Below are 72,089 nucleotides of genomic sequence, written 5' to 3'. Positions count from 1 at the left end.
TAACAAAAAGATAAAATTATAAGTATGTTTGGTTTTGAGAAACATACCTTCCATTGTAGAAGGTATAAGGTTGGTAAATATGAGCCAAGTACTTGAGTTGCTCAACTGTTTTTCTGCAAATAATTTGAAGCTTCTCAGAGATCTTTCCATTGGGGGTCAAGCCACGGCGTCGGGCCGCGTCCCTCCAAAGGTGGGCGGAGAAGTCGTCGATGGAGTGGAAAAGCTTCATCGAGGGGACACGGATGGGCCTACCATTGGCATCGAGGCATGGCGAAGAGTCGTAGTGTTGGTGGAGGAGGGTAACAAGATGTTGGAAGGATAATGGGTTGGCAACGGAAGATGCAACATGGTACACGTTGATGCCGGGCCGTGTAGTTCCTCCATGTCTCGTCATCGCTGCTAGCATTGCATTCACCACCATGTCCACTGGTACCTAACGTTCAAAATATTTTAAAAGTTAAACGTGAACATTTAGTTGCCAAGAAAATAAACAGAACATTAATTCTTAGATAGGTGGCAATTATAGGTCTGAATTCATTCTCCCTAAGTCCTTTTATTTAGTTCGAATTCTAAGCCTATAAAAAATGGGAAAATTGTCCCATTTTTTCTTTGGGGTAAAAAGTTCTGGTATAACTTTTTTTTCTTTCTTTCTTTAATGTCTATGATCTTTAGAACTTGTACCAAACACAACATGGTTTTAAAATAAAAAAATAAAATAAAAGGCAATATTATATTTTTATTTTCCATTTAAAAAATTTAATTAGTACATGAAGAAAAAAAAGAAAAAAAAAACTAGAAGAGGGAAAAAAGGAAAGAAAGTGAAAACTTACAACATCAAGAACTCCATTAGGATCTGCCAAAAACCCAGTGAGCTGTCCTTTTCCATAGTACAAAACTATGGGATCCATCATTCTGCCACGTCACCCCCACATAATATTTATAAGTTTTTTTAGCTCAACGACTCATAGATTTAAATTTTCAATTTATTGATCGAAAAAAAAAAGAGAGTAGTGAAATGAATTTAATTTAAAGGGAGGGAAGAGATAATTGAATAAAATTTACCTATTTCCTTCCATCCAACCAGGGAAGGGCTCTTTGAAACTACTTTCAATGACACTTGGTCTGATTATGGTCACTGGAACATCTCCTCTCATCTTGTCAATTACCATCTCACCCATTGCCTTCGTAAATACGTAAGTGTCTTGCCATCCAAACTTTTTCGCTCTGATTCGATACCATATAGTCAGTAAAGTTAAATGTCAATATCGATTCGAATATCAACGAAATGATGCTATCAATAAATTAATTGAAAAACAACGAAGTATTATTTCTTAACATACAAAGAAAGTATTGAAATAGTTTAAGAAAATATTTTTCAAAATATAGAACTATAAACTAGTCTAAATTTTACCATTCTTTATGTTTAAATATTTTTTATTTTGGATTATATAATTGATAATGAATCATGAAAAATCTTTTTTTATTAAAAAAGAAATCATAGTTCGATTGACTTTGATAGCAAATTTTTTTTTTTTTTTTGAAAAACATAGAACATAGTGGCTTAAAAGGGACAAAATTTGAATTTTTTTTTAAATATAACAAATTTATAATTTTTGCTATAAATGAGTCATTTACGACAAACATATACATTAGGTATCTAGCTCGAGTCTCTTTCATTCTATTTTATCTATAATATGTTGTAAAATTTGTTTTGTTGTGGGGAGTGTGAAATTTTCTTTATTTCTCTTTTATTATTTTTTATTAATTTTTTTCCGTAAAAAATAGTTATAAAAAAAAAACACAGATTGACACACTTAAAGTCCGTTTGGTAATGTTCTCGTTTCTTGTTTCTTGTTTTCAATTTTGTTAAGAAATCTAAGTATTTTACAATTAACTGTGTCTCGTGTTTCTTATTTTTTGGGAACATTCCTACAATAGTATAGAAATTTTGGGAACAATCAAAACAAGTTTCTATTTTCTTGTTCTCATTTCCAATTTGTTCCAAAACGTAAATAAAAATATTATTTTATCCTACTTAAATTCTTGGAGATTGAAATCATGTAACTCATTTTTGTTCCTTAAAAATAAAGAAACAGAAACGAAAACGTTACCAAATGAGCCTTTAATGAATTTAAACGATATCACTAATATTCTACCTCACAACAAAAGCTATTTTTACTGCATATTATATATAAAAGGCAATGTAATAAAATTCTCGATCGTGTTTATCTTATTTTGTGTAGAATGATTAATTATAGCAAGAAGAAAAAAGGGTTTGCAAAAAAAAAAAAAAAAAAAAGAAGAAAGGAAAAAAAAGGGCTTGGGCTTACCTTTGGAGGCCCAATTGTTTCATCTTTTGGGCCATAGAATTGTCTTGAAAAGTTTGTTTGGTATCAAAAGCCAACTTGATTTCATTCTCCACATCCAAATCCTCATTTGCAAATGAAACAATGGTATCTCCCTTACAAAATGGCCTTTCCATTATTCTCCCTTGCCTTTCCCCATTCACATATGCTGTATTTTTACACATCCCAAACTACTCACTTAGGACTAAGTTGCAAAAAAATAACATTCAAATATATAACATTAAATAAAAACCATACTCCACTCGCCAAACCGAACATAGTTTACTTGGTTAAGATACATATCTCTGACCAAAAGATTATGAATTTGAACCTCCAACTCCACATGTTGTATCAAAAATAAATAAATAAATAAGCATACTCCGACTCTAAATTTATTTTATAGAAGGGGTAAATGTTCAATTACTTTAGTCCTTGTTTTATAACATTTTGTTTTCGGTTTTCCAGAACAATAATGACGGTTCAAATTCATAATTTTTTCCTAATCCTTTTCTGGGATAAGATATACTAAATAATTAACTGATAATATTGTATAATTTTAATTGAACAAATTAATATATAAATGACTCAAATTTTAATGGATTATTTAATTAATACTAATAATAAATTATTCATTTAATATATGAAGGGAGGATTTGAACCTCTAACTTTTTTATCGATTATATATGCGTTAATAATATGTTCAGGCCGATGTTTTGAATAAAAATTCTTTATCGAGAAAGGTTAGAAACAAATAAATAATTACGGAAAACCAAATAATAATAATAATAATTTGCAAATAAAAATAGGTATCAAAATTGATGGTTAAAGTGAACTAATTACCTGTTGAAACTTGCAAGAAGAGCTTTAGTTTTGAGCATTTCTTAGCAAATCCCATGAGATTGGATGGTCCCTTTGTATTAATGTCAATGGCTACATCATATCTACAAGTTCATATGGTAACAAAAATAGTTTAATTAAATTAAATAAATAAAAAATGTCATTTAGGCAACAAAATATTCAAATTTTGCTAAAAAGGAAAAGACAAAACAAAACATTCAAAAATTTAAAATGGGATAAGGTTTTAATTTTTGCTTGGGATAAAATATTTTAATAATACTTGAAATTCTTTTTCAACTTTTCATGAAAATTAGTTACATATAAAAAGTCCTTTTCTTTTTTTTGTTGAAAATTTAAGAACTAATAAAATATTTTGAATTAACTGGTTTTTGAACATTGAATTGCTTTAAATATAAAAACTATGAACTTAATATTTTTTATTCCATGACAGTTAAATATCATTAGAAAGATTTGTAGAATACTTATAAATAAATAAAAGGCTATATGTTTATTCTACGTTGCTCTCTAGAAGAAACATGGGGTTCTGCTTCTGGTGGCAACATGCTACGGGGACCATCCCCAAAACCCACCACCTGCTGCCAAGTATTCCATTTGCTCCATTTCCATATAGCTGACGGTGTGTGCCCATCCAACTCTCCCTCTAAGCGGGCATCCAGAAGTCTACTTTTTCCATTTGGCCCGTTTTGGTGGGCTTCCCTCAAGGTGACACCGAAGGTCTACCTCCTTTAGTAGCTCGGCATCGGGGGTGTTTTTTTAAATGTAGTCTCTATTGTTTAATAAGTTTCAATTTAATTCCTTACGTGTTAACATTTTTTCAATTATTGAATGTTAAAGAGAAAAGTGTTTAATTCCTCCTTCAAATTCCTGGCAAAAATTTAAACTTTTCTTCTTATAATGGTCTAATTACTTTCAAATTTCTACCAACGTGTTAAAATCATGTTATAAAAGTTTATTATTAGTCAACTTTGACAATTACCCAACATGTGAAGGGTATAACGGAAAAATGTTAAAACACGAATAACTAAATATTAGTGATTAAAACATATATTTAACGAAGGAAAAAACAAGTAATTAAAAGAACACAATGAAATAAAAGGGGACCTCTCATCAAAGGTTGTATTGGCAGCAGAGTTGAGAATGACATCAACTTGATTTGCAATGGTATGAGCCAAGTCGACATGTAGTCCCAGATCTGAATCACACACATTCCCCACCACAGGTATCAACTTGCTCTCCATGAACGACATGTAGTATTTCCCATGGATTTGTCTTAGAGATTTAAAAAGTTCAGCATTTATAATCTGATCAAGAATCAAAATTTAAAATTCATTAATCAATTCCCACTATTAATTAATTCCCTCAATTCCCTAAATTACATTCATTTTGAAAAGTTTCATTACCAATTTCTTAATTTACTGAGAAAATTGCCATGCACATGTCTTCTAGAACTTGACCCGAATTCATGTTTTTCAATTAATGTGATCATGTACTTCATCAAAATAAAAGCTATACCATGAGTACAACGAAAAAATTTTAGTATTACTTTTCTCAAAAAAAAAAAAAAAATTATAGTTCTACTGCTCCTTTCATTCACAACTTGACATGACATATCATTAAGTAATATATTATTTTATTTCATGGATCTCACATCATTTTTTAATGACAAACAATGAACGGAAGTAGTATAAACTTTTTATACATAAATTTTCACTATTAATAACTGGTTAGCTAGTTGAATTTTTATAAGGAAGCTTGAACGAGAATTAAACTTTTACGGGTATGGAGAATAAATTGGCATTAGAGTCGAAATATTATGAAGATTAAAATTATAATACTAGTTAAAAAAAAGGATAGTTTAATTAAACATTGAATAATTAGGGAAAAAAGAAATAAACATATTAATACATACATCATTTTTCAACCTCTTTGCTGCAGCTTCTTCATCTTTGGCCTTAATCAAAACAAAAATTTTACCCACATCTGGTGCTGTCCTCAACATCTTCTCTAAAAGAACTGAAATTTCAATTTCAATTATATTAAATTAAAAGAGAAATTTATTAAATAGAAAGAAAAAATATATATATATATAGTTATGATAAGGCTTGTTTGAATTCAATTTTATTTTTAAAAAACTAAACTTATTTACTAATAATTTCAGGCTAAAATTTTCACTCATTATAGCATACTTTTTTTAGTACCAACCAAATTTTAAAAATAAATAACAGTTCTTTAATTTAAAACTATTTTTTGTTTTTTAAGTATTTAAAAACATTTTAAAGAATTGGTGGCATATGTGGTATTTACATGGGCGTGAAAATTGTGTTTGGAAGTCACGATTTTCTGTCCCGCCAAAAATACCAATATTTTTGTCATTACCCCTATTTTAAGTAATAGCTTTTAAAAGCCCAATTTTCTTTCAATTTCCACTAATCAAAATCCAGTGGTAATTTGTTGAGAATGCAAAAAGAAAGAGTACCTTTTGCAAGAAATCCAGTGGCACCAGTAATCAAGAACACTTTCCCTCTAAGGAATTTGACAATTCCAATTCCTCCATCCTCGTGAATCTCTACCAGCCCACCATAAGGAACCAAACTCTTCACTCCGATCGGATCGGTCTCGCCCTTCCTGTTCGGCGGGGACAAAACCACGCTCTCGGCCGCCTCCATCACCGCTCCGCCATGCTCCGCCCGTACCACCACCGACGCCCTTTCCATCGAGACCGAAGGTTTCAACGCGCCGTTGCACGCAACCACGCGCATCCTCCTCGTCGTCGTCCATGAAGACCGCCAACCGCGCCTACCGGTCGGCGCGACGGAGAAAGGTTTGAGAGCCAAAGTCTCCATGACCGTGGAGGAATGTAAGAAAAAGGAAAGAAAAAGGGCAACAAGGGGAAAAGTAAGTGAACAAACAAAGGGTTTTGAGATGGGAAATGGGTTTGATTTTGTTAAAAGAGAGGGAAAGAGTGTGTGAGAGATTTTAAGGGAAAAAGGAGATGAAGTTTAGGTAAGATTTTGAGAAGAATGGGAATTTTTTTTTATAGGTGATTTTCTTGATCTTTAATTCTTTGCAAAGGGGCTCTCTTTCTGCCTTCTCATTCATGCTTACCAACAGCTGAAAATGTGGTCAATTTTCTTTGGTTATTGGCCAAACAGTTGCCATTTTTATGTCATGTAGATTATACCCTAATGCAACAACCTAAAGAGTGTGAAATTGGCCCTTTTGAGTTTTGTTTAGGTCGGTTATTGTCATCGAAGCAATCTTTTTATTTCGAGGGGTTGAAATAAAGGAGTTTGCAAATTTTGGATTAGTTACTAGAAAAACTCGAGCAATCCTATTTAACTCTATGGATTATGTTGAGTCTTGTAAATTTGGTTTTAGTCGAATCATAATAAAGAGAAATGACGTATATAGTTAGATATGATATATCAAAATGAAAGTGTCATAATAGTTCAAAAATTAGAATAAGAAATCAGGTTAGAAATGCCATCAATTAAGTTAGTAATTATCTCTTAAAATTTGGAAAATTTAAATTTTATTTTCTATCCTATTTCATTTTGACTCTTATCTATTTATCTTTTGCGAATATAACACCACGAATATGAAGTGGAGGTGGAGATTCGAACTTACAACCTGAAATATAAATGGTTTAACGATTGAGTTTATAAATGGTCATGTGGCATTTATTTTGGTTCCTATTTTAGTATCTAATTCTAAAAAAATATATATTTCTTTAGTCATAACTATTGTAGTTCTAGTGCACGTGCATGTTATTGTATGTTATTACACATATTTGAAGCTACGTTATCCATCTATGTTAAGAACGCAGCGAGCCGCGCATTATTCCATATAAATTTTTTGGTTCTAACTCTCCCTTTGAAAAGATTGGTGTAACATCTCTTTTCGGTAAGTTGCTAATTTTTAGAAAGGAAGTAATAGTTGTCAAATTTTGAATATGTATTAATTCTAGTTGAATAATGTGTTAAATTTGGACTAAACTTTTCCTTTTGACCAAATCCTCTTGCTACCCAATCTAACTTTAAATTTGAGAATTTATAGTACCTATTTGTCACCCAAAAATGGTCAAATCATCTTTGGTAATTAAAAATGCAACTGCTCCTTAGTTATTAGTTTTAAAATTAAAATATCCTAACTTCTGTTATCTCTCGTAGAGACTCTCCTTAACTTCTGTTATCTCTCGTAGAGACTCTCCTTAATTCTAGTTTTTTTTTTTTCTTTCAACCACTATTATATAAAGTTAGATATATGTGGAAACAGAATTAAGAAGATAGGAGACGATCGGAGAGGGAATCTATTGGAAGGAGAAGGAGGCCTATATGTTTTGTCATAAATATACCTTATTTCTTCACACTATTTGTAGTTCTTCAGTTGATATTGTTCATCGTATTTGTTCATCTCTCCTTATTTTTATATTTTTGTATTTGTATTAATTGTTCACAAAAATACACCTCTCTTCACCGTATTTATTCCTCTCTTCACCGTATTTGTTGTTTTTTTTGTGTTCACCATATTTGTTGTACTTTTGTTTCTCTATTCACCGTATTTGCCGTATTTGTTCATCCATTTGTTGTATTTCTATTTATAATTACATTTTGCTTATTAATGTTTATTATATATTCTTTTTTCCTTAAATTTGTTAGTATAATTCTCTCTAAAATTGATTGGAAAAATATTTGAATTAAAAAATATATTTGAATTATCCTATAAAAATGATTATGTAGGATTCTTCTATAAAAAAACAAAAATAACACATTCATTTTAAAATTATTTTAGAAGAGGCTAATTTCGTACCTAAAATATTAGTAAAGATCTTGATTGACTATTATTCAAAAGCGAAAGTTGTTTGACTATCATTTGAAATTACCTATTTTAAATAGCTATACTTGTTGTTACCCTCTCAATTTAGGCTAAATAGACCAAATTATCGTCCATAAACTTTTGATTAGATAATCCTCAATTTGGTTTTTAATATTTTAAAATTATCAATTTTATTATCCTCATGGCTAAAAATTTTCTCAATTGCATCTTTTCATAGAAAATTTGTTAAAATTTTTTTTGACAAAAAATGGATGAATTGTTAAGGTCTAAATGGGTAACAGTGTGATGCATGTGAAAATTTTCATTTTATTATTATTACTTTGAAGGTAATTTTATGGTTCAAATACAAATCTTTCTCTCAATTCCTCTCATTTTTTTCTCTCTTTCTATATATCATCTCCCCATCTCTACAAAATTTTCTCTCTCTTCATCCCATTCGTCTAAATTTCTCTAAATTTCTCTCTCTTGTAAGTACTATTACTCCATCTTTACAAATTCCAAATAAACTTCAATAAATAATCATTTGAATAAGGAATTTGGATAAGTGGAGAAAAAAATAGTGTGAATGAGGAAAAAATAATGAAATGATTAAGAGGGAAATAAATGAAGTTTCTGAGAGAGAGAATTATTTGAGAAAAGTGGAATTTGTAGAGGGGGAGAGAAAATATTTGGAAAGATAATGAGAAAATGAGGAGAGAAATTCATAGGGGTGGAACAAAATTAACACCACAGTAATAGTGAAGAAAGTTAAATAGATTATAGATTATATTATTATTATAATTGAAAAAAGAGAGGAGGATATAATTTGAGAGAGAGGAAATGTGAGAATTTAGATGGGTGGGAGGAGAGGGAATTTTTTTGAAAAAATAATGTTTGTTATTTAAACTTATTTTTAAAATAATGCAACATTAAATAAAATTAAAGAAAAAATGTTCCTTTTGAAACTTATTCCAAAAATATTGCTTTCGTCCCTGACGACCATACCATTTTCAGCAGTTGGTCGTCTCTAGAGATGAGCATAATGACGTGACGCTCTATTGGCACCACATCTGATTTTTAAAAAAAATCAAGATATGGACGACCATCTGCTGGTATGTGATCGTTCCTTCAAGAGACAACTACAACGACATTGAGTTTCGAGGAAAAAATAAAATAGTATTTTATATTATATATTAGATAACTGTTTCAATAACTTAAATCTAGTTGCAGTGCAGTAGATTTTTACTCCCCTTGCATAAGTGACTTTTGGAGTTCCACCCTCGCAAGATGCGTTTCTCAATTTTTATTACTTTTTAATGTTAATCAATTTATTATTATTATTATTGAAAACTATAATAATTATATATATATATTTATATATTTTATACACAGTTTATTAAAAAAATAATAAATAAAATATAATAATGTATTGTTTTCCAGAAAATAATAATAATAATAATGTACTCAAGAAAATAATAATAACAATAAGTAAAAATGAAAAAAAGTGCATTTATTGAGGCCCGAACTGACGAAGAGAAGGAAGAATTCTTTCTTAACATTCACTGTGCTACCAACGGATATCCAGTATGACATTTTACTGTTTAATATATAATATATAATAGTATTTAATTTTTCCTTGAAAAACAGATGGTTATCTCTTGACCATGTCTTGATTTTTTTAAAAAATCATTGAAGAGACGACCAACTACTAAAAACGGCATGGTCGTATCTTAGAGACAACCAAGTGGCGGAATAATTTTTAAAGTATTATTTTTTGAATAAGTTTCGAAATAAGCATTTTTTCTTTAATTTTATTTAATGTAGCATTATTTTAAAAATAATTTTAAATAAAAACATTGTTTAAAAAAAAATCGGAAAGAGAGTCGTTGGATGGGTGGGGTGAACAAAGACTCCGGTTGAAAATTTATGAGTGTGATAGTTCACGGGTGCTTTAATTCTATCAACAAACTGGATGTGTTAAAAATTAGAGTGGTCTACATTTTCCTTCAACTAAATTCTATTAAATTTAAGCCATTTTTTTTAGTTGAAAATTAGGTACTAATGGACAAATGGGCAGGCTTATGTCATTACTATATTAAAAGAGACAATGTTATAATATATTGAAGGTGTTATAAAAATTGTCCCTCTCATCTAACTTCTTTTAAAAAAATACCTTGTAACAAAATTTTAAAAAATTATAATATATTGAAGTTTACTAATCTAGCCTTCAAGCTATAAGTAACATATTTAAAATTAAAAATTATTTTTGAAATCAAATCCCATTCCTTTTGACCGACATGAGCTCAACGGTAATTGACACTTATCTCTCTAACCAAGAGGTTATAAATTTAAATTCTCATATTTTTACTGAAAAAAAGTCATTCAAATCCTTGAAAATCACACATTAAATGATATACAATTTTTTTTTTACCATCTTCTGGTTCCAAAATAAATATTTTTGTTTTCTCTCTTCAACCTCTGTGAAGAACTATTTTCATCTTTGTATTTTAATGTTTATCATTGATCAGGAAGACAACATATATTTGGAGTTCTTCCATCTCGTTTGTTAGAAATCAAGGAGAATTTTGATGAAAATGATTGTTGTGTCGTGGAAGAATCACTACTTTGAAAGCAATTTCGGCACGACCACAGTACTAAACTGTAGGTACGTCGGTTGCTCCCCAAGGTTAACACAATACCCAACTTAGATGTGTACTCATCATAATGAATTGGAATCCATGTCACCTAAAAATTACCCATTAAACATTGCCACACTAGCAAGTTTGACTCCACGGACGTTTTAGAATTTGTTGATGCGTGGATTTCGGTCCTCCAGTTCTCCTCCTCTCACCCACCAAACTTGTTGATTCGGGACTGGTACCTGCAAAACCAAATCGAGCTAAACCGGTGTGACTCTAGTCACACGGGCTCCGATGCTTAAGTTAGCAAGAAAATAGCGTAAATGTAGTCAACTTTTAGATGCCCCTACCTCTAAGGTTGGATCGCTACTTATAGCGTGAAGTTGTTCCAGAACTTTCCATAGCTAACCCTAATTCACCGTTGCAGGGCCTGGGCGAAATCGTCGATCGAAGATGGGAGATCGTTGGCTGGGTCGTGGGCCGAGCATGGGTCGGGACCGAGCCCTCTCGGCCCGATTAGTTCTCCGCCAGTCGCTTTCCTCGTTCTTTGCCCCGGCATTAGGTCGTTCTTTGGGCCGGCCCGTTACGTCACGGGCCGGTCTCCCCCAATCAATGATCTCAGACTTCAACTCCTTGTCCCGTTTCGGGTCGTTTTTGTTCTCCATAACAATGGCCCCCACTCTCAAAACAGAAGACGAATAATTGTGTAAAGATCTTTGTTTTGAGAGTACTTGTCGCTTGTCGTTACCACAAGATCATTGTATATCAATGGGTAAAAATGAGAAGGTTGCTAACGCACAGGGCTTCTACCAAAAGCTTTTTATCTAATTTTGGATTTTAGTACTTGGTTCCTGCCACTGGTTTTGTGCCTTGAACTTGTCGATACTATTCATGAATTGGAAGTTTTTTCCAATTTTCGTTGACCATAATCAAGTCTCCTGAGCCTGGTTTTATTCTCATATGAGTTTAAACCATTTACTTTGGGCCTTGGGATCTAACTTTAACAGAACTAATGTCGATACCTTTGGGTTTCTAACCTATTTGGCTTTTGCCCATGTTTTATACCTCAGGGTTTACTCTCGGGTTTCTAACCCACTTGGTTTTTGCCAATGGCTTTTATACCCTGAGTTTAGTCGGTACCCTTAGGTTTCTAACATATTTGGCTTCTACCGATTTTTTACCCCAAGTTAAATCAACACCCTCGGGTTTTGAACCTATTTTGGCTTTTGCCATATGATTTTCTACCCGTGGGTTTCGTTGATCGGTTAGACTTGCCTGTTTTCTGTTTTAACCTTGCTGGGCCTGTACGCATGCCTTTTTCAGCACCTCGGGATTCTTTTCCCTGGTTTCACTGATTGGCTTTAAGCTTATCGGTCTGCTTCTAGGTCCGTCCCAATTTTGAGTTTCTTGATTGGTCGTAGATATGTAGATATTCAGGTCGTAGATATGTAGATATTCATATTTTTGCCGATTAAGGCTGCAAACATCCGATTCACCATTCGTTGGTAGGTTGCACCTGCATTCTTCAATCCGAACGGCATCACGGTGTAGCAATACAAGCCTCGACTCGTGACAAAAGTGGTTTTCTCCTGATCCGGTACATGCATCTTGATTTGATTATATCCAGAGTAGGCATCCATGAAACTCAATCTTTCATGTCCCGCAGTGGCATCAACCAGTTGATCTATTCGAGGCAAAGGAAAATAATCCTTTGGACAGACCTTATTTAGGTCCGTGAAGTCGATGCACATTCTCCATTTGCCGTTTGGCTTCTTTACCAGCACTACGTTGGATATCCACTGGGGATAATGTACTTCCCGAATGAAGCCTGTTTTCAGTAGCTCATTCACATGTTCAGCTACAATCTCGTTCCTTTCTTGGTTGAACGCGCGACGCTTCTGTTTCACTGGCTTACAGCTCTCGTCGACGTTGAGTCGATGTACCATAACTCCTCGATCGATTCTCGGCATGTCCTCCGGTGACCATGCGAACACATCAGCGTTGCTTCTGAGGAAGTTTATAAGGCTTTCTCTTTCCTCATTCCCCAACTTGGTTCCGATGTTGACCCGTTGTTCTTCGACTGTCAAAGGGACAGATTCTACCTCCTCAGCCGATCCTCCCCTATCAAGGGTGGTCGAATTAAGTCGATGACCAGGGCTCGGCCTTGCCTCTCCCGAGAGGTCTGTCGCTTTATTCAGGCCCGTCACTGGTTCTCCCCTATCAAGGGTGGTCGGATTAAGTCGATAACAAGGGCTCGACCTTGCCTTTCCCTAGAGGTCTGTCGCTTTATTCAAGCCCGACGCTGGTTTTTAACTCGTTGGTCATAGCCAACGGTTTTTACACCCGCTGTTGTTTTTGGCCTTTTACTCTATCTCATGTTTTAACCGTGCTAGGTCAATCGACCCGCTTCTGGTTTGGCCGTGTTGAGATTGTTTAATTGTTCTTTCCAAACGTGTCGATTAAAGTAGATTCATGCCTCGTCGCACGTGATTGACATCGAGTGGTGGTCGGACCCGAGCCGTGCTCAGTCGAAAATAAGACCTATTGACAAAAATAGGCTATCTCATAAAACCGCCGATTAATGTAGATTTGTGCCCGTTCGCACTTGGTCGACGCCGAACAGTGGTCGGTCCCGAGCCCTGCTCGGCTATAGCTGGTTTTACCGTCGCCGTGTAGAGTTGGATTTACCAAGCTTACGTCGTTGAGTAGTTGTAGTCGGTACCTATTGCCCCCTACTCTCAAGTGTATTGTCGTTATCTTTTGAGAGTACGCTTGTAGACGAGGCAAAGTGTTTTATCAAAGTCGTCGGTATCTCGTTTTGGATTTAAGAGATATAGTTGACAGAGAACCAAACAAATGGACACTTTATTGAATAAAAGAAATAATAATTAGAAATCTTGCTAAAAGTAGAGAAACAACAACAACCACATTTGAAGGAAGAGGTCAACAGCCCCCTTTAGTAGAAGTCCTGTTGTTGTCCCCCATTGAGGTATAGTAGCATTGCCGCGACACTCGTTGTTCTCCTTTAATCTCTCCTACCCCACCCGGTGTTGGGAACTTCATGGACTGGTGATATGTGGATGTTATTGCTTTGAGCATATGCATTGTCGGTCTTCCCAATATTGCGTTGTAGGAGGATGTGTAGTTAACGACAAAAAAGTCCACCATCTTGGTGACACTCTTCGGCCCACTTCCGAACGTTACAACAACTCTATCCTTCCTTCGGGAATGACCTGTTCCCCTCCGAATCCTACCAGTGGTGCTGGGCTGCTCTTAAGCACATTTTCTCCTAGATCCATAGCTTTATAGGCTGTCAAGGAGATGATATCCGTCGAGCTGCCCCCATCCACCAAAATTTGATGTACTTTCACATTTTCTATTTTCAAAGTGATAACCAGTGCATCATTATGAGGGTGGAGGAGGTGAGTCGGCTTGATCCAGTAGTTCTTCGAGGTCGAATCCCTTCTCCTTTTGGTTGTGTCGTTTCTCCGAAGACTCTGGCTGATCTGTCGGTTTGCCTTTGTCGAGACTTATCGGCTCAGAGTTTCTGTTATCATGGTCGCTCTTGCCCAGTTTGGTGCCGGGGATTTACGTTGCTTTTTCATCTTTTGGGAGTCGAAAATCCGGGTTCGTCGCCTGGTATTTCCACCTATCCGCAACTTGCTCCCTGCACTGTTTGTTGACTCCTCGGTCTCGCTTTGCGCTGGGCCCTTCCCCTTTCTCGGCTCTCTGACAAGGGGTACTTCGTCGGACTCTTGTCGCTCGAATTGTCGAAGGACTTGGGCCATGCGTTGAAGCATGCCCTCTACCTTGTCTTCCAAGACCGCGAACTGCTTTTGGAGTGGCTCAGGGGTCGTTAGTGCATGCGCCTTGGGCAACCCCTCCTGATGTTCTGGGTTTGGCTGGCTGGTCCCATCCTCGGGTCCTCCAACCTGGGGGTCGTCCAAGTTCAGCCTCCTCTTGGCAGAGCAATTATCATCAGAGCGTCGTGGACTCCTTTCTGGTGTCATGTTGCTCAACTGGATGCTTTGAATCGTCCCCACAGATGGCGCCAATTGTTGATGCGTGGATTTCGGTCCTCCGATTCTCCTCCTCGCACCCACCAAACTTGTTGATTCGGGACTGGTACCTGCAAAACCAAATCGAGCTAAATCGGTGTGACTCTAGTCACACGGGCTCCGATGCTTAAGTTAGCAAGAGAATAGCGTAAATGTAGTCAACTTTTAGATGCCCCTACCTCTAAGGCTGGATCGCTACTTATAGCGTGAAGTTGTTCCAGAACTTTCCATAGCTAACCCTAATTCACCGTTGCAAGGCCTGGGCGAAATCGTCGATCGAAGATGGGGGATCGTTGGCTGGGCCGTGGGCCGAGCACGGGTCAGGGCCGAGCCCTCTCGGGACGGTTAGTTCTCCGCCAGTCACTTTCCTCGTTCTTTGCCCCGACATTAGGTCGTTCTTTGGGTCGGCCCCTTACGTCACGGGCCGATCTCCCCAATCAATGATCTCAGACTTCAACTCCTTGTCCCGTTTCGGGTCGTTTTTGTTCACCATAACAGAATTATTTCTTAAAGGTTGGGATACTACCAACTTTTTAAATTTAGGGACTAAATAAAAACTCATCCTCAAACTCAAAAATCAAAAATGTATTTTACCGTATTTTCAAGTTTGTTAATCATCAATTGTTGCCAATTAAACTCAACCATTAGTTTACGGTTAGTGATAGATTGCCAATAGCATAAACTTCCTGTCAACTTGAGAATTGATACAATCAAACGGTTCAAACTATGGAATTATTACAATTTATCCCAAAAAGTTTTTAGTACAATATGTGGGGATAAAGATTCGAACTCACAATCTCTTGATCGAAGATAAGTATCTCACCACTCAAGTGTTGGGTTTTGGCAAAATATTGGAATTAAAGTTGTCCCACATTGGAAGAATACATGGTGTCCATGTGCTAGAAGTTGTCCCACATCGGAAAAGTACAAGGAAGAGATGTGTTTCAACTACTATAAAAGGAGCTCATGGGCTTGGGTTTTAATCATCCCAATTGAAATACTTTAAGCCAAGCCTGATATACTAGCTCTAGTTAACTGAGCAGTATTTGCTTTGAAAGAGTGTTTTGTGTAATTAGGGGATTTTTCCCAACATCAAGTTCTCTTATCCCAAAAATTTTTATTCTATAAAACTTGAAACTATAATATTAATCTTAGAAGTATGAGCTTAAATGTAATAATAATTCTATAGTTCTATGTTTGGTTATAGAATTAATTTTTTTAATTAAATTGTAATAATTCTAAAGTTTTTCAATTTTATTGAATTAAAAATTTTAGCTTAAATTGTAATATTTCTATAGTTCGAGATGTTTGATTGTATCAATTCGTATAGTTAGGAGATGGTTTGTGCGATTTGCAATCTATCACTAACGATGTTATCATGGTTGAGATCAATTGCAATAATTGTATAATTTAGAGGGTGGCCGATCAAATTGAAAATTTATAAGTGCGATTGTAATAACTCTATAGTCAACCCGTGCTTCGTGTAATTTCTCCAAATTCTAATATGCCTTAATTCTAACATCAAAGGGATGTGTTAAAAATTAGAGTGGCCTACAATTTCCTTTCACTAAATTCTATTAAATTTAAGCCATTTTTTTTAGTTGAAAATTAGGTACTAATAGACAAATGGGCAGGCTTATGTCATTACTATAATTAAGAGAGACAATGTTTGATAATTTTAAACTAACTTCTTTAAAAAATACATTATAATAAATAAAAAAAACTAAATTATACTATATTGAAGTTTACTAATTTACCCTTCAAGCTAAGCCACCACATTTAAAATTAAAATTTAATTTTGAAGTAAAATCCCACTACTTTTGACAGTTAAAAGATCCTCCAAATCATTGAAATCACACATTAAATGATATACAATTTTTTTATCATCTTCTGTTCTAAAAGAAACATTTTTGTTTTCTTTCTTCAAGCTCTGTGAAGAACTATTTTCAGACAACATATTTTTGGAGTTCTTCTTCCATCTCGTTCGTTAGAAATGAAGGAAAATTTGGATGAAAACGATTGTTGTGCCGTGAATCACTACCTTAAAAGCAATTTTGACACAACAGCGATGCTAAATCGTATGTACGCCAGTTGCTCTCAAAGTTAACACAACATCCAACTCAGACGTATACTCGTCAGGTGAATTGAAATTGAAGAACTAGCTCAAAAATTTGTAAAGAACTGAAAGAGAAAATGGTAAAAACGTGTGGAAAACTTTTTGTAGTTCTATATATCGTTCTTCCTCCAAACAAGCAGACTCGTATATATGAGTGAGACCAAAGTACTGTTATAAAATAAATTAAATGTTTTTAACGGTTACAACTAACTTATAAACATTACCATGGTTATAAATTAATGTCACAAAAATAAAACATTTAATTATAAATGAGTTATTAAATTACAATGAATATTATTGTCTTAAAAAAAACAATTTTCCACGAAAGTATTTTTTTCCTTTCTCATTCTCAACGTCATTCTCCATATATATAATATTTGATTTTTAATTTCTCTCCCAGTTTCTTCATCTTAATCTCGATCATATTTCTACACTTGAACTTAATTAAACTTTTATTTATATATACACTTTTTTTTTCTTATTTACATATTGGGTATTTAAACCTCTTGTTTTCATCAATTTAACATTAGTACAAAACAAAAATAACTTAAATCAATGTCAGAAATATGTATTAACTATAACAATCAGTTTGTTGGGTAAGTTCCACCCCACACACATGGAAGGTGTGACGATCTGGGTACAACCGCTGTTCATAACGTCTTTGATGGTTAGTCCCCTTGTCATCAGATTACAACTTCTTTGATTTTTAGATATCATATAAGTTAGATGCCTTTCTCATTATTATAGAAATTTTTATTCATCCATTCATGTTTCTTTCAAAAATAGAAATTTTGGGAAGTGAATAAAAATAACGTATTTCATTTAGCCTCGTCCTGCCATCGACTAGCATTGTGGTTTCGCTAAATCAAATTCATTCTGTATTTTTTTCTTTCTACCTGCCTTTTGATTGATAGCAAAATAAAGTAATAGATTTACAAAATGATATCATAGATAAAACTATAATATGCGGTAATAAAATCAAAAGAATAAAAGAAGAAAAATATAAAAAAAACATAAACATAAACATATAAGATCTGAACAATATTGAAATATAAGAAAAATTAACTACACCAAAAACAAAAGAGAAAATCAACCTTAGTTTATTTCAATGGTGATAAAAAAAATAATAATGAAAGGAGAGTCATTTTATAGTTATTAGAATTAAAAAAAAGGAAAGAAAAAAATTATGATAAATCAAAACTTGAAACTAATTTGGTTGAGGAGGTACAAATCAAGGAGGTTATAGTAGGACAAAATCGGAATTCGTTGCATTTAAACCTAAAATCTCCCAAATCCGATCTATTTGAAACAAAAAATATTTTAACCAGAATTAGAATTTGAAATATTTTCCTCTTTGTATCCAAACAAGTAAAATGATTTCAAAATCCGCTAAATTTGAGGTTGCAAACAGCGGCAAGAGGCTCTCCTGCTACCGCCCTCGAGAAAAAAATAATAACATTTTTGTAATTTATTTTATCCCATCTTGGTATAATTTTTTTTTTGGGGTAAAAATTGTTTTCTAAGGGACCCGTCTTCTTCTCTCTCTTCTTTAGAAAAAGAACCCTAGCCATAGCCACCTTCTCTTCTCTCCTCCATAGCCTCCAGTCAGTCACCCCTCCCCTGTCTTCTCCGGCGGCGCGTCCTCCGAGCAGCGGCGGTAGCATCCTTCCCCGACGAACACCAGACTCACAGCAAGCCCCGTTGTGCCTCTGTCCTCTCTCTCCGGCGACAAATAGTAGGCCCGGACGCGTCTCCCCTGCAACGCGAACATAGATCTCCATTTACAGCAAGGTGAGTGAATGCTCTGTATGAATTTTGGTTCTAAATTTGTGGCTATTTGATGGGGATTTTACGAGGGTATGTTTTTCTGAAATTTGGGAAGTTTTGGACTGTTTTCATGAGTTTATGTTTGCTGGAATTTGAAGATTCTTGGACTATTTTATGAGTTTTTGCTTGCTGAAATTTGGCGATTCGTGGATTATTTTTATGAGTTTATGCTGATTGAAATTTGGGTATTCTTGGACCGTTTTTATGAGTTTATGTTTGCTGAAATTTGAGGACTCTTAGACTGCTTTATGAGTTTATGTTTGCTGAACTCAGTGGAGTTCTTTTCTTTTAAAATAAAGTAATCTTAAATTGAAGTTATGATGTATAGGTTGGATTTTGGAGTTTCAAATTTCTCCAATTTCTCTTCTCTCGGTGGAGTTCTTCATCCAGCAGCTCCGAAAACCCCAATTGCCGTATCAAAACATTTTCCAAATTTCCAAAATGAACAGGCTGTTGTTTTTCACTTTAAATCTTCAACCGCTGTACCAGAGCCCCAAGCTTTTTCTGCATCATCAATGGCGAGGAATAGCCAAGGTTCGACTAAAGTGGGTCAAGAATCGAAGCCTCGATCACATCATCGACATGGAGACCGATTTGAAGGCTGCTTCCCTCCTCAAGGATGCCATTAAACGCTCCTCCACTGGCTTCATCACAGTTAAATCCATCGCGGATTGGCAAAAGCTGCTCGGCCTCACCATCCCCATTCTTCGATTCATCCGGAGGTACCCAACTCTCTTTCACGAATTTCCTCATTCTCGTTACGCTAATTTGCCTTGCTTTCGTTTGACGGAAACCGCAATGTTCCTAGATCACCAAGAGAGTAGTATACACCAAGTTCACGAGAGCGATACTGTCGAAAGGCTCTGTAGAATGCTTATGATGATGAAAACTAGGGCTCTTCCACTTCATTCGTTGCGTCCTTTGGAGTGGGATCTAGGTTTGCCATGTGGTTTTGAGAGATCGTTGATTCCTAAGTATCCGGATCATTTTCGGTTAGTTAAGGCCCCAAATGGCGACTGGTGTTTGCGGCTTGTGCAGTGGCGCGACGAATTTGCAGTTTCTGCTTTGCAAAGGAGTAATGAGAACTCTGAATCCGGAGATGCATATAGGCAATTTAAAAGGGGGCGTACGACATTGGCATTTCCAATGAGTTTTCCAAGGGGATATGGAGCTCAAAAGAAGGTAAAAGCTTGGATGGAAGAGTTTCAGAAGTTACCATACATTTCTCCATATGAGAGCTGTAGGCAGATTGATCCCAATAGTGATCTCATGGAGAAAAGAGTTGTTGGGGTTCTGCATGAGCTTTTGAGCTTGACTCTTCACAAGAAGACTAAACGAAACTATTTGAGAAGCTTGAGAGAGGAACTGAATCTTCCCCATAAGTTCACTCGAATCTTCACCCGGTATCCCGGAATCTTCTATCTCTCTTTGAAGTGTAAGACCACGACTGTTTCTATTAGGGAAGGGTATCAGCGAGGAAAGCTAGTGAACCCACATCCTTTGGCATCTCTAAGGGAAAAGTTTTATCATGTCATGAATACTGGATTATTATACCGTGGCAAGGGTGCTGCATTGATAGCAAAAGAGGGCATTTTGCTTGATAACACGACCGAGGAGGTAGTGGAGGATGGTTTGGATGTCGAATTGGATGAGACGGGTGATGAATGCTTTGAAGATGAGAACTCACAGGCAGAGGAATCCGACTCAGATTAATAGAGTTAGATAACTGGATCCTCCCTTTGCTATTTGCCAAGAAAAGGGGGCAAAAATTATTACCTCCTGGATACATATGAGAAATGTGAGCAACTCTTTTCCTAGATATTTTATTATGTATGCTGTTATGCTAAAGTCTTCTTGAAGTTTTCTTTCTTCTTTGATACAATACAAGTACAAGTTTTTCTTTATATTTTATGTTCAGCACTTACCTAGGAGGACCTAAAAGATTAGGACATTAGGGAGCAATCGTCGTGGTTTCGGTGGATCGTGTGATATCCCTTTGTTTGATTGCAGTTTCATCGGTAGATACGTAAATTGAGGGATCAACGTTGTCCCATGCAACTCAGTGCTGTATAGTTTGTGGTAAAGACATAAGCTACGGAGGAAGGAGATGAATTGTAGAGACGCAGATTTGGAAAAACGGTGCTATCCACTTCTCCCGACTAGGGTAAAGAAATGCAAGAGCTTTGCAATGTAAGAAACAAGTCATGATGATGACATTCATGCTAAACTTGATTCAGCAGAAAGTTGAAAAAGGATGTGGATGGTAAAGGAATTTTATATTTGTCATTTGTTTGTATGGGATGGGAATCGGTTCAGTTTTATTCCTGTTTAGTTGCATTAAAGGCTTCTCTTCTCTAAAGTAGGAGAAGGTGACACATTGAGATACATTTTGTTGGCTTTTTTTTTTTTCTCTGTTTTGAAACCATATCCAGAAATTTAATCGTTTGCTTGTAAATTCTGAACAATGTTGAGACAACCTAAGCTATACATGACTTTTTACGATGCTCGTGTTGTATCGAAATTTTGAATTCTTCTGGTTGCTGTTTCAAAGAGATGGTTGGATTCTGTTATATTTTTAGTCTCACTCATTCTCCAGCTCAACCTTCTCATAACTCAGTTTGTTTGAAACCATGTATAGCTAATTCTGAGTTTCTCCCATCCGAATTGGAAGTTAGCTACTGAGAGCTAAGAAAAAATGTTTTTTTCTTTTTCTTTTTCCTCTGGAACCATGCCCAAAAATCTCCATCTTGAAAGTTCTTATTTTCTTTCAATGTTTTTCTTTAGCTCATGTTTCTTGTTAGATTGTGTGTGTATATATATATATTTTTGTATGATATATGCTTTTTCTGAATGAAACTTTTGCTCGGGCTATAAAGGATGGCTTGTCTGCAAAGATAACTATTATAATTTAAAAAATGTCTAACTTGTTTTGAAATTTGAAAATATAAGAAAATATTATAATTATTATTTTCGAAATTTTAACTGTTACAATTTTATCCTTTTTGTAATATTATTCATATCTGGCACACGTTCTTCTTCTTCGTTGGAATTTTCTTTGTTGGGATTTACTTCGTTCGCTTTTGCTTCGTAGCTTCGTTCGCAGTTTCGTGTTGTGCACAATCTTTTTTTTTGCTTCGTTCAGCTTCAGCTTCATCTTCAACTTCAGTAGATTTCGCGTGCATTCTTATTCGTAGTTGTGATTCTTCGTCTTCGTTGGGATTCCTCTTCGCAATCGAGTGTTCGATTTTTTAGAATTTTCAGAGTTTTCATACCTGTTTTAATTGTTTCTTTTAATTGATTTTAGCTCTTCATATTCTTAGGTTTTTTTCATCAATTTGATCTTGTTTGAGTGTTTCTATTACATTCGTTCTTCATTTTATTCCTATTCATTGTTTTAATTATTTGTATATAATTAATTAATATTTAAGGTTATTCTTTTTTGTCATTTTCATCCCTTTAAATTTGTTTATAGAATATAGTAATATAATTTATTGATATAAAAATAAAATAAATTATGTTGTAAAAATATGATATAACAAAATTTATTGATAACTTTTTTAAAGAAAAAAAATGTACAAAAACGTAAAATAAAAACACAATTTCTAAAACTCAATAACTTAGGTTTGAAAAAATATTCAAAAAATAATTTTTAATAATTACAAAAATAATTTATTTATATAGAATTTATAACAGCGGTCCTTATTTATCACCCAGTTTTGAAGAATGGTCAAATAATTATTGATAATGAAAAATGTTCGTTTGTATTTTTTCAAACTATTTTGCAGGTTTATTTTTTACACTTTTACCCTTTCTCTTTTAACTTTCCTTTATCTCTCATAAATTCTATCATTCTAGTTTTTTTTCTTCAACCACTATTGTTATAAATTTGATAAGTTGACACAAAATTAACCAAATTTAAGGATACATCACATATAGGGAGACGACTAGGGAGGAAGACTATGAGAAAAAATTATAGCCGAGTTCAGGGTATGGTAAGGGAGACAACAATCAAGATCAGGGAGACAAATCTTGTTAGGCGATGCACAAACTGATGGAATTGAGCGAGGGAACGGTTGCAAGGAGAGAGACCTATATGTTGAGTTTCTACATATTACTTTTTGGTTTGAGGTAGAGTGCTTTATATTTTTGTATTAATTTTTTGAAAACATACACCTTATTTCTTCAAATTATTTTGTTCCGCCCTTCACCTTCGTTGTATTTGTTCCGCCCTTCACTTTCGTCGTATTTGTTCCTCCGTTCACCTTCGCTGTATTTGTTCTTCCGTTTACTTTCGCCGTATTTAATTTGTTCATCCGTTCACCTTTGCCGTATTTAATTTGTTCATCCGTTCACCTCGTCGTATTTGCAAGTAGGAAATTTCTGAATCCTAATTCAATTTAATTTACTCAAAAAAAAAAAAACCATTCAATTTAATTATTGTTTTATTTTTTCTAGTTTTCTTTTCTACTTCTACTTTGTTTACGGAAACTCTTTGAAATAATTTAAACATCTTCTCATTTTCTTTTGCTTTTTTTCCTTTTATACATAATAATGAAATCATATCTAATCCTATTAACACAGTATCCTATATTTGAACTGTGAAAATCCACGAAAATGTCGATGTTTTAATTTTATATGAATGTTTTATGAAAATATTTGATGGATATTTCCGATGAAAATCATAAAAATTAATGGAAATTATATGAAGGAATTAATGGTAGTTTAATTGGGTTATAATTGACCATTTTTAATCCACATATATAAAATAGAATTAGAATTTATATAAAAATGTCAATATCAATAAAAATTATGTAAAAAAACAAATTAACAAATAAGACTTTAATTATAAATTAATTATTATATAATTAGTCATCTGTAATAACCATACTCATAAAATCAAATTATTATTTGTATGGTCATGCAAAATAAAAGAGATATCAAATCTTGATTTATATGACAGAATACAGATGATTGTTAAAATTTTTAATTATTAATGATATTAAAATTGTGTAAATAAATAAATATCACAAACTTAATATTTAAGAATTCACAACTTTATCATATTGCAATAAACTAAAAAAAAAAAACTACATAATTAAAACATATTACATGTCGGGAGGTTGGTCATGACTCGAGAGAGAACTAATAGATACTTTCTTAAAAAAAAAAAAAAAAAAACCTAACAGATACAATTAAAAATCATTAAAATAATTCTGAAATGGGATAGGATGGGACTTGGGCAGGAAAATACCGGTGTGTTTAATTAGTTGTATTTAATTGGGTAAAATACACTTTTAGTCCGTGAGTTTGAAGATACGTTTCTATTTTGTCCTTAAGTTTCAAAAAGTGATACTTTAATCCCGACCTTTAAAAAATGATTCTAAATCGTATCTGAGGTTAAACTTCTGATAATAACAATAAAGAAAATACTGATGTGGCTTGATGAGTGAGATATTTGTTCAATTTTATATTATTTTTAAAATATGATCCTAACAGCTATAAAATCCCAGTGGTTGAAGCCCCAATTAAAGGCCTCACAAGAGCTCCATAACGAAAGTTGGGAAACAATCTTCATTGATACTCTTTTCAAGCTTTGGGAAAATTGATTATTATTGTAGAATCTGGTTCAGAAAACTTGCAATTATTGTAGAGTTAAGTTGAGCTGGAAATATATTTGTACAATTAACCATTGTTTAGTTGAAATTTTTTTGGATTGGTCGAAAATTGCAGGCGAATAAATTAGCCATCTAGGGTTTCTTTGATTTCGGAAGGTGATCGGATCCATCCCAACAAGGACAAGTCAAGTAATGAGGTGCTCTAAATTGGAAACATTTTGAAGAGAGGAAGAGAGATGGAAGGTGGAAGAGAATATCACAGGGGAGGAGGAGGGAAAAGAGAGAAAGAGAAGAGGAAAAGAAAAACGAAAAAGAAAATGACACGAGTTGAAAATAATATAAAATTGAATAAATATCTCACTCATAAAGCCACGTCAGCATTCCGTTAGTGTTATTAACCCAAGTTTAACCTCGAGGGACCATTTAGAACCATTTTCTAAAGGTCGGGGACTAAATTGTCACTTTTTGAAACTTAGGGACCAGATAGAAACCTATCTTCAAACTCAAGAACTAAAAGTGTATTTTACCCTATCTATTTTGTTTCCAAGCATTGAAGTGTTACATTAGGCTTCAGTTTCCTAATATTTTACCTAACATAACCTTCTTAATATTACACTTCGGTGCAAAGATCAATTTCCCAGTGGCCAATCTAAGAAAAGACTTGCGCATTTTGGACTTTTTCTTGACCATGTTGAAATTATATAATTTTTGCTAAGGCATTCCATAGATAGGTTGAAAACTTAATTAGTGCATAATCAAAGAGAAAGGACAATGCACAAAAACATGAGAAAAATAATTTTCATTGATTTAAATTAAATAATAGCAAGATACAACGAGTTCTAGCTTAACCTTCTTCTCTTTTGAGCTTGAAGTGAGTTTAAACTCACTAAGGAACGTTGAAGAAATGAAATAAATGAATAACAAATGAATTGAACTTGAATTAAAGCAAGAACAGAATGTAACGAGACTAGGGTTTTCGAAAATACAAAGAAATAACAAAAGGAAAAAGAACAATAAATTTAAACTATCATCTAAGGCTGAAACTGGAATGAAATGGATGCTAAGAGATCATGATCCATGCTTGAACTGCTGAGGAGACTCTCCCTATATACGGCTTCAAGTTGGTTTGAACTCCTCACCAAAATAGGAGGAAAGGGTTGAGATTCTTCCAACTGCTCGAATTTGACTTGGATTGGGCTGAGTTTGTTAAAATAAATCACATATGAGATGACTTCCGTGCCCCTCATAAGCAAAAAGAGCGTTTTAATAAATAGTCAAAAATGTGTCAACACCCTATAGTTCCTGCAGAGTGAAAATCTGAGAGGTTTTACCAAGTTTGACCACGTTTTATATCAATTTATCTCAAAACACCCTATATTGCAATTTATATCCTATTTTAAGAATACGTAAATACTTTTAATTAAAAATGAAGGAAAAATGTTCGTTTTTATAGTCAAACATGCCTCGATAGTAATGTTTCTGCAGCAAAAAGTCAAACTTATCAGACATTCATTTAGATTACAAAGTTTCCTTAATTTCAACTTGTTCCTTATTTAATTCCTTGATAATTATATTTTCAGCTTGCAACGTGTTTACTTTCTATTTTTACCCTTTAAATATGAGCTAAATTCTCGTTCCCTAGCTCGATTATGGAGAGTTAGCTAGTTTTTGAAACATGGCAAAAGGTGTTTCCCAACCGTTTTATCATTTAAAGTTTTTTTAATTGTTAATAAATTAATTTGGTCGATTAATGATTTAACTAAAATCAATACTGAAAAGGTTAAATTTTCCCACAGCTTGAGTGATTAAACCAAGGAGATGAAGACTTCATGCATAAAGACTCTACTTAAGTGGCCTAGACATAAGACCTTAACCCTAAGTTGCGATTGATTTTTTATATAAAACCAAGGACTTAACTGTTGGGATTGGTGGAGTTAAAACAACGTCGGAACAAGCTAGGGATAAGTTGGGATCAAGCCGGGATGCGTCGGGGTCGAAGCGGGGATGAAAACAGGAAAGTGGGGCGCTGCAGGCCATATGGGCCGATGAGGTAGCGCCGCAGCATTGTCCTGCTGTGCGAGCGCGGGCGTTTTTGTGTCCGTAGCGCCATACTGCTGTTTCGATGTTTATAAATTCGTAGTCTTCGGGTTTTAGGGTTTACCAGCCGAACAAGGGGTTCTTAGCAACCGTTTTTCAGGCTGTTGACATCTTTGCCTGACAGATGGGAGATGATGAAGACTGCGGTGTCGAATTCGCCAGGGGAAAATAGCTTGAAAATTTTCAGCTATTTGTGATGCTGCCTTATTTGAAGAAGCCCGGAGAAAATTAGGGAAAATGTATGCATCTACTTCAGGGGCAGAAAACGGGGTTGAATCAGCTTTGGTAGCGTAGAACAAAGGGAAGGCAAAGATGAATTACAACGGGAAGCAACAGCAGAGATATAATAGGGGAAGTGGAGTGTTATTACTACCACAATAAGGGATACGTGAAACGTTGTTGTAGAAAGTTCAAAAAATATTTTAAGAAGTGGAACAATTCTACAAATGTCATAATAGAAGAAGATCGGGTTGAAGAGTTTATGGCTTGTGTTGAGAAGAACACATCTGTAGACCGGTGGGTAGTGGACATTGCAGCATCAGTGCATGTTGCTTCAGACAAACGTTGGTTATCATCTCTTACTGTAGGTGATTATGGCTTCGTGAGGATGGGGAATGTGAGTATCTCCAAGGTGAGAGGGATTGAAGATGTTTGTTTGAAGACAGGCGAATGGCCGAGTTGGTGCTATGGGGCGTCAGGTATATTCCTAGCTTCATATTTAATTTGTTATCCACAGGGAAGCTAGATGACGATGGTTGCAGAAGTGAGTTTAGTGGGGGTTGTTGGAAGCTTAAGAGGGAATCCAGGGTGGTGGTGACAGGCTACAAGAGATCTTCTGTTCATGTATGAGAGTTTGGGGTTGCCAAGGGTTCACTTCGATATAGAATGAACAAAGTAGCTGCAGATAGTTCAGGGTGAGACCTTAGAGGACCAACAACATTGATGGCCAGAACAAATCAGAAGAATCTACTATCAACTCAAGTTAAATAGTTGAGAAGTACAGAAAAGAGAAACAGGAATTTGATAGGCCATCGAGTTCATACCTCAGCTGTCAGACGTTCAGGCGAGTTGGTGAAGTCGCATAGGCAAATTAGTGCATTGAAGGGTATGAGTTCCGTTTCTAGTGTGGCGAAATGCTTGGGTGGGAGTGCCAAGCCTAATATAGAGAGAAAATCTTCTTTCAGAGGTTAGTTGGTTCGATAAAAAAAAAAGAAGCAACGAGAACCACTTAGATCAAGTAGGAATACGTGGATATATCTCTAAGTCTGGGGGACAAGACAACATAGAGCTGCCCAATCTCAGGGCAGAGTCAGACGATGCTTGGGTAGGGTCGAGCAGTGTAGATCAGTTCGTTGATAGAGGAGTCAGAATTGTGCCTTGACAGAGAGTGTCAAGATGAATGGACACTGTTGATGTAGTGGGAGGTAGAGAATTGTCGCTTTGTCTCCAAGTAGGAATTGTTGGGATTGGTGGAGTTAAAAAGTCGTCAGAACGAGCTAGGGATAAGTCGGATCAAGTTGGGATGCGTTGGGATCGAAGCGGGGATGAAAATAGGCACACGTGGGAGCTTTTGCGTCTGTAGCACCATGGCGTTGGGGAAAGCGCCATGGTGCTATTTCGATGTTTATGAATTCTTCGTCTTCAGGTTTTAGGGTTTACCAGCCGAATAAAGGATTTTTTGCCGCTGTTTTTCAGAGGGTTTTGGCAGCTAATCAGTGGCAGCGGCTCAGACATTAGTAGAGACTTTGGAGTTGATGAAGATCGTCATTATCGGGGTAATTGTATCTTGATTCTTGTGAGTTTTTCATTTATGTTCCTAAGTAGTTATTGTGTTAAAATACTTAGAAGCTAAGATGCTTTTGTTGGGACCTCGATGAGATATTTTTGGGGAGAGTTCTGTATCCAATCCTTAAACAATTATTAGTGAATTACCCACATCTGAGTGGAAGACCAGACGTAGCCCGTAGTGGTGAACCAGTATAATTTTCTGTGTTGTTATTCTTGTGCTTTTACAGTTTTCTTCCTATTTGCATATTTTTTGTTGTGTTGAGATATTTCTGTGGAAGGGAAAATTATACAGGACCGTTAATTTCCCAACTTTAACTAATAGACATATTAGAAGGTAACTTAGTGCTTCACGATCACTTAGATATAAGACATTTTAGAAGTCGAATCGTTACAGTTCTGAAGAAAGGCGTCTTATGCCTATGTTGTGTCATTTCCATTTTTAGCTAACTTGAAGTAATCGAGCTAGATTTTTATCATTCAATTAAAACCAAAACTCAACCCATGTTATTTCATCATCACTTTTCCACCAACTCAATTACTCAAACAATTTGTCACTCATCATTTTTCTTTTTAAAGAAAAACATTAAGTCCCTGTGGAGACGATCTTGGACTCTATTCTAAATTTTTACTTGTGACGGGTGTGCATTTGCACTCTTATTTGGTCTAGACTATAAAGAACCAATATCTATGCACAAAAAAGTTTGGGAAATTGGATGGAATATGCGTTCTGCCATGCCTTTTATGTTTTTTAATCACCATTTTCAAAACTCATGTTTTCTAAGCGTTCGCTGACATCACACAATTGTCAATTTACTTTCACTACCCCTCTACTCATTTTTTAGATATCTCTCTTATTCCCTCTCTCTCTATCTCCCTCCCTGTTTTTAGAATATTTTTCCCTCACTCTATTTCCCTCTCCCTCTCGTTACAGTATTTTTTTTTCTTCTATCATTTTTCATTAACCCATTCTTTCTCTCTTCCGCCGTGGGTTTTTTTCTCTCATTCTCTCTAAAATTTTCTTGAGTTTCTCGTTAATCCTAAATCTCTCGACCTTCTCTCTTTTTTTCTTTTCTTTTTAAAGAGCAGCCTCCATGATTCCGGTGACTTTCAACAATCGCCAGCGACGGGTGCATCAAAATCGACGAGGGAGGTCGTTTGCCGAAGAAGGAAGCTCAGGAAAGGAGAAAGTTCAGCCTAACCTGGGGATGTGGATGGGGAAGGAGATAAAGAGATCGAGAAAGTTAAGAGAGAGAACGAGAAATTTGAGATAAAACGTTATCTAAATTAATTTAAAATGAATTAACAAATAATTAGAGATTAAAGATTCTTTTAATTAAAAATTTGAAAATTGGAATCCAAGGAAACAGAATCTCAATCTTCTAATTTGGTATTCAAATTTAAAATTTAATCTAAATTTGTTTCCTTAAATTTCTCCTCAATCTTCTTAAATCTCATTTAATGTTAATTGAATTTCAAATTTAAAATTTAATTATTTTCCCCCAATCATTACGTGGTTTTTTTTTTCCTTTTCTCTTTCTACTTGATGTGGAAAATCAAATTGAGGGCAATTAATTAAAATCGAAGATTGTGTGATGGTGGGTTTTTTGAAATTTAGAAAATTTAATTATTAAATGTAATTTTAAGATGTGATCTTAGTTTTGATTTTGAGTTTGTTGGAGTTTTATTAATTTAGGAGATTAAATGAGAGATCTTAAGGAAGAAAAAAAATCTTAAACAAATTTGATTTAAATTTCAAATTTGAATATGAATACACTAAAATGAGATTGAGATTCTATTTTTCTTAGTTCTAATTTTAAAATTTTTTAATTAAAAAATCTTTAATCTCTTAAATTATTTGTTAATAATTTTGAATTTGAATTTTACCCAACATTTTATTTATTTACATTTAATTTTGTTTATGATTTCAGGTAAATTAACCAAATTTTATTAATAATTAATTCAATAATTTATGAAATTTATTCGATAATTATTCGTTCTATAAATAGATTTTTAAGTAATTAAATTAAATTAGAAATTCAATTCTCTCTCTTCCCTCTCTCCCGTTCTTCTCTCTCTCCCCCATCTCTCGCTCTCCCTCGTTCTTCCCTCTCTCGCTCTCCCCGTTCTCGTTCTTCCCTCTCTCCCTCATCTCTCGTTCTCTCCAGTTCTTCCCTCTCCCCCTCCAGGCGTTTTCTGGTGATATTCTTTCTGGTGATATTCTTCTTCGACGGTGGGTCTCACGTTTGCACCAGCAACATCTCCCTCGTCATCGTCTTCTTTGAGATTTGCTAAATATTTCGAAAAATCTAAACTTCCCTTAGATTTCTCAACTGGGATTTTGAGAAAAAGATAACAGAAAAAATCAAAGAAGTGGGACGGAAGAAGAAAATTATGGAAAAAGAGGGAGGGAATAAGAAAGTGGCAGATTTTGTATAACTTTAGAAAAATAAGAGAGATGGTGGAGAGAAAAAATGGAAAGAGTAGAAGAATGGGGGAGGATAGAGAGAGAAGTTGAAGAATGGGAAAGAAAAAAAAAAAGAAAAGTGAAAAATGAGAGAGGAAAAATTGAAGGGTTAATACATAATTTCACCAAAAGCATATCATCAAATGACTAGAAAACTTATGTTTTGAAAATGGTAATTAAAAAACTAAGAAGGCAGGTGGAAAACGCTTCTTTCTCCAAATTTCCCAAAAATCATTTGGTGCCATTGTTGGTGACAATAAAAACACTAATCTACTTTCTCAATTGATGCAGCTATTGTTCCCGCTATACAAAGGCGGCATGCCTCCTATGCTGCACTAACTCAATCCAAAGGCTCCATCGTCCTCTCATCCACCGCTCCATCTTCCTCTCATCCACCGCAGCTGAGTTTTTCTCCTAATAATGACGCATTTCACTCTCGATCAAGTTGATCCGTCAACACAAGGGAAGTTTCTTTCTTTCTAGTTTTCATTATATTTCAACCTTTTTGGTATGTTCATGCATGAATGATTTTTTGTTAGCTTTTGATGTTTGGCCTGCATATTTTTTAGTTTTAATAAAGTTTAAAATTTATAAAATTGAACCTTTATCACTTGAATTATGGCGTGTACCTACCCTTAGCTAAAGTTTTTTCTTAAAGATCTGCATGTCTATTCTTTTTAAGCATTGTTTTGCCTTACTTAGTATGTCATGTGGATTATGAGTTTACGAGATCTAATGAGTTCCGTGTTATGTTTTCTGACTAAGCCGTAATTCCTTTTCCTTGTTTTCGTGATAAATGTTTTCGTTTTTGCCTTTTTTGACTCTAGCCTTAAACTTTTTCATCTTTAAATAGGAAGTCTTTATTCTTGTTGTTTAAGTCTTTTTCATTTTTGCAAAAGTCTTTTCCAGGTGAGGACACTGTTTCTCTTAAATTTGGAGGGATAGTTATATTTTGCTTTAGAAAAAAAAATGTTATTTCTTATTTAGAAAGATCATGCCATTTATTTTTGCAGAAAATAAAAAATAAAAAAAAGAGTCTTTAGAAAGAAAATGCATAAAAAATAGTCATTGCTAGAGTAAAAAAAGGAAATTGAGAGGAAAGACAACGCACTTAATTTTTCAAGTTTCACTATGAACACTTGTTTTAACATTAAGTCGAGTGGTGTAAGCAACCTTGAGGGTAGTAACTTTGTATAATGTAACTTCGTGCACCTCATCATAGATGTGTTACGATTAGTTGCTATCTAAGGGGTCTCTATATGTGGTTGTGGTGTAAGGTCGAGAAAGTGTGCTGGAATCCTTAGAGGCTAGTAGCCGATCCGCAAGTCTTTCCAGTGTAAAATGCTTAAGTAAAAAGGAAGTGTGCCGGGCGTTAAAAAGTTTTTGTGTTAGATAAGAAAATAATTTTTGAGGAAGATTTCTATCATTTTAACTTGGCTTATGGTGGGTTGGATTACAAAGATACCATAAAATGTAGAGTTTTGACATCTTTTCGTGAGACACCATATGATTGAACATGGGGCTTTATGTGTTTCTATGTTTTTGCATGTATTTAAGAATTTTTAAATGACTAAGTTTGCTGCAAAAACAAGCAAATGTTAAGTTTGGGATGTGATTACCTCGATTACAAGGGTAAAAATAGGTCAATTCCATAAATTTTCAGTTTTATTTCACTTAGAAATGGTCTTTAATGAGTTAGTTTTTTGTCCAATTCATGTGTAATTCCATTTTCCTAGGCTAGTTATGTAAATACGAGATTTTGATGGCAAAAAGAGGTGAAAATATAACGAAAACCACACTTTTGTACAGACAATGTTGGGATAGGCGCTTTTCGCCTTGTTATTTACAAAATTGTCATTCTTTAATAAAATGAGCTTTTTGAGCAATTTGACGACTTGTCCTCAGCTCCACGTGTCTTACATGCATATATGGCGATGTGTTAGCAGAGTTAGTCAGTCAAAGGGAGTCAAGAATAAATGGAAGGTCATAATTCTCTACTACTCAACAACCTCCAAGTTTGCTATAAATTCCAACATGCTTTTTATTTATTTTCATCAAACTTTCGCTAAGTTTTGATCACTTTTTCAAGCTTTCAAGTGTTCTTTCTCAGCATACCTTAGCTCTAGTTTAATTCCAAGTTTTATTTACCTTAGTTCTTTAAGGCTTTATCCAATTACCTTTAAAATTCCAGCATTGAAGCCTTACATTCTTGTAAGCTTTTATTCTCTATAAATTTCTAGAAAAGTTCTTCTTCTCCATCTCGTTCTCCTTCCTCCATCTTAAAAAAACCTTGTAATCACGTGTTATGAGATGGAAATCGATCAAAGAAATAGACCTCTACAGACGAGAGAGACCCAACAAAGCAACAACGAAAGGAAGACCGAGCCAACCATGGCTTGGTCCCGACCCCTACTCGACGCCGAGCAGGGTCGACCCATTGGCCGGGCCCACTTTCTCTCCTCTCCCATCGTTTGAGGTGCCCCGGTCGATGAATCCCTGTGATCCAGCAACGACTGATTAAATGGGCTCAACAAGAAGGTTCCAGAAGATCGAGTTCCTATAAATGGAACCACTGGTTAAACCCTACAGGTAAGCAAATAAACCTTAATTACTTTAGTGAGTAATTCTTGACTTAAGCATCGGAGCCCGTGTGACCAAAGTCACACCGGTTTAGGGCTGCTGGATTTTGCAGGTATCCGGTCTCGTGATCATCAAGTCTGGTGCATATTTGGCGAGAATCAAGGAAGCCAAAATCCTAACATCAACAATTGGCGCCGTCTGTGGGGACGATTACGAATTCGAAACAAACTTAGCCGAAACAAGTCTAGATCCGAGGAGATTGGAATGAAGTAAGTTGATATGAACCCCGGTGGAGGTCAATGGTGTTTCGGAGAGAAGAGCCCGAGCGGGGCAATTGACCACTCGGGAGAGATATGCCCGAGCCCTGATCATCAACTAAATCCGTCCACCCTCAGAATGGGAGAACCGGCCGAGGAGGTGGAGTTTATCCCTTTGACATCCGAGGATCGATGGGTCAACATTGGAACCAAGTTAGGAAGTGAGGAAAAGACGAGGCTTATAAATTTCCTTGTAAGTAATGCCGATGTATTCGCATGGTCACATGAGGACATGCTATCAATCGATCGGGATGTCATGGTACACTGACTCAACATGGACAGGAGCTGTAGACCAGTGAAACAAAAGCGTCGTGCCTTCAACCAAGAAAGGAATGAGATTGTGGTTGAGCAGGTAAATGAGCTATTGAAAGCTGGTTTCATTCGAGAGGTGTATTACCCCCAATGAATGTCCAACGTCATGTTAGTAAAGAAGCCCAATGGCAAATGGAGAATGTGCATCGACTTCGCAGACCTAAACAAGGCTTGCCCTAAGGATTCTTTTCCCCTACCTCGGATGGATCAACTGGTCGATGCTACTGCTGGACATGAAAGACTGAGTTTCATGGATGCCTACTCTGGATATAATCAAATTAAGATGCACCTGCTAGATCAGGAGAAGACCTCTTTCGTCACAAGCCGAGGCTTATATTGCTACACAATAATGCCATTCGGGTTAAAGAACGCTGGTGCAACCTATCAACAAATGGTAAATCAGATGTTTGCAGCATTGATCGGCAAAAATATGGAGGTCTACGTGGATGATATGCTGGTGAAAAGTCGAAAAGGCAATCAACACGAAGCAGACTTGGCAGAGGCATTTGAGGTATTGAGGAAATACAAGATGAAGTTGAATCCCAGCAAGTGCACGTTTGGAGTGACCTCAGGAAAATTTCTTGGGTTCCTAGTGCACCAACAAGGAATCGAAGTCAACCCTGATAAAATCAGAGCCGTGTTGGAAATGGACCCACCCAGGAATTTAAAGCAATTGCAGGGACTCACGGAAGAATAGCAGCACTCAACAGATTTGTGAGTCGTTCAACCGACAAGTGTCTACCATTCTTCAAAATCCTAAGGAAAAAGGGGCAGTTTGAATGGACGAAAGAGAGTGAGATTGCCTTCAAGGAGCTAAAGCAATACCTAGGGATGACCCCATTCCTCTCAAAACCAATCACTGACAAGCTCTACCTATACCTAGCTGTATCGGACATTGCGGTGAGTTCAGCATCAGTAAAAGAAGAGGAGGGACGACATTCCCCAATCTACTACATAAGTAAAGCAATGGTGGATGTAGAAATTAGATACCCACAAGTGGAAAAATTGGCGCTAGCATTAGTCACCTCAGCTCGGAGACTGCGCCCATATTTCAAAGCCCACAAGATAACTGTCCTCCCAAACTTTCCTCTATGGCAAATCCTGCAAAGGCCAGAGACTTCAGGGGGACTGGTAAATTGGGCCGTAGAGCTCAGTGAATACGACATACATTACAAACCGAGGACTGCGATGAAAGGGCAAGCCGTGACGGACTTCATAACGGAATTAACACCAAGAGGACATCAAATATGCAATCTAGAGTTAGTCTTGCAAAGTGAGGAAGAACAACCTTGGACCCTTTACGTGGACGGTTCCTCAAATCTTAGAGGATATGAGGCAGAGTTTCTACTAGTCTCCTCAGATAGGGAGAGATTCGAATCTGCACTGCAGTTTAGTTTTCATGCATCAAACAACGATGCTGAATATGAAGCTCTGTTAGCAGGGTTGAAGGTTGTCAGATACATTGGGGTCATGAACATACTGATACTTAGTGATTCACAGTTGATCGTAAGTCAGGTGAAAGAGGAGTTTCAAACCAAAGAGACACGAATGGTGAGGTACCTCTCCCGGGTAAGAGACCAACTCGGCCAATTCTCAAAATATGAGATCATGCAAATTCACTGTGTTCAAATGTCAATGCAGATGTATTAGCCCGACTAGCTGTAGCCTATGAGACCAACCTGGGAAGAACTGTGCCGGTAGAAATTTTGTCCGAGCCGAGAAGAGCAACCCGAGGAGAACTGGATGAGCCCTTTAACCAGATATTTAAGAGATGAGACCTTACCTAATGAAAGGATAGAAGGCCAGCAACTCCAGCGACGGGCAGCTAGGTATGTGCTTAGAGATGGAAACTTGTATAAAAGAGGCTACTCTTTACCACTCCTAAAATGTTTAGCACCAAAAGAAGCTAACTACGTCATGAGAGAAATACATGAAGGCATTTGTGGTAACCATTTTGGAGCACGATCTCTAAGCCATAAAATCGTTCGATAAGGGTATTACTGGCCAACCATGCTAAACGATGCAACACAGTTTACTAAAAAATGCGACAAATGTCAGCGGTTCGCAACGATACCTAAACAACCACCTGAACCACTAACAAGCATAATAAGTTATTGACCTTTCACCCAATGGGAAATAGACCTCATAGGACCCCTCCCACAAGAAAAGGGCCAGATCAAATTTGCGGTAGTAGCAGTTGATTATTTCACCAAATTGACCGAAGTGAAGGCTCTAGCTACAATCACTAAGAAAAAGATCACCGACTTTATCTGAAAATGTAATTTGCCGCTTCGGAGTGCCATATACCATTATTAGTGATAATGGAAAACAGTTCGACAATGCGACTTTTCAAGACTTTTGTAGGCAGCTACGCATTAAGCACATTTGCTCTTCGCCAGCACACCCACGAGCTAATGGATAGGTCGAAGCAGTCAATAAAATCATCAAGAGGACTCTGAAAACCAGATTAGAGAAACTTAAAGGGTTATGGGCTGAAGAACTTCCCAGCACATTTTGGGCCTACAGAACAACGCTCTGTACATCAACTAGAGAGACGTCGTTTTCATTATCGTTTGGTTCTGAAGCAGTGGTACCAGTAGAAATTGGTCTCTCTTCTCCAAGGGTAGAACAATTCAATCTGCCTGAAATTGACGAATCCATACAGCTCAACCTCAATTTATTAGAGGAGCATCAAGAAACAGCGCGACTACGGATACAAAAATCGGATCGCTCGATACTACAATTCAAAGGTTAAGAAATGTAATTTCAATGAAGGCGACCTGGTCTTGAGAAAGGTTATGTCTTATACCAAAGACTCAACTGGCGGGATGTTTGGACCGACATGGGAAGGCCTATACAAAGTTACTAAAGTAGTTCGGGCGGGGACCTATGCTTTAGAAGATCAACATGGAAAGGCTCTACTCCATCCGTGGCATGCTCAGCACCTTAAGAGATACTACCACTAGTTCGGTGGTATATTCCATTTATTTGACCAGCACTTTATGCCCCAACCTTTGCTCATCTCAGTCGACCAAGTTATTTACGACCCTTATCTGTTTATCCCTTTATCGGATCTAGTTCTTTATTTGAACAATTTTCTTTTCTAATAAAAGCCTTCGACATTTGAGACATAATGTGTCCCTTAATACTTGAGCTCTTATGTTATTTCTAAACCAAAACTTCTCAAGTAGGAGGACATGCGTGCAAATATCAACAGCTGGTCAAGAAACTCCAAATTGGGACAAACCTAGAAGCACGCAAAACGGGCAAAGATCCAGTCAACAAAGGCCTAGCATGGTCAAAACATAAAGCAAAAGCCCCAGGTATAAAATCAGTTGGCAAAGCCAAACAGATTAGAAACTCAGAGTATCATCGCTGACTTAGCTAAACGTTAGATCCCAACACCAAAATCTAACTTATAGACAAGTTCAAGAGACTTGACCATAATCAGACAGGGGGCTGAAAGGACCTCTGGTTTAAAAGGCAACAGCCAACAGTGGCAAAACAAAGTTGTTAAACTCAAGGTAAAAACCAGTAGCAAAAGTTTGGTAGGTAAAAATCCAAAATTGGATACAAACCTTTAATATAAGCTCAATGAGTTGGAAACCTTAGATGATACAACCAGGCAACAAGAACTCTCAAAATTGAGGTCTCGACATTGTCATGCCATTCACTACCATCATGAGAGTAGGAAGCAACTGTTATGCGATGGAAATCGATAAAAGAAATAGGCCTTTACAGACCAGAGAGGCCCAACAAAGCAACAACAAAAAGAAGACTGAGCCAACCATGGCTCGGCGCCGAGCAGGACTCGACCCATTGGCCGGGCCCACTTTCTCTCCTCTCCCGTCGGTTGAGGTGCCCGGGTCAATGAATCTCTGTGATCCAGCAACGACGGATTAGATGGACTCAACAAGAAGGTTCCAGAAGACCGAGTTCCTATAAATGGAACCACTGGCTATAACTTAAGCATTGGAGCCCGTGTGACTAGAGCCAGTCTTAGTGCTACTATGTTTTGCAGGTCTCATCGATCCTTTTTATTCTAGAAGATTGGTGTGAATTTGGCAGAATCCCAGGAGGCCAAATTTCTGCATCAACACTCTCCATCTCTTTTGGTTATGTGACGTGGTCACATCTTCATGGCATCCAACAAGGTTTGGTTTTTCTTTTTAGGATTGTTTCTTCCCATCATTATTTTTCCTGTATTCCTTAGCCTGTTATTTCCTTCCTGTAAAAAAGAAAATTAAAAAAATTATATTTAAATGCTTAGTTTGTTTTTTAACCATATTAAAACAAAAGTTCAAGATCATGTTAACCTAACATAATGTCATAAATATATACTTTTTAAAAGTTACTTTCTTCCCATTTGACTAATTAAACATTATTTTCAACTCTTCTTTTAATTAAAAAAAAAACCTCTTTTACTTTCATACTTGCTAAATATATCAATAGTCCTTAATCTTAATTTAATAATAAAAAAAAACGAAGGCTTGTACTTGATTGGTCAATATTCACCGCTAGGTAATATGACATTTTCAAACTGAAATTACTTTTAAGACTTTTCGTCCCAATATTTTGTTTTTGTTGTAAAATTGAGGAACGAAACGAGGCAACGTCGGGGAAATAAAATAAACAAAACAATTCAAATAATAAAGAAAATTCAAAATTCAAAATGACATTTCCCACCAATTTTCAAACTCGATTTCCCACCAAATTTCTCATTAATTTCTCACAAATTCTCACCACTAATTTCTCACAAATTCTCACTACTAATTGAGCACCACATTGACCTTATTTATAGCCATGGATAAGCATGTGGTGTGATTTACATGACACTAATAATGTCTAAAATTGAGACACATAGGGCATTATGATTTCAACACATGGTGCATGGATAATGGAACATATGGGGTTTATGAATAAAAGACACATAGAGGACATATGGAGCATGAATTTTGAGACACCTCAAAATTGGACACTAAGCAAGTGTTAGTGGGCATCTATTTAATTAAAAATTCATAATACTTCCCCTTAGATGCCCATTGTATATATGAAATATGCCTCGTTAAAACCTTACTAGGGAAAAACCCAGTGGGAAAAAAATCCTAGTGAAGGAAAAAGAGTACATATTTCATATAATCTAATAAACCCAAAATAATACAATATATTTATCTCGCCCTCATGGAAACATCACTTGAGATCTTTGAGTCGTCGTATTCCAATGTCGCGCACCAATGTTTCAAAGGGTTTTGTAGGTAATGCCTTTGTGAATATATCTGCCAAGTTATCTTTCGAACAAATTTGTTGAACAGTGATAGTACCATTCTTTTCAAGATCATGAGTATAGAAAAGTTTTGGTGAAATATGTTTTGTTCTATCTCCTTTAATATATCCTCCTTTGATTTGAGCTATACATGTTGTGTTATCTTCGTAAAGTATCGTTGGAAGATTTTTACTAGATGATAGACCACATGTTTCACGAATGTGTTGAGTCATTGATCTTAACCATACACATTCTCGACTAGCTTCATGAATTGCAAGAATTTCAGCATGATTTGAGGAGGTGGCGGTTATGGTTTGTTTTACTGATCGCCATGATATAGCAGTTCCTCCACATGTGAACAAATAACCGGTTTGAGATCTAGCTTTATGTGGATCAGATAAATATCCAGAATCTGCATATCCAACTAGATCAAAATTTGATTTGTTTAAATAAAACAAACCTATATCAGTCATTCCTCGAAGATAGCGAAATATATGCTTAATCCCATTCCAATGTCTTTTTGTAGGATAAGCATTATATCTAGCTAATAAATTAACTGAAAATGTTATATCTGGTCTTGTGTTATTAGTCAGATACATAAGCGCACCAATTGCACTAAGATATGGTACTTCAGGACCAAGAAGCTCTTCATTATCTTCTCGAGGTCTAAATATATCTTTTTTCACATCAAGTGAGCGAACTTCCATTATAATATTTAATGGGTGCGCTTTATCCATATAAAATCTTTTCAAAATTTTTCTCTGTATAAGTTGACTGATGTACAAATATCTCATCTGCTAAATGCTCAATTTGTAGGCCAAGACAAAATTTTGTTTTCCCGAGATCTTTCATCTCAAATTCTTTCTTAAGATACTATGTTGCCTTTGAAAGTTCTTCAGAAGTTCCAATTAGATTCAAATCATCAACATATACAGTTATAATGGCAAATCCCGACTGTGATTTTTTTATAAAAACACAAGGACATATTGGATTATTCTTATATCCTTCTTCCAACAAATATCCACTTAGACAATTGTACAACATCCGTCCTGATTGTTTTAATCCATATAATGATCTCTGTAACTTTATGGAATACAATTCCCGAGCATTAGAATTGGGTACTTTAAATCCTTTAGGAATTTTCATATAAATATCATTATCAAGAGATCCATATAAATATGCAGTGACTACATCCATAAGATGCATGTCAAGACTTTCAAACACAGTCATGTCAATTAAATATCTTAGTGTAATCGCATCCACCACAGGAGAATATGTCTCCTCATAATCAATACCGGGTCTTTGTGAAAAACCTTGTGCAACCAATCTTGCCTTATATCTTGTGATTTCATTGTTTTCATTTCGTTTCCTTACGAATAGCCATTTGTATCCCACAGGCTTAACATTTTCCGGTGTTCGGACTACTGGTCCAAAAACTTGACGTTTTGAAAGTGAGTTAAGTTCTGCCTGGATTGCTTCTTTCCATTTAAGCCAATCTTTTCTCTGTTGACATTCTTTCATAGATTTTGGTTCACAATCGTCACTTTCAGATAAAATGTCAATAGCAACATTATAAGCAAAAATATCATCAATAACTACATTAGTTCGGTTCCATCTTTTTCCAGTCATAACGTAATTCATTGAAATCTCATTATTATCTTCAGGTACTTGACTTTCCTCAATATCTTTATGAGTAGTCATGTTTAGGATTTCTTCTGGAATATCCTCATTCTCAATTGTGTCATTTTGATTATTGACTATTTTTCTTTTCCGAGGATTTTTATCTTTGGAACCCATTGGTCTACCACGCTTATGGTGTGTTGCAGATTCATTAATGACAACTTTCTGCATTGGGATGTCAATTTTTGATGGAACATTCGCAGCTGGTATATGTGACTTGGTCACTTTCTTGGCATCAATAAATGCATCTGGTAATTGATTTGCTATATTTTGCAAATGAATTATTTTATGAACTTCAAGTTCACATTGATCTGTACGGGGATCGAAATGAGACAATAACGATGCATTCCATGTAATTTCTTTTTCCAACTTCATTATTCCTCCCCCTAATGTTGGAAAATTTGTCTCATTAAAATGACAATCAGCAAATCGTGTAGTAAATACATCACCCGTCAAGGGTTCAAGATATTTAATAGTTGATGGGGAATCAAATCCAACATATATTCCTAGCCTCCTTTGAGGACCCATCTTAGTACGTTGTGGTGGAGCAATTGGAACATATACTGCACATCCAAAAATTCTCAGATGGGAAATATTTGGCTCTTGGCCATAAGCTAATTGTAACGGGGAATATTTATGATAAGATGTTGGTCTAATGCGTACGAGCGACGCTGCATGTAAAATAGCATGTCCCCATACAGATGTATGGAGCTTAGCTCTCATAAGTAATGGTCTAGCAATTAACTGCAATCGTTTTATGAATGATTCTGCTAAACCATTTTGTGTATGAACATGAGCTACAGGATGTTCAACATTTATCCCAATTGCCATACAGTAATTATTAAATGATTGGGATGTAAATTCACCAGCATTATCAAGACGAATACTTTTAATTGTATAATCAGGAAATTGTGCTCGTAACTTTATTATTTGAGCAAGTAGTCTTGCAAATGCAAGGTTTCGACTTGATAATAAGCATACATGTGACCATCTACTTGATGCGTCTATTAACACCATAAAATATCTGAAAGGACCGCTTGGTGGATTAATAGGTCCACATATATCACCATGAATTCGTTCTAAAAATGTAGGTGATTCAGTCCCTACTTTAAATGGTGATGGTCTAATGATCAATTTGCCTTGAGATCAAGCATCACATGATAATTCATTAGATTGAAGAATCTTTTGGTTCTTTAATGGATGTCCATGTGAATTTTCAATGATTCTTCTCATCATTATGGACCCAGGATGACCTAATCGGTCATGCCAAATGGTAAATATATCTGGATTTATGAACTTCAAGTTCGTAGTTGCATATGTTTCCATTACTCGTATATGAGTATAATATAATCCAGAAGATAAAGCAGGCAACTTTTCAAGTATACGTTTGTTATGTGAGACAATACATATAATATAGAGATATTCTATATTATTCTTGTTATCAGTCTCAATATGATAACCATTGCAACATATATCTTTAAAACTCAGTAGATTTCTCTTTGATTGACTAGAGAACAATGCATTGTCAATTGTAAATTTTGTTCCTCTAGGCAAAATTATGTCTTCTTTTCCAAAACCTTCAATCAAGTTTGCAGAACCTGATATAGTATTGACTTTTGCTTTCAGCATTGTCAATTTAGAAAAATATTGTCTACTTTTCAGTATTGTGTGCGTAGTCGCATTGTCTGCCAGACATAGATCACCATTGCTCATTTTCGAGTCATCCAATATATGAAAACTGTCCATGCTTCTTCATTAAACAAAATAATTACAATAAGAAGAAGGAAGAAGAAAAAAAACTTGAAATACAAAACATACATAAAAGATATAAAAAAAACATTAGTTCTGAATATTCTCAAAATCAAAAGAAGCACTTGTTATTCCATCCATTGTGCTCACTGTGCCAATTTGTTCTCCAGGAGATTCAAGAAAGTCAGCCACATCCAAACTTGTAATATTGGCAGTGTCAAAGATATCACCATCCTGGTAGGCAAGATTTGCTTCTACATTTTTTCCTTTTTCTTTCAAGGAAGCTTGATAAAGATTCACTAAGTGTTTCGATGTACGTCAAATATGTGTCCAATGCCCAGTCATACCGCATCGGAAGCACTTATTTTCAACACTTCTGGAATTCTGATCTTGTGGAGTTTTTTCTTTATGATCAACATTTCGTGTGGTTCTTTTAAAATTTGGACGATTATAGTGCCCAACACGAAATGAAAAATTATTTTTTCCTCTGCCACGGTCACGCCCTCGACCACGACCTCGACCTCGACCACGATTATTGAAATTTACAGCATTCGCCTATGGGAATGGCGTTGCTCCCGTTGGTCGAGATTCATGATTTTTCATCAATAGCTCATTATTTTGCTCAGCAACCAGAAGACATGATATGAGTTTAGAATATTTCTTAAAACCTTTCTCTCGATATTGTTGTTGCAAGAGTATATTCGAGACATGGAAGGTTGAGTATGTCTTTTCTAGCATATCACTATCAGTAATTTTTCTCCACATAACTTCAATTTCGAACTGATTTTGAATAGTGCAGAATTATAATCACTTACTAATTTGAAGTCTTGGAGCCTCAAATGCATCCATTCATAACGAGCTTTAGGAAGAATAACTGTTTTTTGATGATCATATCTTTCTCTCAAATTTTGCCACAAGGCAAGCGGGTCTTTTATTGTCACATACTCCATTTTCAACCCCTCGTGAAGATGGTGACGAAGGAAAATCATGGCTTTTGCCTTTTCCTGACTTGTGGGTGTATTTCCTTCTTTGATGGTTTCTCCCAAGTTCATGGCATCAAGATGAATTCCAGCATCTAGTACCCATGACAAATAATTATTGCCATTGATATCAAGAGCGGCAAATTCTAATTTGGTCAAATTTGTCATGGTGACACTATCACAAAAAAAAAACTCAAATTAGGGATTTAACATATGAAAACAACATATTACTTGAAAAATAAAAATTAAATTACCTACCTTCGGAACCTACCTTCAACAGGAGAAATGACAGAGGCTCGTGCTGATAACGTGTTGTAAAATTGAGGAACGAAACGAGGCAACGTCGGGTAAATAAAATAAACAAAACAATTCAAATAATAAAGAAAATTCAAAATTCAAAATGACATTTCCCACCAATTTTCAAACTTGATTTCCCACCAAATTTCTCACTAATTTCTCACAAATTCTCATCACTAATTTCTCACAAATTCTCACTACTAATTGAGCACCACATTAACCTTATTTATAGGCCATGGATAAGCATGTGGTGTGATTTACATGACACTAATAATGTCTAAAATTGAGACACATAGGGCATTATGATTTCAACACATGGTGCATGGATAATGGAACATATGGGGTTTATGAATAAAAGACACATAGAGGACATATGGAGCATGAATTTTGAGACACCTCAAAATTGGACACTAAGCAAGTGTTAGTGGGCATCTATTTAATTAAAAATTCATAATAGTTTTAGTTTATTTTGATTTTTTACTTTGAAATATTCATTTTAATCAATTTATTTTTCAAATTTTGGTTATTTTAGTCCATATATTTTCATAAAGTTCATTTTAGTTCCTATACTTTTTGACCATTTTGATCAATATTTACAAAATTTTAACAAAATTATATACTTTAATGGAAAAGCTAGGACGACATTACAGGAACTTTATTGAATATAGTGAGTTGAAATCAAGATTGGAAAAAAAAGGGTTAAAAATATTTTTGTACCTGAACTTTCTAACGATTTAGTTCATATAGTTATAAATTGGTAACAATTTAGTCCATTAATTTTAATAAGTAAAAATTTAATCCCAATAGTTTAAATTTTGCAACGCTTTAATCCCTATCATAAAATCTATTTTAAAGTTTTTATATATGTAGATCCATAAATCAATGAGAAACTAAATGTATGTTTATAAATTAAAAGTCACACTTAATTTTGATAAGGTTTTTCACAGCAGGGAATACAAAATTTAAACTAAAACTAAATTGTTAAGTTACAAACTTAAATTTAGGGATTCAATGATACTTTAGCTTAAGTAATCAAATATATTTTTTAACCCAAAAATAAAAAAGTAAAAAAGAAAAGTAATCTCAAAAATACAAAAAAAGGAGAAAAAAATACACGGTTAAAATGGAGAAAAGAAAGTAAAAATAATTAAAAATAATTAAGAAAGCACTATTTGAAAGACTAAAATGACCCCAAAACTAAATCACAAGACCCAATTAGTGTTTAAAAGTGCTTTGAGTTTGTTAATGTATATGTTTAAAGATATTACAGAAATTATGAAGTGATAAAATAAATTCCAAAAATAGGTTCTTGAAATCGGCCGTAATTTATCGTAAAACGATTTCAAGAACTACGTGGCCCCAACACCACAAGCAGGAGCCAGGCGGAAGCCGAGGGGGAATCGTGGCCATTGCCTGCGATTTCCCTTGTCCGTTGAACAATTTATTTCTTTCATTATTCAATTTCCATTTTCCTTATTAGTTTAGTCTGAGACTACTTTTTTTCCCTATTAATTAGCTTCTTTTTTCCTTTTTCTTTTTTTTCGTGCAATCATCCATTTTTACAGCTCAATTTTCTTGTAAACAAAGAACGAGTTGATTCTTTTTTTGTAAAACTGTCCTAAACTATTCTTTCAATCTTCATTGGAGTAAATTAAATTAATCGAGAAAAGTTTTTTATCGTCGGGAAAAATTGGAGGAACTTTATAGGCGATTTTCGATTTGAAAATTTTTTAAACCGTCATAAACTATTCTTTCATTCTTCATTGGACTAAATTAAATTAATAGTAGAAAAGTTTTTTGTCAATACTTTTAATATCTACTTTAATTTTGAAATTTCTTTTTTAATTTACATTTATTTTGAACTCTACATTACTTTTGTAATTTGTTTTTTAAATAACATTAATTTTAAAATTAGCCCCGATCATTTCTGGCCTTTATTTGTTTCTGTTTGAAAAATTAGTAGCTATTTGCCATTTTGTTGGCCTTTTTCTGTTTGAAATCATCTCTCCAAATTTATTTGTTTGCTTTTAATTATGAACCATGTACATGTACAGCTCTCCTTCATGGACAGAATTGATAGCTATAACACTAAAGTTCATTCCAAATATTTCATAAAGTTTTTGGATCATAATATATAATTGCTCAATTTCAATTCTAAAAGTGTGGACACACCCATAAACTCCATATTACCAAGTTTTATTCATTGATCATACTAACTTCTGCATTTCTTTCCTTCCCTTTTTTTCTATGGAAAAACCTCAAAAAGTAAAAACAAAACAAGGTGAAAATCAAAAGTAAATTACATCTAACGTACCTTGGTTTGGTTGATCAATCAAGAACAACAAGCTTCTGATACTCTTTGCCGGAGATGGCCATCTCCATGACCGCCTCCAGTTGGATTACGCCGTCGCCATCCAGAAACAAGTTGAGCAAGTTCTTCGAGAATCCGCTCACCAGCGCCACCCCCTCCTCCGTCGAGGGCACGGGCGTCGCCGATGAATGTCTCAAGTTCCAAAACACAATCTGTGGAACAGCCGATGCATACCCTTTCTGTGCAAATTTTCTGGTTATGAGTTGGTAATCTGTTTCCCACGAGTTGGGTGATGCTTGATCGAACTCCATGTCACTGAAAACGAACACCCTCTTTATCATCTCTTCTTCCTTCAACTTCCCATCCACAGCCACTCTCAGAATTTGATCAAAAACCTTCTGAAAATCAGTGTTCATTCCCCATTCCATCTCCCTCACGAAATCGGACTTCGATTTCAGACTGTTCCCTTTTATCAAATGGAGCTCGGGGCTCTCACTGAATGTGATCACCTTCCCCTTCCATGGATCTTCGCTCAGTTCAGAAACCAACAGACCCAAAGCAACACAAACCTCCATGGGAATCCCAATCATACTTCCAGAGACATCGCAGACAGCAATGCAGTTTCTCAACTTCCCTTTCTTCAACAAATCATCCACCATTCTCTTCCATTGAAGCTCTGCAACTTCTCCGCCGTCTTCCCCATCCTCGTCCAAAGACTTTATGATCTCGTGGGGAAGCAATGCCCCGGCGGCGATCGTTGTCTTCCCAGACTTGACATCTTTCAAGTATTCAGCGAATCGTTCGCCGTCGTGTTTTACGAATTTTTCCTTGTAGTTCTTCATGGCGACAGATGCTACTCTGTTGTAAGGGATTGATTCCCACCGATTGGCTCCCATGTAAACCTCCGGCAGCTCCAACACCTTCCGGAGCGGCACCAGAGCTTGTTTCCTCAATCTGTCGCGGACTCTGTAAGCATAATGCGATTCTTCAATCCCTTCGTATTCTGGATCCGATTCCCGCGGGAAAACCTTCCTCGCTATGCTCTCACAGAGTAATGTCGATCGATCGAAGGATGAATCGACGGAAGGGCACCATTTCGCAGCGAGACTGATTTTCCTCAAATCTCCAGAGCTCAGAAATTGGAGATCAGATTTCAAGCAATCCGCGAAGAATTCAGAGATTCGATCGTACAAGAGACGGTAATTTTGATCCGATTGGTAACGCTCCACAGCCTTCTTCGCCATCGAAACCTTCATCCTCTTCCTCTCCGCGCTCGCATTCTCTTTCTCTATCCTCTGTCTCTCCATGGCTTTTGAAATCTTTTCATCTCTGTCCGTAGAAGATTGGATTCCTTTCTTCCTCGATTTCATCTTATTTTGCATGAACCTTCCACCAACCGCCCCTCTCCCAATCGATGATCTCCTTCTCCTCTTCCTACCACTTCTTTTTCTTTCCAACCACTCCTCCTTCTGATTCGCCCTCACATCGGAGCTCTCAAGGAGCCGGTACAGTATCTCCGGCAGATCCTTGAAATAACCGAAATCAGCAAGAGAAGGAATGTTACCTGCTAGGGTTTTGGGATGAAATTTGTGGAGCCAGAGCGCCGCCGTGTAAAATCCCTCTTTATCGGACTTTCCGGTGCCACGCACGCCTCGCAAATTACAGATTAGCTTCAGCGTCATCAACGGATTGTGATTCCAAGCCAATCTCAGCCTCTCGGTCAAAGAATCGGACGGCGTATCGGGAACCACATGGAAGAAGAAGTCGAGGCAAGGATTACCGGAGGAGAGGAAGGTCGCCGACATATTCTCCGTGAATCCCATCGGCGGTGCCGCAGTTCCGTCGATTTTGTTGAAGTTGGCCACCAGTGCATCCACGAAGGGGTCGCCGGCGGTTGATGGTGGTGATTCAGGTTGTTGGAGTGGGGCGTAGAGCTCCGGCGGACCGAGAAGGCATGGAGGAGCCATCGAAGCCGGAAAAATTCAGTCGCCGGCGGAATCAGAGGCGAGATTGACGGCGGTGCTAAGCAGAGATTTAATAAACGGTTTTGGATAAAAATTTGAGTTTCATTTGCATTTCAGACTTTTCAGTTATAAAAGAATTTTCATGCGTGGCGACCAAGAAAAGATTTCTAATTTTCTGAATTTTCTGAAATAGTAGGGTCGTTTTTATTATTATTTTTAAACTTTGCGCATCTCCTAAAAATAGTTTTCAAATTCAAAAATGAGAAGACTTTAATATTATCTAAATAAAATTCTTAAATAATGTAATTTTAGGGAGAACAATGTTTATAATATTTAATTCTTCTTAATGATTCTTGTTATCATGAAAACCAATTGAAGGATAAGTTTCAAGCTTCTCAACTATTAAATATCTTTTTCTCTTTTAATTTGAATGTGTCAATGTTTTATTTTTTATTACTATTTAAATTTACCTAAATACATCCCTCAAATATAGTTTTGGAATAACAAAATCATTTTAAAAAAAAATGTTTTTTTATTACTATTTAAAGTTACCAAATATTAAAAATTAAAATTATTTTTATAATAATAGAGAAATAGTTTCATAAATTAATTAAGAATAATTAAATAAGATAAATATTTATTCTGCTTAAAATTATATTATTCGTGAATTTTATTTACCTGATGTTAAAATCTTTTCCAGTGGTTAAATGTTTTTCTTATTGTCGCAACGTCATCGCGACGCGGAGCGGCCGACGTCATCCCTGAAAGGTCTCTTCCGAGATAAGGGTTTGGAGTCGCCACTAATCATCTATGAGGTGTGATTGGTCATCTAACAATAAAGAGAATGTCTGCGAAAAAAGATTGTTGGTCCGGGAGTCGACTGAATCAAAAATTATCCTATTATTTTATTTGGTCCAAAAAAAAAGAAATGTTTTATTTTATTTTAAATGTCTCATATTATATTAATTTTCATTTTGTGAATTAATAGGTATGAGTGGCAGGAAGACCATTAGAAAAAATTTGACACCTCGAGAATATTGAAAGGCTCTAAAAACTTGCGACATAAGACACTCCAACATTTCACCAACGTACCACCACCTTAAGATATAAACTATTAAACTATACTCCATTTTAAATTACAAACTTTGTATTTTTTAATTTTGTTTAAAAAAAACTCTAAACGAAATCTTTTAATTTCAAACGAATCATTTTTAGTCCACTATTTATTTATTTAAAAAGAAAGTTTGAAATTTAAAACATTTTTCCTTTTAAAACTTACAGGATTTACAAAGAAAAATATTTTGTTTTAAAATAAATCTCATTTACAAAACCTTTATTTTCTTTTAAAAAAGCTTAATTAAAAGTAAAAAAAAAAGTTTCTGACAGAACACTATCCCTCCAAACAAACTCCTCGTTTAAGGAAAGACTAAAAAAAATTTACCACTTTTTTCCTTTTATTAAAAAAACTTTCTTTTCCTTTGATTTTCAGCAAACCAAAACTCACATTTCTTACCTTTGTTTCAGTAGAGGAAGGATGGAGGTCACCGGAATCTATGGCTACTACCAGTGAGCTGTGGTGCCGTTCGGGTCCTGCCGCTGTAGGCGTACAATGCTCGTGAGGTTATCTCACCCCCATTGGAGGCTGAAATGGCTCTGCGTCGCCGGAGTCCATTGTCACCAGAATGGGAGTTGCTCTCGTCGCTAGAAGTCACTGTTTTTCGAGATCGTACTGCTACAAATCGTCGGATTTGTGTTTGTCGGAGTTTGTTGTCGAAACGTTACTGTCACCGCTACGTGGGTGCCGCCGATCTGTACCGTCGGTCACCGGAATGTCGATTCGCCGGCGAAGTTCCTGTGCTGCCGCTGGAATTGATGCTGTGGGTGTTGTGGTGGAGCTTGAAATTGAGGAGGTAGAAGAAGAGAAGATGGAATGAGAAATGGGCTGTAGAGGGAGAAAGAAAATAAAATAAGATAAAAAGGGAAAATAAAATGAGTGTTTGAGGGGAGAAATGGGTTGTAGAGAGAGGAGCAAAACAAAATAAAGTAAACCGAAAAGAAAATGGGTGTTTGGAGAGAGAAGATGGAAAGAGGGAAAAAATAAAAATAAAAATAAAAATGTAAAAGAAGATAGGTTTTTGAAGAGATAGTAAGAGGGAATGGTGGTGGTGAGGTAGAAGATGAAGTTTGAGAGAGAGAAATATTATGGAGGAAAAATGTGGGGGGTTTTAGAGAAAGGAAGAAGGAAAAAAAAAGGAAGGAGATGGAGATGGTGAGCTTTTAGAGAGAGGAAGGAGGGAAGAAAGAAAAATGGGATTCTTTGTGGGTTTAAGAGAGAGAAGGACTCTCCTAAAGGGAAAAAATCTATTTTTTCTGCATGGCTCTCCCTGTTTTTGTGTTTTTCTGTATTTTTTTGTGTCCCTAATCTGTCCCTTTCCCTCTTTAAATAAGCAAAAATGCAACGGTAACAATGAGAAGGGTGAAAATTATAGTATTTTTGACGAGTAAAACAGAATCAAAATCAGTTTTATTAAAAAAAAGTTTTTTTTTTTTAAATTTAAACAAATCTTTTTATTTACTTAAAATCAAATCTTATTTATTTATTTATTTTAATAATAAATCAAATTCTTTTAAAACAAAATCTATTTTCAAATTTAATTAAAACCTTACCTTAAACTTTTACAAATAAAATAAAATTTTATAATATAAAATATTAATATTAATGTTAATAATAAATAAATAAAAATAATAAAATTTGAATCAAACCAAATACGGTGTCTTAACACTTATGATAATATTTATTTTAAAGTTTTAACTTTTGAAAGATATTTTGTAAAATTTTAATTGTTTGGTAGAGATTAATTTTGTAGGTCTAGAAAGATAGATAATTAAATTAGATTTGCAATATTATATTTGAAAAAAAATTGATTTTGCTATTCCAAAATTACTTTTAAGGTTGGTAAAGTTTAGAAACAATAATACTAAAATAAAAAATAATAATAAAACATTGATGCATTCGAGTAAAAACAATAATAATAAATAAGTTAGAACAAAATGAATGAATGCATCAAGCAAATCAAAAATAGAAAAAGAAAAATCTGTAATAGGTAGTTAGGACCTGTTTATTTCAGTCAAAATTATCATTCCAAAATTATCATGGAATGAGAATTTGGACTGAGTAGATTTTTACTCTATTTGAAAAAATTTAAGTTTTCTATATACCTATACCTATTTCATTTTTATGTATATGAGGATCGAACTCACAGCCTCTTTTCACTGTTTATATGTAAAATTACATATTGCCTTTCCTTTCCTTGCTCCCAAATTACATCTCCTCTTATTTTTCTCTTTCTTCCTCTAGCCATTATTCTTTCTCCTTCCCTCCATTTTTTAGTTTCCATATTTCTTCTTACAGTTTTTCGAAGCAATTATGACAAAAAAAAAGAAAAAAAGAAAAAAAGAAAAAAAACAATGAGAGTGGGAAAAGATTAAGGTTTACTTCTTCTAAGAGAGCTGAATTGTGGTGAAGAAAATTAAGGAAAGAAAGTTGTTTTCTCTCTTTTGTAAAAGACCAAACTCATAGGAAAAAAAAAAAGATAAAGATGGAAAACTCATCGCTAATCCTTAATATTCAACTCCATTTTTGGTGCTCTTTCCGAAATCAAGGCCAAGACCTCTCATGGCTTCGATCTCATCACAACTTCACATGACAAGTTCTTCTCCAACGACTTCGATCTTTGTCGGGCTCGGACACATGTTTAAGATCTTCAAGCCCGTCGTCCTCGAACTCGTCTCCCTTCCCATGCCTTCCATAGCATGCAGCCGGTTCCTTATTGGCCCTCAATAAGCATCAAGTGTCGATCTCTCTATCTCTAGCTTTTGGTTAGATCTCGCTCTCGCACTCGACCAGACCTTGATCTCCCTGTCTTAGATCTCTTTTAACTTTGATTCAGATCTCTCTCGCTTTAGCTCTTAGCTGAAGACTCTACACACTCAATGTTGGTGAGGACTTGTGACGCTGATAGTGGTGATAGCAGCACCCAAAATTTTGCAGCAGTTGGAAGAAAAGAAGACTACACAGTACTTCAAAACCCAGAAACCATTTTTTCTCAATCTCAAGGAAAAAAGTCAAAGAAAGTTATGCTCATTTTTTAGTTCACAAATTATATACATAAAATATCTTACCATAAAATAAATAACAACTATTTTTTAGGTGCCCCTTGTCATTCAAAAGGAGGATAAGAGAGAATAAGAGATTGTAGCGTTTTCATGGAAAAAATAAATTTTGGGGACAGAGAGAGAAAATGAAGAATGGGAAGAAATAGAAGAATAGAGACATATTTTTTTGGAGTTGTGGGAAGAGATAAAGAATAGAGAGAAACCAAAGAAAAAGAAAAAGTAACAAAGTGTGATGTGTAATTTCACATAAAAATTATATAGGTAAAATGGTAGAAAACTTGAGTTTTTAAAGGTCGGGAAAAATCATTTTTTCATCAGAAAAAAAAAATCAATCTTACCGTTTTCCCCGAGAGTCAACCCTTTTTTACGCCTCTCGTGAGATTTTATTTACTATTTATTTATTTTTACCGAGAGAGAGGGGAGTTTTAAGATAGTTAAATAGAGGGAATTAGTTTAAATTTTTTAACCCTTGAATCATTTAAAAGATGTGAAATAAGATTACTTATTAGTGGAGAAATCGGCATGGATAGTCTTTTTCAATACGACACATAAGATTTGTGACCAATTTTTTAGAACAAAAGTATTTTATACATGCTTGTCTTTGCGAGGGAAACTATGATATTACAGTAAAATGGAGAAAGATAGTCTGTCGTGTATTCATTATTCTCCAAATAAAGATATATATACACAATGGGTCTGTAACAAAATAACATAATAACAACTAAGTCTAATACTCCCCCTCAAGTTGGGTGGTAAATATTCAAAACACCCAACTTGGATAAAAGATGAAAAATGACAGCAGTCGGCAATGCTTTGGTGAACATATGAGCAAGCTGTAAATTTGTCGGCTAGGAAGTAACTTCAGAAAACCATCGACAATTTTATCATTAAGAAAATGGCAGTCCAATTCAATTGTTTTGTTCACTCGTGAAAAATCAGATTAGAAGCGATGTGGACAGAAGCCTCATTATCACAAAACAGAAGGTGCAAGAGTAGAACCAGAAAGCTGCAGATAACTCAAAAGGTGGGAAAGCCAAATCAATTCACAAGTAGCCATGGCTAAGGCTCCAAATTCGGCTTCACGAGACGAACGAGAGACCGTAGATTGTTTCTTGGTCTTCTAAGAAACCAAAGCAGTGCCCAAGAACACACAAAACCCGGTGGTCAATCGTCGAGAATCAGCACAAGACGCCCAGTTAGAGTCGGCCAATGCCCGTGGTTGAAGAGAAGAAGAAACAAGAAGAATTATCCCCTGTCATGGTGAATTCTTCAAATATCGCAGCAAATGATAGGCTGAAGCAAGATGACTCTTAGTTCGCTTTGATACATATTGACTTAATTTGTGTACCGGAAAGGTAATGTCATGGCGTGAAATTGTCAAATACAAAAGACGCCCAACAAGTCTCCTATAAACCGAGGCATCATGAAGAAGATCTCCATCAGAAAAACATGCCAAAAGACCAGAGCATCCTCCAAAAGTTGCAACGTATAGTGCCTTTGAGAAACACAAATGTTGGAGATGATCGAGCAAGCTCAAGACCAAGAAAATATTTTAGAGAACCCAAGTCTTTTAGCTTAAAACGAGTGTTGAGAAGAGACTTTAACTCATCAATATTAGACGAACAAGCGTACACAAGTAAGGCAACAAATCGAGAACCAGAGTCCCGAATAAAAAGAGAATAATTTATGGGACAACAAAGCAGCAGAAAATTTCGCAAACCACTGGCATGGAGCTTAGTTAAGCCTGTAGATAGACTTTTTCAAACGACAAACCAAACACTCCCCCTTAAGAAAAACCTCATGATAGTGTTCATACCAAAGGGAGATCCATATATATACCTCCTCAAAAAGGTCACCATGCAAAAAGGCGTTATTAACATCCAACTAAACAAGAGGTCAATGTTTAGACACGACAACAGTAAGCAAAACCCGAACAGTCACGAGTTTAGCAACAGGGGAAAAGGTGTCAATAAAGTCTAGGCCTTCTTGTTGTGTAACGCCTTTGACAACGAGACGAGCTTTATACTGTTCAATTAAACCATCAGCTCGATGTTTGACTTTATAAACTCATTTACATTCTATAAAGTGCTTGTTGGGAGGAAGAGGAACAACCTTCCAAATATTATTAGACTCCATAGCACAAAGCTCAGTTTGCATAGCCTCTTTCCAATGATCAAATGGAATAGCCTAATGATAGTATTTAGGCTCACAGTGAGAAGAAACCTCCAAGGAAAAAGCCTTAAAAGATGGAGACAACTGAGCATAAGATACATAAGCATGTAAAGGATACCGAGTGGACAACACTGGCAAACACTGGCAAGACTGACTGAGAAGCATACAATGGTAGTGCTGAAGATAAGATGGCTATCTAGAAATTCGAGAAGAACGTCGTGGGGAAACAACCACATCATAGGTAACTGTAACAGGCATGGAGGAGCAATGGAAGCCGGGAATATTGCATCGCCGGCGGAATCAGAGGCGAGATTGACGGTGGTGCTAAGGATGAGAGCTTTAAGAAAGGGTTTTGGATAAAAACTTATAAAAGAACATGCGTGGGACCAAGAAAGAATTCTAATTTTCTTTAAGAAAAAAAAATGAACGCCTCATTTATTATTTATTTTTACGGAGATTGGAAAGGCTTTTTTTTTTTTTTAATAATAATGTTTTCTATTAAACTAATTCCAAATATATATACCCCTCCTTAGAAAATTGTACGTGTCTCTGCTAAGGGTGTACATCGGCTAGGTCTTCAGGGCCAAACCATCACCGACCGACGTATGCCCGACCGACCGACGTATTGTCAATGCTTCTCACATCTATGTCCATGATTGGCCTCAGGCCCATTATGTAGGGACAAAAATCGTGTATCGAACTGGCTTAAACTATGAGTCTAGTGTCATGACCATCAGCATGGAAGGACCGACTTCATCTTGCATCTGTGTAAAAGGTGGCATGTCTTCGACTTTACGATGGAGCTCTTCCAGTACAGGATCGTCACGATCGATTGGCACATCCTTCTATTTGAATTTTGACAACGTCTTCTATGTCTAGGACCACATATAGGTGTAACTTGACTTCCTTTAATATAACTCAAGTTTAATATCTTCCCGTCAATAAATGAAGCTTGATTGAATTTAATGTAACTTCAAGTTCAACAATATATAAGGTAAAATATCCACCATCTTCCTTGAATCCTTGTAGCAAGAGAAATTAGGGCCAATTTTTTTTTTTTTAATTATTGTGATTTTTACTTTCAAACCAATTTAGTAGCCACTTATCATTATAACTTCTAAAAATGAAATAATCAAATTTAATTTAGATTATTAAAAATATTTTATTTTCTTACTTTCACATTTAATTTAGTAGCCATTTATCAGTATAATTTTTAAAAATTAAATAATCAAATTTAATCTAGATTAAAAAAAATTTCTTTTTTTTTACTACTTTCACACTATAAAGTTTAGGGCTCGTTTGATAACGATTATTTTTTGTTGTTCTATTTTTATTTTTAGTTTTTGAAAAACAAAAACTTTCACACTATAAAGTTTAGGGCTCCTTTGATAACGATTTTTTTTTTTTGTTGTTCTATTTTTATTTTTAGTTTTTGAAAAACAAAAACTTTTTTTTGTTTTTAAAAAAATAGAAAATCAAATATGTTTGGTAACCATTTTTAATTTTCTATTTTTAAAAAGTTAAAAATTGAAAATATATATTAGAGAAAGTAAATTCTATGTGGAGTAGAGATAGATAACAATGGTGTGAGGCGGGAGTGAGGATGCCCTCTCACATTCTCATGCTTGTTAGAATTTTTAGTCTCACATCTTCACCTCGTTCTTCAGTCCGGGGATCGAGATCCAGGTTAAATAATCCTTATTTGGAGATGAGGATATTCGCTTGAAAAATTATCAGTTTTATAATTAATTTAAATTATTTTTTGAATTTAAAAAATAAAAAAGTGTAATAAATATATATTAATTATTTTTAGGTTTATTATTTACTAGCATAGATAATTAGTTTTTAAAATATTTAATATTTTATTCACAATTTAGTAAATATGTCCATAAAATATATATTAATTATTTTTCAAATGGAATCGATGATGGGGTTGGGACATGCATTTCCTATTTTTGAAGTGGGAACCCGACTTGTAAGAATTTTTGTCATCCTGTATAGACATGAAAATACAACTTTAGAGAGATGAAAATAAACTTTTGAAAGAGAAATTTTAGAGAGATAAAGAAAAAGATTTAGAAAAAAAAGTAGTGAAAGTAAAGTTAAAAAGAGAAAAATGAGAAAAATTTTAGAAAAAAAAAAGTAAAGTTAAGAGGAAAAGATATGTAAAAGGAAAAAAATAGAAAGAGAGAAAAATGATACTGAGTAAAAAAAATTAGAGGCAAAAACCATATTTGAAATATAATTTTTAGATAAAATAAATTAATACCAAAAGAAATACAAGTTATAATGAAAGAAAATTGAACCAGAAAAGAAAATATAATTTTCAGATAAAAAAAAATATTAGAAAAAGAAAGAAAAGTTACATAGAGAAAAGTTTAGGAAGACATTAAATTTTTTAGAAAAAATATATAGACATAATTTTGGAGAGAAAGAGATAATAATAAATATTTAAAATATTAAAATTTTATAGAGAGAAATAATTTTTTAAAGAGAAAGAAATAATAATAAATATTAAAATATTAAAATTTTATAGAGAGAAAAATAAATTTTGTAGAGAAAGAAAAAATAATAATAAATATTACAATATTAAAATTTTACATAAAAGGAAAAATAAATTTTTTAAAGAGATATATACAGAGAACCAATTTTTAGAGGGATAAAGAAATTTGTTAGAAGAAAAAAAGTTAAGTATTTAGAAGAAAAAAATGAGATTTTGAAAAATAAAAATATGTTTTTTTTTACTACACCTGAACTCTAAACCCTATTTTTTAAAAAAATTTACAAGAATTTCAAAATCGTTTTTGAAAAACAAATACAAAATTGAAGTAGTTATCAAAAATTAAAAACCAAAAACAAAAAATATATAATGAAATGATTATCAAATTACGGAGGTTGAGAGATTGAGATTTGTTTTCTTTTTAAATGATTGGTTTTTTCTGTCTTTTTTTCTATTTTCGTTTCTTTTTATTCAATCAATTTATTCTTCTAATTTATCTTATATTAAAATTTAAATTTAATTGAGTGCTGTTTTAGTCTCAAATCTTCCCAAAAATTTAAGTTTTAAATTAAACAAATAATTTACATAAAAAAATTTAAACAAATAATTATTTTTAGTTACTTTAAGTTACTCTAAATAAACATATAATTACTTTTGATGTTTTCTTCTAAAAAAATGAGATTTTAATTACATTTTTTTTCTTTTCAAAAAGTCACAAATGGACTTTAATTAGATAATAATTTCTTTTTGTAGCAGACCCCATGGTGGTTAAAGAAAAATCCAGGTAAGAAATTTTTTCTGATATCCATACCAACCACCACCTTTCTTCCCTGCTAAAGCAACAACGATGAGTAGATCCACGATGATGCGCACCAGACGATGTGCCCTTCCAATGATTTGTGGTATGTACCCTCTCACAATGGCCAATGGCGAGCCCCATGGCAGCACTGACGAGCGATCTCCACATCGAATGTGTTATAAGAAACGAAACGGTCCAGACAAGGATGGGAATCGGACTGGGAAGAACTCCGAAGCTACACCGACCGGGCTCGACCCAGAACTTAGGGGCCGACCCAACTAAAGGCCGACCCGGGGTCTGCGCCGAGGCCTGCTCGGCGCCACGGCTATGGGTCGAGAACACCTCTCGACCTCTCTCTCGATCTCTAGCCTGACCGACTGGTGTTTGTAGAACCTCGAACCTATTATGATGTTGGAGCTCGCGACGAGACATCTCACGGCCCAAGAAGCCCAAGATTTGATTGACCTAGGATTCGAATAATGAAACCCTAGGGGGGGAAAATCAACCATAAATAGGAGGGGGAATCACTCATTGAAGGTAAGCAAATAAACCCTAAGTACTTCACTTAGTAATTCTCTCATCGCTGACTTAAGCATCGGAGCCAGTGTGACTAAAGTCACACCGAGTTAAGGTTGTTCGGTTTTGCAGGTATCCGGCCTCATGATCATCATCAAATTTGGTGCGTATTTGGCGAGAACCAAGCAGGCCAAAATCCCAGCATCAACAATTGGCGCCGGCTGTAGGGATGATTACGCAATTCGAAGCAAGCTTAGCCGAAACAAGTCCAGATCCGAGGAGATTGGAATGGAGCAAGCTCATATGAACCCCGTGATAGGACGTTAATCCCGCAGAAGAAATAAGGATCTTTGTTCTTGAATTTTGAGAAACAAAACCCACAAATGAAAAAGGAAAATACAAGGGAATTGGGTATTACCTTTGATGAACAGTTCTTCAACAAACCCAATTGACACTACCAAACGATCTTCCCTACTATTCTTTGGGCATGAGAATGTGCTTGTGGGAGAAACGATCTTGGAAGCCAAGGGAATTGAGAGAGAGAGCCTTGAGAGAATCAAAACAGGGGAAGTTCATCTCCCTCGTTTTTGAAGAACTTTTTAGCAGATAAAACGAGGGATGACGTGGGGTAACTCCCTACGTCATAACCAACCTCAGCAGGGGAGTGTTAATATTAATAATAATTAATATTAAACAAATTAATATTAATTAATTAATCAGATAAATAAATAATTAACACTTAATTATTTATTACAAAATTAGAATCATATTCTAAAGCATTTCTCTCGTATAATCTATAATCATAATGCACATCTTATGCACATTATTTTTAACCTATAGTTTTAATATGAATCTTATTCATATTAATTTTATCTGAATCTCATTTAAAAATTTTCTCTCATAACATATAGTTTTAATATGGAATTAACTATATATTATAATGTATCAATATACATATATCTAATCCCTTGAGAAATTTGAACATTTCAAAATTTACCAAATACTTGATCCTCGTTTTACCTGTTGTGAGCTAGCAAGAGGACCTAATGGACCTACAGATCAGAAGCTCCAACGATACGAGATTAATCGGTCAAACTTATTAACCGAGTTAATCAACATTCATTAGTTACGGGTCACTCCACTAAAGACCCGCAGTTGCACTCTTCTCACTGCACAATATTTTTGTGTCCATGGATATACGATCATTAATGGCAAGTCAATACTTCACGAGTGCTTGTAACTCAAGTTGGGTCAAATTACCGTTTTACCCCTGAGTTACATCTTACTCCTTAAATACCACTGCTCCTCTAATGAACAAACCGGTTATGGTCCAACCAATAACCGAAAGTCCCTCTCAGGCCAGTGAGAGGGTGGGGCCCCTTGTCAAGTCCTGAAGTCAGCATTTAAGAGAACACTCATCTACTCCCCGAGATTCGGGGAGGAGTGAATTCCATCTCATGAAGTTATGTTCCCAGCTTCCCACTCGGTCTCGTCCCCAAAATGGTAGGAATATTAAGTCGGCGACTCGGGCCACTCTCACCCATACAGATCAAAGGACGAGTACTAACGGACATGAGTCCATAACTCACTCAGGATTGAGAGTTGCCTGATCATTCTATGAAATAGCAATATATTAGCCAACGACATTACATCTAAAGATCGGCTATTTCGTGGTCCGGTTTTATACAAACTCATTGTACATGATACCCTCACTCGCATGTCTCCTCACGAATGACCTGGATCGGGTCGTCTGTAACATTTACAAAGTGGGCGGTATCCATAGTGTTGCCAGGATAAGGTACCCAACCTTATCCATATACTATAGACCCTTTAGGTTATTCCCGAGACATTATCCACTTGTATATCGAGGGTATATCAAATATATACCCAGTATATATGTTGTCCCGGTTCTATGATAATAACCTTGGATGTTTAGTTTATTGGATTTAGACCCCGACGTGGATTTCCCGGCCTGTAAGGATTAAATCCTTAGAGCCATACATGAGCTTGTAGTCCCCCGTTCTCCTAAGATACTTGAGGATTCCCTTAACAGCAGTCCAGTGATCATATCCTAGGTTGGATTGATATCTACTGACCATCCCCACTGCGTAGCAAATGTCAGGCCTAGTGCACAACAAAGCGTACATCAGACTGCCCACTACTAAAGCATATGATATGCGTCTCATATCCTGAACTGCTTGAGGTGTCTTAGGACATTGTTCCTTAGACAGATGAATTCCATGCTTGAAAGGCAATAAGTCCTTCTTGGAATTTTGCATCGAATATCGAACAAGCATCTTGTTGATATAAGTTGCTTGAGATAGGACTAGTGTTTTGTTCTTGCGATCCCTTAGAATTTGGATGCCAATAACATATTGAGATTCTCCCAAATCCTTCATTTGGAACTCAGTAGCTAGCCACTTCTTTATGTCAGTGAGGTATCCTATATCATTCCCAATGAGTAGGATATCATCCACATACAACACTAAGAAGGCTACGATGTTATTGACGATCTTCTTGTATACACAAGGCTCATCAACATTTTGGTCAAAACCATAAGATTTGATCGCTGTATCAAACCTTATGTTCCAAGATCGATATGCTTGTTTCAATCTGTATGTGGACAATTTAAGCTTGCAAACCTTTTGCTCTTGACCTTGAGCTATGAACCCCTCGAGTTGAGACATATAAATACTTTCTTCAAGATTGCCATTCAGAAAGGTAGTCTTGACGTCCATTTCCCAAATCTCATAGTCATAATATGTTGCAATGGACAAAAGTATTCTTATGGACTTGAGCATAGCTACATGGGAGAAGGTTTCTTCATAGTCCACCCCTTCCCTTTATGTGTAGCCTTTCGCAACAAGTCTCGCCTTATAGGTTTGCACCTTTCCTTCGGCGTCTTGTTTTCTCTTGTAAATTCATTTGCACCCTATTGGTCTTACCCCGTCAGGTTGGTCTACAAGTTCCCAAACGGAATTGAAGTACATAGATTCCATTTCCAGGTCCATGGCAGCCCATTTGTCATTGTCCACATCTTACATTGCCTGTTTATAGGTCAATGGATCCTCGACGCTGTCTTCAGGTATGTCAAATTGGGTTTCTGTTAAACCCACGTAGCAGTCAGGTTGTGACACAATCCTCCCACTACGTCGAGGCACCCTTAATCTTGAGGTGGATGTGATTGACGTGATGTACTAGCTTCATCAACAACTTTTGTTGAAGTGTCAACTTGATCAACAACTCAAACTCATTGTACATGATACCCCCACTCGCATGTCTCCACAAGAACGACCTGGATCGAGTCGTCTGTAACATTTACAAAGTGGGCCATATCCATAGTGTTGCCAGGATAAGGTACCCAGCCTTATCCATATACTCTAGACCTTTTAGTTTATTCCACTCGTATATCAGGGGTATATCAAATATATACCTCGTATACCAGACGGATATCATATATATACCTAGTATATCAAATATATACACAATATATATACTGTCCCGCCCATACATGAAAATAACCTTGGATGTTTAGTTTATTGGATTTTGGACAATGCAATGCTATGAATTCAACAACAAATTTATTGAATATACATTGTTTCAACATAAATATAAACTGGGAGTTTAGGGCAACACACCCAACAAACTTCCACTTGAACTAAACTCGAGTGGGGTGTATATTATCATAAGAAAAAAAGGAAAATACAATAAACTAGGGCATACACTATACCCATTACATTTCTCCCACTTGCCCTAGACTAATCGTACAAAGCTCGTAGACCTAGACTTTCTAGATTGCCCTCAAACACTTTAGCTGTGAGTGCCTTCGTAAAAGGATCAGCAATGTTATGCTCCGAAGTGATCTTTGTGACGATCACACCTCCTTGTTGCATTATCTCCCGTATAAGGTGGTACTTTCTTTCGATGTGTTTGTTTCTCTTGTGGCATCAAAGTTCTTTAGAATTTGCCACAGCACCACTGTTATCACAAAAAAGTGTGATGGCAAGTTCATGTTTGGAACGACTTCCAAATCTGTCAAGAACTTTCTAAGCCAAACCGTCTTTTTTGTTGCTTCACAAGCTGCAACGTACTTAGCCTCTATGGTGAAGTCAGCGATGCATCCTTGTTTGATGCTTCGCCAAACAATCGCTCCTCCGTTAAGAGTGAATACTGATCCCGACGTGGATTTCCTTGAATCCTTGTTTGTTTGGAAGTTAGAGTCAGTGTATCCTGTAAGGATCAAATCCTTAGAGCCATACACGAGCTTATAGTCCCTCGTTCTCCTTAGATACTTGAAGATTCCCTTAACAGCAGTCCAGTGATCATATCCTGGGTTGGATTGATACCTACTGACCATCCCTACTGCGTAGCAAATGTCAGGCATAATGCACAGCATAGCGTACATCAGGCTGCCCACTGCTGAAGCATAGGGTATACGTCTCATATCCTCAACTTCTTGAGGTGTCTCAGGACATTGTTCCTTAGACAGATGAATTCCATGCCTGAAGGGTAATAAGCCTTTCTTGGAATTCTGCATCGAATATCGAACAAGCATCTTGTCGATATAAATTGCTTGAGACAGGGCTAACGTTTTGTTCTTGCGATCCCTTAGAATTTGGATGCCAAGAACATACTGAGCTTCTCCTAAATCCTTCATTTGGAACTCAGTCGCTAGCCACTTCTTTATGTCAATGAGGTATCCTACGTCATTCCCAATGAGTAGGATATCATCCACATACAACTCTAAGAAGGCTACAATGTTGTTGACGATCTTCTTGTATACACAAGGCTCATCAACGTTTTGGTCAAAACCATAAGATTTGATCGCAGTATCAAACCTTATGTTCCAAGATCGAGATGCTTGTTTCAGTCCATATATGGACCGTTTAAGCTTGCAAACCTTTTGCTCTTGACCTTGTGTTATGAACCCTTCGGGTTGAGACATATAAATACTTTCTTCAAGATTGCCATTCAGAAAAGCAGTCTTGATGTCCATTTGCCATATCTCATAGTCATAATATGTGACAATGGACAAAAGTATTATAATGGACTTAAGCATAGCTACAGGGGAGAAAGTTTCTCCATAGTCCACCCCTTCCCTTTGTGTGTAGCCTTTTGCCACAAGTCTCGCCTTATAGGTTTGCACCTTTCCTTCGGCGTCTCGTTTTCTCTTGTAAATTCATTTGCACCCTATTGGTCTTACCCCGTCAGGTTGATCTACAAGTTCCCAAACGGAATTGAAGTACATCGGCTCTATTTCCAGGTCCATTGCTTTGACCTATTTGTCCTTGTTAGTATCTTCCATTCCCTTGTTGTAGGTCAGTGGATCCTCGACGCTGTCTTCAGGTATGTCAAATTGGGTTTCTGTTAAACCCACGTAGCAGTCAGGTTGTGACACAATCCTCCCACTACGTCGAGGCACTCTCAATACTTGAGGTGGATGTGACTGACGTGATGTACTGGCTTCATCAACAACTCTTGTTGTAGTGCCAGTTTGATTAACAACTCTTGTTGACGTGTTTGTAGCCTCTTCGGAAATCTCGTTAATCACTACCTTACTCCGTGGTTTATGATCTCGAACGTGGTCTCCTTCCAAGAAAGTGGCATTTGTCGATACAAACACTCTGTTTTCTTGAGGATCGAAGAATAGACCACCTCTCGTCTCTTTAGGGTAACCTACGAATATGCATACTTTGGAACGAGACTCCGGTTTCTTTGGATTAGTCATGAGCACGTGTGCCGGGTGTCATGGTCATGCTTGTCCTGGGCCTGTTGCCTGTGGCCGCATGCCCATAACAACCTCTTTCCACATACATTTATGCCATGTATTTAGTTTTGCTTGTTATTTTATTTTCCTTGTACTTTTGGTGGCGAGTGACTCCTCGCCACTTTGAATGTTCTTGCTTGCCATAACAATTATACCTTAGAATGTATTATAGGGGGGTACACCTAGTCTCCCTCCTACCTTGTGTTGTATCTTGTCTTGCCGCTAATCTATTCTCTTACATTCAAGCATACAACAAGCTTTCCAAAATGTCTTCAAACGCTTTCCAAACCTTTTTTCTCTAAACCCGTTTTCCAAAACCGTTTTCTCGAGAACAGGGGTGGAGGTTGCGACATATAGCCGTGGTGCCACCGGCTATCCGATTTTCGTTGGCTGACTTGATCATGGGCAAGAACAAGTGCCGCACAATCGCTTTGTGAGTCCTTTGAAAGGTGCGATTGTGACAGTTGGTATCAGAGCCTAGTTGGCTCATCGAGTTGGAAAACAGTAACCATGTCCGCGACAAAACAGTTGGGCAAGTCCCACATCGACAGACTCGTCGAGATCGAAGAACAGCTGTTGTTCTTGAGGGAAATCCCTGACAACCTTAGATATGTGGAATCTCGGCTGGATGAGATCTCCACCAAAGCTGACGGAATTGATGCTGTGAATGCCCTCATAGATGGGCTTGCTATACGTGAGTTAATGCTTCGGGTTGAGATCCTTGAAGGCAAGGTTAAGCGAACTGATAACCTTGAACGTGGCGAAAGCTCATCGAGCTCAATCGCCCACATGGAGGAGCTTGTCGAAGAAATAGACATCTCCCAAAAGACTATTGTGCAGATGGTCAGTGAGCTGACCGACGACTTCAAAGCCACCATCAACGACATGAGGGCGGAGATTGCCGAATTAGGCACCAAAGTAAATCTCACCATGAGAGCAGTGGGAAATCAGGCCCCAGCTGGGGGACCGATTTAGTTCAACAAGGTGAAAGTTCCCGAACCCAAGCCCTTCTGTGGGACGCGAGATGCTAAAGCTCTTGAGAACTTCATCTTCGACCTTGAGCAGTACTTCAAGGCGACAAGCACAGTGACAGAGGAATTGAAAGTCACACTAGCCACAATGCATCTTGCTGACGATGCGAAGTTGTGGTGGAGAGCAAGATATGTAGATGTACAAGAAGACAGATGTACCATCGACACGTGGGAAAAACTAAAGCAGGAACTTGATCCCAATTTTTCTCGAAAAATGTAGAGATCTTTGCCCGCCGTAAACTGCGTGAATTACGACACACAGGAAATATTCGAGACTATGTAAAGCAGTTTTCAAGATTGATGTTGGACATCCGTGATATGTCAGAGAAAGACAAGGTCTTTGCCTTTGTGGAGGGCTTGAAACCATGGGCCCGAGCCAAGCTGTATGAACAGAAGGTGCAAGATATTCCTACTGCTTACGCAACAGCCGAACGACTGTTCGATCTTAGCAACGATACATCACAAGAATAGAGGAAGACCCAAGCTTGTTCTAGTAGTGGAAACAAACCTGCTAGATCGGGATCCCCTAAAAGTGGGGGAGCTGATAGAAATGGAGGAGTAGACCGCAGACCCTTTCAGCAGAGAGGTGGAAATACCTGGAGAGGGTCGAACGCACAAAACAATAACAATCGGACAGGACCATCCTGCTTCATTTGTAAGGGACCGCATAGAGTATACGAGTGTTCGAATCGAGCTGCCCTCCGAGCCTTCCAAGCCACATTTACAAACGACCGAGCGACCGAACGGGAAGGCCCTGAAACAGATACTCCTCTCGAAGACGTCGATGACAACCCCCATATGGGAGCACTCAAATTATTATCAGCGCTCCAGAGGAAAGCCGAGGAAGTGAAGGAACCTCTAGAACGTGGTCTGATGTATGTGGAAGCGTGGGTTAATCAGAGAGCCGCAAAAAGCACTATGGTAGATTCTGGTGCCACCCACAATTTCATGACGGAAACCGAAGCACGTCGGTTGAACTTGCGATGGGATAAAGACCCAGGAAAGATGAAAGCTGTCAACTCGGCCGCCCTCCCCATAATAGGAGTTTCCAAGAGAGTCTCAATAAAGCTAGGGACATGGAGTGGACAGGTCGACTTTGTGATAGTGCGGATGGACGACTTCGACGTAGTGTTGGGAATGGAATTTCTACTGGAACACAAAGTCATCCCTATGCCTCTCGCTAAATGCCTGGTTGTAATGGGTTCCTATCCCACGGTTGTTCAGACAAGCATCAAACAACCAAGCGAAGTGAAGATGATATCAGCACTCCAACTAAAGAAAGGTCTCGCTCGTGACGAACCAACGTTCATGGCCATCCCTGTTGTGGAAGGCGGAAATTCTGAAGAGCCAGTTCCTAGAGAAATCCAGCGAGTCTTGAATGTGTATGCCAATGTAATGCCAGATAACCTGCCCAAAACTCTACCTCCAAGACGGGGGATAGACCACGAGATTGAACTATTACCGGGGGCAAAACCGCCTGCCAAGAACATCTATCGGATGGCTCCTCTCGAGTTAACCAAACTGAGGAAACAACTTGATGAATTACTGAACGCTGGATTCATCCGCCCGGCTAAGGCTCCCTGTGGGGCCCCAGTCATTTTTCAGAAGAAGAAAGATGGAAGCCTCCGCCTATGCATCGACTATCGAGCATTGAACAAGCTCACGGTTCGCAACAAGTACCCTTTTCCCATCATCACGGTCGTTTTCGATCAACTTCATGGGGCAAAGTACTTCTCTAAACTGGAGCTGCGATCTGGGTACTATCAGGTGCGCATCGCAGAAGGAGACGAACCGAAGACGACCTGCATCACTCGGTATGAGGCCTTTGAATTTATTGTCATATCCTTCGGCCTTACGAACGCTCCCGCCACTTTCTGCACCTTAATGAACCAAGTGTTTCACGAATATCTCGACAAATTTGTTGTGGTATACCTGGATGACATAGTCGTTTACAGTCCAACCATGGAAGAACACTAGGTACACTTACAACTTGTTTTCAAGAAGCTCAAGCAGAACCAGTTGTATGTCAAGCGGGAAAAGTGTTCTTTTGCTCAAGAATGCATCAGTTTCTTGGGTCATGTCATAGAATGTGGTCGAATAGGCATGGAAGACGGAAAGGTCAAAGCCATTCAAGAATGGAAAATTCCGACGTCCATCACAGAACTACGTTCATTCCTCGAATTAGCCAATTACTATAGACGATTTGTGGAAGGATTCTCGAAACGGACAGGGCCCTTCACGGAATTACTAAAGAAGAATCAGAAGTGGAATTGGACCCCAGAATGTCAAGCCGCCTTTGAGAGTTTGAAAAAGGCGATGATGGAGAGGCCGGTGTTGGGGATTGCAGATGTCACACGACCGTTCGAAGTCGAGACTGACGCATCAGACTTCGCCCTGGGAGGAGTGCTTCTCCAAGACGGCACCCCATTGCATATGAGAGTCGGAAGTTGAATGATGCTGAAATGAGGTATGCTGCCTCCGAGAAAGAGATGTTAGCAGTAGTCCACTGCTTGAGGGCTTGGAGGCAATATCTCCTAGGGGTCAAATTTGTTGTCAAGACCGACAACAGCTCAGTCTGTCACTTCGTCAACCAACCAAAGTTATCGTCAAAGCAAGCTAAGTGGCAAGAATACCTTGCCGATTTTGATTTTCAGTTCGAGCATAAGCCACGTCGAGCAAATCAGGCAGCATATGCCCTTAGCAGAAAGAGCGAACATACGGCCCTGTGCATGTTAGCTCACCTAAAAGCGAGCAAGCTAACTGGATCCATTCGTGAAGCCATCAAAGAGAACTTACAGAATGACCCAGCTGCCCAATCGATAATTCAGTTGGCCAAAGAGGGGAAGACTAGACAGTTTTGGGTGGAGAATGACCTCCTCTTCACCAAAGGTAACCGGTTGTACGTTCCCCGTTGTGGGAACCTGAGGAAGCTCCTACTTGGAGAATGTCACGACACGATGTGGGCAGGCCATGCTGGATGGCAGAGAACTTACGCCCTGTTAAAGAAAGGCTACTACTGGCCGAATTTGAGAGACGACGTGATGCAGTATACCAAAACGTGTCTCATCTGCCAACAGGACAAGGTCGAGCGCAACAAAATTGCGGGTTTACTAGAACCCCTGCCAATCCCATCACGACCGTGGGAGAGTGTGTCTCTCGATTTCATCACCCACCTACCAAAATTCGGGGAGACAGAAGCGATCCTCGTGATAGTTGACTGGTTCTCTAAATATGATACCTTTATTCCAACTCCGAAGATGTGCTCGGCCGAAATGACTGCACAGTTATTTTTCAGAAATTTTGTGAAACTGTGGGGTGTCCCTGAGAGCATCGTGAGCAACAGAGACGGACGCTTCACAGGGACATTCTGGACATAACTTTTCTGCCCATTGGGATCCAATTTGAACATCTCTTCGAGTTATCACCCACAGACCGACAGACAGACAGAACGCTTCAACAGTATGTTAGAAGAGTAACTCCGCCACTTTATTGATGCTCGACAAAAGAACTGGATCCAGATGCTCAATGTAGCTCAATTCTGTTTCAATTGCCAAAAGAGCACCACCACAGGAAGAACCCCTTTCGAAATCATGTGTGGGCGACAACCTGTGTTACCTCATGTTGTCGACCATCCTTATGTGGGAAAGAGCCCTCAAGCCTACCATTTCACTAAGGAATGACGTCAATCCACCGAAGTGGCCCGAGCATACCTAGAGAAGGCGTATAAACACATGAAAAAGTGGGCAGACAAAAAGTGAAGACCATTAGAATTCCAGGCATGAGATCAAGTCTTTGTGAAGTTGAGACCTGAACAACTTCGTTTTCGAGGTAACAAAGACCAAGGCCTAGTGCGAAAATACGAAGGACCCGTCAACAACTTTTAGAAGGTGGGCAAGACATCCTATAGGGTTCAACTATCCTCATGTATGAAAATCCATCCAGTAATCCACGTGAGCAACTTGAAGTCTTACCACCCCGACACCGTCGACCCTACACGAAACGAGGTAACCCGTCCAGCAGTCACGTTGACAAACAAGGTTGACAAAGAAGTTGAGTCAATCCTCGTCGAGAGAACACGTCGAGTAAGAAGACCACGAAGGGACGTACAGGAATTCCTAGTTAAGTGGAAAGGGCTCTAAGATGAAGAGATAAGTTGGAAGCGTACTGAAGACCTGAAGACAGCTGCAGCAGCGATTGAAGAGTTCGAGCAGCGACAGTTGACGGGGACGTCAACCATTTAAATGGGGGAGAATGTCATGGTCATGCTTGTCTAGGGCCTGTTGCCTGTGGCCGCATGCCCATAACAACCTCTTTCCACATACTTTTATGTCATGTATTTAGTTTTGCTTGTTATTTTCTTTTCCTTGTACTTTTGGTGGCGAGTGACTCCTCGCCACTTTGCATGTTCATGACTGCCATAGCATTTATGCCTTAGAATGTACTATAGGGGGTACACCTAGTCTCTCTCCTACCTTGTGTTGTATCTTATCTTGCCGCTAATATATTCTCTTGCATTCAAGCATACAACAAGCTTTCCAAAATGTCTTTAAACGCTTTCCAAACCTTTTTTCTCTAAACCCATTTTCCAAAACCGTTTTCTCGAGAACGGGGGTGGAGGTTGCGACATATAGCCGTGGTGCTGCCGGCTATCCGATTTTCATTGGCTGACTTGTTCGTGGGCAAGAACAAGTGCGGCACAATCGCTTTGTGAGTCCTTTGAAAGGTGCGATTGTGACACCGGACATCCCCAAATGTGGAAATGACGTAAACTAGCTTTACAACCCTTCCATAGCTCAAAGGGTGTTTCAGAAACACTCTTTGATGGAACTACGTTCAAAATATAAACCGCAGTCTCCACTACGTAACCCCAAAACGAGTTAGACAATTGAACATAGCTCATCATTGATCGAACCATGTCCAACAGGGTTCTGTTTCTTCTTTCTGATACACCGTTTTGTTGAGGTTTACCAGGGGTGAGAGTTGGGACGTGATTTCATGTTCTATCATATAGTCCTGGAATCTCAAGTCCATATACTCTCCACCCCGATCTGATCGAAGTGTTTTAATGGTTTTACCTAATTGATTTTCAACTTCAGTCTTGTACACCTTGAACTTTTCAACGGCTTCAGACTTATGTTGCATTAGGTATAAATAACCATACCTTGAATAATCATCTATAAAAGAGATGAAGTATTCATACCCTCCTCGAGCTTTAATATTTATCAAACCACAAATGTCTGAATGTATAAATTCTAAGGGCTCTTTGGCTCTATAACCTTGTCCAGTAAAAGGTCTTTTAGTCATCTTGTCTTCAAGATAAGACTCACATGGTGGTAAAGAATCGTCTTCTAACTCACTTAGAATGTCATTCTTAACCAACCTCTCAATCCTATTGAGATTAATGTGACCTAATCTTAAGTGCCAAAGAAAGGTATTTTCTTTGTGAGAAACTTTTTGCCTTTTATTTTGAGTTCTAGCATTTTTAAACAACTCGGTATTTAAAACTGCTTTAGTTATGGTTGGTCTTATCACATACAAGTTGTTTTCAAGCAAAGCAGAACAAATATTAACACCATTTCTTGAAATGAACGCTTCATTCAAATTAAATGAAATAGAACACAAATGTTCTAACAAACAAGAAACTGAAATTAAGTTCCTTTTAATTTTAGGAACTACGTACACATTATCTAATAATATATACATATTCTTGTTTGTAAACAACTTGAGCTCCCCTACCGCCACAGCTGAGACGACCTCTCCCGTTCCGACCTTGAGAGTCATCTCTCCGGTGTCAAGCTGCCTCCTGGAACTAATTCCCTGAAAATGAAGAACAAACGTGATTAGTGACTCCTGAATCCAGTATCCAGGCAGAGTCATCGTTCTCCACTAAACATGTTTCCAAAACAAGTCAATCATATTTACCTTCGTTGGCTTTTTTCTTTTCAACAAGTATTTTGGGCAGTTACGCTTCCAATGCCCGTCCATATTGCAGTGGAAACACTTTCCTTTCTCTGCAACCTTGGCCTTGCCTTTCTTGGCAGCGGCAGCAGCAGAGTTAGGTTTAGACCCCTTACCAGCAGCCTTCTTCTTCTTGAAAGTCTTACTTCCAGAAGAAGAGGGCGCAGACTTGGTTCCAGAGGACGAAACTCAGTTGACCTCTTTGAGGTGGCAACATTTGCCTCCTCCTCTTGTCCCCTTACTTTTCATAAGAGACTGGTAGGTCTGCAGCTCGTTTAAGAGCGTGGTAAGAGTGTACTCCAGCTTATTCATAACCGCATTGCTGCGGAATGGCAAGAAACTCTTTGAAAGAGATTCCACAGCTGACCTGACTCTGCTAGTCTATGACAGTCCCGTTCGACTCTGCCACGTTGAAGTTGACCATCAGGTTGAGAACGTGTTCTTGCACTGAGGAGCCCTCCTTCATGCGGGAGTTGTAAATGAACTTAATGTTGGGTGTGTTGCCCTAAACTCGTAGTTTGTATTTTGTAAAAACAAATGTTTATTTAATAAAGTTTTATTCAATAAATTAGTTGTTGAATCATAGCTTTGCATTGTCCAAAATCCAATAAACTAAACATCTAAGGTTATTTATGATGTAATCGGGACAGTATATATACTGGGTATATAGTTGATATACGGGGTATATATTTGATATACCCCTGATATATGAATGGATAATGTCCCGTGAATAACCTAAAGGGTCTATAGTATATGGATAAGGCTGGGTACCTTATCCTGACAACACTATGGATACGGCCCACTCTGTAAAGGTTACAGACGACTCGATCCAGGTTGTTCGTGGTGAGACATGCGAGTGGGGGTATCCTATACAATGAGTTTGTATAAGACCGGACCACGAAATAGGCAATCTTTAGATGTAACACCGTTAACTAATAGGTTGCTATTTCTTAGGATGACCATGCAACTCATTCTCAATCCTAAGTGAGTTATGGACTCCTGCCCGTGAGGGCTCGTCCTTTGATCTGTATGGGTGAGAGTGGTCCGAGTCGCCGACTCAACATTCCTACCATTTTGGGGACGAGACTGAGTGGG

General features: G+C 36.6%; 3 protein-coding genes and 1 pseudogene across 5 annotated transcripts in view; 1 reads left to right on the top strand and 3 right to left on the bottom strand.

The window, feature by feature from the left end:
* MS2 (Jojoba acyl CoA reductase-related male sterility protein) overlaps positions 1-6,423 on the bottom strand; it is a 7,049-nt gene extending 626 nt beyond the window's left edge. The window contains exons 1-8 of the mRNA XM_022300342.2: positions 5,680-6,423; positions 5,113-5,216; positions 4,305-4,504; positions 3,186-3,286; positions 2,331-2,514; positions 1,063-1,224; positions 831-912; positions 48-433 (exon numbers count right to left, since the gene is read on the bottom strand). Of these exons, the coding sequence (XP_022156034.1) occupies positions 48-433; positions 831-912; positions 1,063-1,224; positions 2,331-2,514; positions 3,186-3,286; positions 4,305-4,504; positions 5,113-5,216; positions 5,680-6,046 (1,586 nt within the window). The 5' untranslated portion in view covers positions 6,047-6,423. The remainder of the gene's footprint in view (positions 1-47; positions 434-830; positions 913-1,062; positions 1,225-2,330; positions 2,515-3,185; positions 3,287-4,304; positions 4,505-5,112; positions 5,217-5,679) is intronic.
* An 11,906-nt stretch (positions 6,424-18,329) lies between these two features.
* Positions 18,330-21,160, top strand: LOC111023010 (Ubiquitin carboxyl-terminal hydrolase family protein). Of its 3 annotated transcripts, none has more exons than XR_002603056.2 (3): positions 18,330-18,622; positions 18,987-20,456; positions 20,577-21,160. XR_002603056.2 is itself a non-coding variant. In XM_022300349.2 (2 exons), the coding sequence occupies exon 2, from the start codon at positions 19,100-19,102 to the stop codon at positions 20,369-20,371; it is 1,272 nt and encodes a 423-aa protein (XP_022156041.1). In that variant the 5' UTR covers positions 18,330-18,622; positions 18,987-19,099; the 3' UTR covers positions 20,372-21,160. The 3 variants fall into 3 exon arrangements, 1 of the variants encoding a protein (XP_022156041.1); XR_002603057.2 differs by having other exon boundaries at positions 18,331-18,622; positions 20,669-21,160; XM_022300349.2 differs by having other exon boundaries at positions 18,987-21,160.
* A 21,368-nt stretch (positions 21,161-42,528) lies between these two features.
* On the bottom strand, positions 42,529-44,623 carry LOC148213223 (uncharacterized; annotated as a pseudogene).
* A 1,352-nt stretch (positions 44,624-45,975) lies between these two features.
* On the bottom strand, positions 45,976-48,192 carry LOC111023003 (uncharacterized). Its single transcript, XM_022300339.2, has one exon. It carries the CDS (start codon positions 48,076-48,078, stop codon positions 46,129-46,131), a length of 1,950 nt encoding a protein of 649 aa, XP_022156031.1. The 5' UTR covers positions 48,079-48,192; the 3' UTR covers positions 45,976-46,128.
* Between the last annotated feature and the right edge of the window lie 23,897 nt (positions 48,193-72,089).

Source organism: Momordica charantia, assembly GCF_013281855.1.
Source record: "Momordica charantia cultivar OHB3-1 chromosome 1 unlocalized genomic scaffold, Mcharantia_2.0 BLBB01000001.1, whole genome shotgun sequence".
Taxonomy (NCBI): Eukaryota; Viridiplantae; Streptophyta; class Magnoliopsida; order Cucurbitales; family Cucurbitaceae; genus Momordica; species Momordica charantia.
The sequence above is the reverse complement of the archived record's forward strand: the minus strand, read 5'-3'. Positions and strand labels throughout refer to the sequence as shown.

What these genes read in the sequence shown, in the direction of transcription:
- LOC111023003 (XM_022300339.2), bottom strand. Translation starts at nt 48,078, where the DNA reads ATGGCTCCTCCATGCCTTCTCGGTCCGCCGGAGCTCTACGCCCCACTC.
- LOC111023010 (XM_022300349.2), top strand. Translation starts at nt 19,100, where the DNA reads ATGAACAGGCTGTTGTTTTTCACTTTAAATCTTCAACCGCTGTACCAG.